Here is a 72089-nt window from a genome sequence, read left to right as displayed (position 1 = left end):
CCGCACAGAATAATGATTCTTTTATAGGGATGTTTCTTCCCTTCAATGCTTTATTTTGGGCTAAATTGTCCCACACAAAAGTCATGGTCTCTGTTTTTTTTTTGGTATTTAGTTGATCAGTGCACATCAATCTCCTAAAATTTGATACCTGAAGAAGAGGTTGCCATCATGATTCTAACTACTACTTAAACAAACTCTGATTGTGAAATTTTAGAGCATCGATGGATGATGCTTTGCTAAGGCTTTTGAACTTTCCTTTGGTTTTGTTCTCAGCTCATAAGTTTTCATATTATTGATTAAGATAATTAAAGCATGTTTAGGTATTATAAAACAATTTTAAAAGGGGATCCTTCCTATTTCTTCTCTTCCTCCTCTCACTTTATGAACAATAAGGGGTTTATTTATTATTTTTTGGGAATGACATGACTAGTAAATAGAAAGAAGATCAAGGACACATTGGAAGTATTTCAACTGATGTCCGATATCAACTCCTTCCACATGAATTGTTTATCGAGCATTTGAGTTTCTTAATGATGTCAAAATTCGGCGATCTTGTGCTCGTTGGATTCATCTCATCGAGCTGCTCGATTCAACTATAGCCATGTCAAATTTGAATATCATTTGATCAACCAATTAATTTTGAAAGTTTTTGATTCATATTTGCATCGAGATTCGCACCTGATCAAGATAATTTTTTGATAACATATCAAACTTAAACTTATACATCGAACAAATACTTAATCCAATTAATCATGTACCAGAGATTCTAAATAATATTTACACAGGACATTAGAAACCACATGAGTTATTAAATTTCTGCTACTTACTAATCAAACTCTAATGTGACTTGAGTATTTATCTTTATTTATTTATTTATTTTGATGTGTTGACAGTTGATATGACAATCTTCATAAATTCTAATTTTATCAATAGTCAGGATGATTGCTAACAAACTGATAATATATTTATTAATATGATAATGATGGATACCAACTAAACATTATTATTATTATTTCTGTTGGGGGGTTATTTTTTGTTATCATATTGCAGTCAGTATTGATCATAGTCTATTATTTCAAGACATTTGATTTAGATTCATGAGCAACTTGAAATCTAAAAAATTCCTACAATAGAAAAAACCTCTAACCCTCACAAATGTTCGTGTGAAGATTTTGTAAAAATTCAGAGATGATTTCATCAAAGAAGTTCAAAAATATAATATTGGCCTTCAAAGTCTCTCCTTCTATAGAAGAATATAATCATAGGCCTAACTGGCAATCTTAAAAGCTAATTTGGATTGATCCTCATGTGAGGTAATTCTATTACCATTAGGGATGTCAATATTTGACACGATCCAAAAATTCGACCAAAAAATTTTGGGTTATGGTCAAACCGTTTCACTAATTGGTTGGGTTCGGGTTCCCGGATTCGACCTGTTTGGAAAAAAAAGGTCGGGTTCAAGTTCACCCGAAACCCAAACTCAACCGGGGTTAACCAAGGAAAAACGTAATCTTGTCCGCGCTATGCCTGGCCGGCGTCTCGTCAAGTGTCATCTGGTTGGACATCGCCTCGTCGTCCTATGCACTGGTTAATCGTCTGATGCCTCCTTCGACGGTGTTCCATCCGATCGGAAGTTACGATACCTCAGCGCCTAAGCTTGTCGTTCGGTTACAGTGCCCAAAATCATGCCGTGCCACTGATGCCTCACGCCCCATTTTTTGAATCAAAACATGTTCGCGGGTCGGGTCAACCAGTAATTCGCATAGGTCGAGTCCGGGTTGTAATACCTGACCCATTTACAAAAAAAATGGGTCGGGTTCAGGTTTGGTCAAGTAGTGTCGGGTCAGTTCCGAGTTTGACCCGAACCTAACCCGTGATCCAATTTTAACAGCCCTAATTCCTATGCTCCAAGAAGAAAACTCTTCCTCTTTTACAAATCCCCGCATCTTCTTCATTAGCAAATTCTCTGTAATTCAACAGTTTGCATAACCATTAGCTAATTCTCTATAACTCAACAATCCAAATGACTAAAGATTATCCTTAATTAACGATAGAAGAAGGCCAGTCACAATAAAACTTGTGAACTCTTAATTTAATGGACCATCAATACATACAATCTATAGAGATAAAATCGATCTTTTATCAGAAAGACAATCGATATTCAACATGGTTGAATTTATGATGTTTGTTGAGAGCCATCTTCTAAAGTGAGGGAATAAACAAAGCGCCTTATAGAAAATTTCATAGACAATTCTTTTACTGCATAACATTTTTTTGGCCATAATATTTACCTTCAACACATATTGACATTTTATTACATGTTAAAATTCAAAGCAAAATTTATGTACTTTAGATGTGAGAAGATAAAGGAACAATAAATTTTCCTTTAAATAGCCATCGTTGTTGTCGTGGTCATCATTACTGGTAGATTTATAATCAGTGTTCCATCGCCCTTATTGTCGTCATCATCATCATAACCACTGGCTAGTGGAGGCACGACCCCCTACTAGCCAAATAATTATTTTTTATATACTTAATAGTTAAATCAACAAGCTGATGCAGCTGATTTTTTATTTTTTTTTAGTTTTGAAGCTGCAATTTCTAAGTTCTTGTCATAATTTTTTTAGGATATATTTTATAATATTAATGAAGTGCATCTGTGATGATATTTATTTATTTATTAGTAGTTTTTTTTAATAGCAAGATATTAGATTTACTTATGAAATACATTCAAATCAAAGTTGACTAGACTACCAAACACGACAAATTGTCGTTGTTGATTGTGTTCGTTTTTTTTTTTTTTTGCACCATGGGTGAAAATATAATAATAAAACTACAAATAAGGGTCCTAAGCTCGGATGAGAAAGTTTAGGTGTATTTTTAAAATCAAGAAATTGTGCCCACCAAAAAAATTTTCTAACTCTTACACTAATCACAGTATCCATCATAACAAATCAATCTTTATCGCTCTCGCAGCCTTCGTCGCTGTTGCAACCTATATCATAAAAAAATGAGGGTAGATATGATTGACTCTCATGTAAAAGGTCAAGAAAAAAAAAAAGATGAGATATACCGTTTACACAAAGTCAAATACGTGATTATTTATGGTTGCAAGATCACGAGTTTTGGTGGATTAGCACAATAGTAACGTAGGTCTTGTTTGGGACAGCTTTTTTCTGTTTTTACATTTTCTTTTTAATTTTGCACTAAAAAAATATTCTATAAAACAACAGAAAAGTTGTCCCAAACGAAACCGTAGCCTCAAATACTTATAATTAATGATTGATCCCAATTCTCGGTTGCAATTGAGATTTTTGCTCAATAATATTCCTATAGTAAAAATATCAATACTTCCTTAATAAAAATGATAATTTTGTTGGTAAAAATATTAACCCATTTAATCAAGCATCTTAATTTCATTACTAATTTGAACAAACACTACTAGAAAGTTGGATTTTTCGCATCAGTCGTTAGTAGCGGTTTTAGAACCGCTTCTAAAAATCTCTTTTAGCACTGGTTAAAACATGTGCAAATAACTCCTCATTTAATCCCCGCTAAGCTTCGCCAGAAGCCCTAATTCCTAATATATGCACGCGAACTAAACTTCGTGATTCGTCTCCGATCCCTCTTCTCCTTCCTGCACGTGACTCAAGCGGACCATTCGATGGTTCGTCTCGGATCCCTCTTCTCCTTCCTTGTGCACGACTCAAGCGAATCAGGGAACGGAGTGTCGCACTATCGGAGAGGATCAAACCGCACACCCCGCTCGCATTTTGTTCGGTATTCTCCTCACGCGACGACACATCCGGTTGGCTTCATTGTGAGTCTCCTCTGCTTCTTCCTCTTATTCTTCTCATTCTTTTACTTATTTTATTAATGTAATCCCTAAAATCAAGGGTATTTTCGTGCTAGAAATTCTCACACATTCTCAAAAGTAAGGCAACACCCATTCTGTTACGACCAAAAATGTACCTTTAATAAAAAATTTATGAAAATCTCCCTATTTTTTAATTACTTCCCTGGAATTAAAAAAAAATAAAAAATTTACATAATACACTTGATCTATCAAGGCATTCAATGTTGCCTTTGAGAGGTTCATTTCGATTTGAAAATTCAGTACATAGTTGCAATCACTTGACCAGTGATATATACTCGCATTAATCATATTTATTGTATCATTGATGAGATTGTAGTTATCCATCAAATTTCGTTAGATCTTTGAATAAATGTGATTCCATTCTGTACAGCCACGCAACACAACAATATGCAAATCTATTGACATCAATCATTCACCATTTGCTAGCTCTCATTATCTCATTTATTTTGCTTTACCTCTAAAAACTAATTTAGTGTAAGCACAATTGATTAATAGAAGTTAAATTAGAAGATAAAGATGTTTCGATTATCTTAATTGTGAATGTCATTTCACTTAAGAAAGAAGCACATTATTATTTTTGGGAGATTTAGAATCTATTTGGAACGTCTGCAATATTTTATCAAATTGATTGTGAAGTTGCTATGAAGAAAACAATTTAACTATTCTGGTTGTAAAAATTAGCTTTTCATTATAATTTTTTTTTAAAAGTAGTGAGAAAGTAGCAATAAAACGGCAGTTTAAGGCTTTGTTTGGATGGTTTTGTTACTGCTTTCTAAATTCATACAAATATAATATATTCGATAATTCTAAATTTAAATATTCAATCATTAAAATTAATTCACATTTAATATAAAATTAGTTCACATATAAGTTTATAAATTAATATAAATAATTGCTAATTTAAGTTTTATATTTAAATATGATTTATTTTGTTATCTTTATAATTAGCACATTTGAGTACTTCCCCAAAAAGAAACATAAGCTCTTAGAGTATCTTTGAGATAGTATGAAACCTTTAGGCTTTGTTATAGTAATATAATTTTAGATTGTTGGAGTTAGATCATCAAGTTGAATCATTTGAACTATAAACAATTAATTAATTTGTTGAGCTATTTTTACCTCCTTTTTAATGTGTTATGATAATAGGCTTCAATGAAGACTCTTAAATAAGAGCCTTATTTAGCATTAGATATCTATAAAATCTTCTAAATTAATATGTTCTAGAGATATTGTACATTCTAAGACTTATAACGTATAAGATTTTTAAATCAGTTAGGATATTTTCTATTACTTGTAATGATGGGGATTTTAATAAGGTCCATATTCAAAGTTAAGTATATTAACAAAGAGCTTTCACGAGATTTTGAGTAGAAAAAGTTAAGTCGGCAGAAATTTCAGCGAGCGAATGCAGGGAAATTAGGGAGGAGGAATCGCATACGAAGCATGCGGGTCGAATGGCTCGGTTAGGGCACGGGTGATGTAGGATCGTTCAGCTAGCAGCACAAGCAAACAGGATTCAATGGAACAGTAAGAGCTCTGCAAGCTTGCTAGAGCCGAAACTTCTATTGCTTTGATGAAGAAGATAAAAGCTGTCTCATTCAGATTGTTTCTTGCACTTAGGCGGTAGAATTCTTCAGTATAATCATTTACGGACCGGTTGCCTTGACGACAATGTTGATACTGATGATACAACATCTGCTCATAATCCGTGGGCAAGTAATGCCCACGTAATAGCTGCTTCATCCGCCGCCAGCTGTTAATGGGTCCTCGACCTTCTCGTCGTCGCGTTTGAACTATTTGTTGCCACCAAGCACTCGCCCCGGCCTTGAGTTTACAGGCGACATATTTCACTTGTTTGTTAGGATCTATCTCCATGTATTCAAAGAAGGTTTCTACAGCCCTCTCCCAATCCAAATAATCTTCTATGTGCAATTTCCCATCAAAGTACGGAATATCCAATTTCACCCGAAAATCATTGTGAGGCCTCCTTACCTCTCTGTTCCGCCAGTTGTTTCTCCGCCTTAGGCCATCGTAGGCTGCATCTTCGGAATCCGAAAGTCCGGACTGCCGGTATTCGTCCACTTCTTCGCCTGAGTCGGACGCGTCTTCCACTGGTGGTTCACGCCGGAACCGTCTGGTGGTCTCAACGCCCCGTCTCTCTCTCTCTGGTTATCCCGCAGAGGAGCAATTCGATCCAATCTGATAGAAATCGACCTCAACTCCTGTCGAATTTCATCGTAGAATCGATTCAAGTCAGATTCAAGCTCTTCCGTTCGCCGCCCCAAACCTAGGTGCGCCTCCCAGAGAGCTTCCAAGCTGTTGTCGCCGGGAGCCACCCGCCTGCTGCTCTCGGCCATCAAGCTCTGATACCAATACTGATGTAGGATCGTTCAGCTAGCAGCACAAGCAAACAGGATTCAATGGAACAGTAATAGCTCTGCAAGCTTGCTAGAGCCGAAACTTCTATTGCTTTGATGAAGAAGATAAAAGCTACATTTCATATCATCTATTTTGCCTATATAGCACCTCTGGCTAAAAACGGAAAAAGCAAAAAGGTGCAGAAAATGCTGTTTAGTAAAAAGCAGTACTATAAGAAGTGGAGGAAGAATTCCACTAACTAACTAAGCCATGGAAATAAAATATTCTGCCAGAGAAGGTTAAGAAAAACGTCCCTGCATTGAGCTGATGGTATGATGTCCCGCATCAGAAGTTCAAAAATATAATATTGGCCTTCAAAATCTCTCCTTCTATATATAGAAGAATCATAGGCCTAACTGGCAATCTTAAAAGCTAATTTGGATTGATCCTCATGTGAGGTAATTCTATTACCATTAGTGATGTCAATATTTGACACGATCCAAAAATTCGACCCAAAAATTTTGGGTTATGGTCAAACAGTTTCGCAAATTGGTTGGGTTCGGGTTCCCGGATTCGACCTGTTTGGAAAAAAACAAGCCGGGTTCAAGTTCACCCGAAACCCAAACTCAATCGAGGTTAACCAGGGGAAAACGTTGTCCCGTTCGCGCTTTCGAGACATGTGATGACGATGTCTCATCGTTTTCCATCATCAGCCCACCATCTCATTTGCACTAACGCTAGCATGCCTGGTCGGCGTCTCGTCGAGTGTCATCAGGTTGGACATCGCCTCGTCGTCTCGCGCACTGGTAAGTCGTCCAACGCCTCCTTCGACGATGTTCCATCCGGTCGGAAGTTACGATACATCAGCGCCTAAGCTTGTCGTTCGGTTACAATGCCCGAAATCGTGCCATGCCACTGCTGTCGCCGAGCTCACCATGCCGCTGATGCCTCACCCCGCCTGCACCGTAGCCTGCGGCCTTATGTCCCCTTTTTTGAATCAAAATGTGTTCGCTGGTCGGGTCAACCAGTAATTTGCATAGATCTGGTCCGGGTTGTAATAACTCACCCATTTGCAAAAAAAAAAGGGTCGGGTTCAAGTTAGGTCAAGTAGTTTGGGGTCAGTTCCGAATTTGACCCGAACCTAACCCGTGATCCAATTTTGACAGCCCTAATTCCTATGCTCCAAGAAGAAAACTCTTTCTCTTTTACAAATTCCCGCATCTTCTTCATTAGCAAATTCTCTGTAATTCAACAGTTTGCATAACCATTAGCTAATTCTCTATAACTCAACAATCCAAATGACTAAAGATTATCCTTAATTAACGATAGAAGAAGGCCAGTCACAAGAAAACTTGTGAACTCTTAATTTAATGGACCATCAATACATACAATATGTAGAGATAAAATCGTTCTTTTATCAGAAAGACAATCGATATTCAACATGTTTGAATTTATGATGTTTGTTGAGAGCCATCTTCTAAAGGAAGTAAACAAAGTTCCTTATAGAAAATTTCATAGACAATTCTTTTACTGCATAACAGTTTTTTGGCCATAATATTTACCTTCAACACATATTGACATTTTATTTCATGTTAAAATTCAAAGCAAAATTTATGTAGTTTAGATGTGAGGAGATAAAGGAACAATAAATTTTCCTTTAAATAGCCATCGTTGTTGTCGTGGTCGTCATTATTGATAGATTTATAGTCAGTGTTCCATCGCCCTTATAGTCGTCATCATCATCATCATCATAACCACTGGCTAGTGGAGGCACGACCCCCTACTAGCCAAATAATTATTTTTTATATATTTGATAGTTAAATAAACAAGCTGCTGCAGCTTTTTTTTTTTTTCTAGTTTTGAAGCTGCAATTTCTAAGTTATTGCCATAATTTTTTAAGGATATATTTTATAATATTAATGAAGTGCATCCATGATGATATTTATTTATTTATTAGTAGTTTTTTTTAATAGCAAGATATTAGATTTACTTATGAAATACATTCTAATCAAAGTTGACGAGACTACCAAACACGGCAAATTGTTGTTGTTGATTGTGTTCGTTTTTTTTTTTTTTTTTTTTTGCACCATGGGTGAAAATATAATAATAACACTACAAATAAGGGTCCTAAGTCCGGATGAAAAAATTTAGGTGTATTTTTAAAATCAAGAAATTGTGCCCACCAAAAAAAATTTCTAACTCTTACACTAATCACAGTATCCATCATAACTAATCAATCTTTATTGCTCTCGCAGCCTTCGTCGCTATTGCAACCTATATCATAAAAAAATGAGGGTAGATATGATTGATTTTCATGTAAGAGTTCAAGAAAATAAAAAGAAATGAGATGAGATATACCGTTTACACAAGTCAATTACGTGATTATTTATGGTTGCAAGATCACGAGTTTTGGTGGATTAGCACAATAGTAACGTAGGTCTTGTTTGGGACAGCTTTTTTCTGCTTTTACATTTTCTTTTTAATTTTGCACTAAAAAATTATTCTATAAAGCAACAGAAAAGTTGTCCCAAACGAAACTGTAGCCTCAAATACTTATAATTAATGATTAATCCCAATTCTCGGTTGCAATTGAGATTTTTGCTCGATAATATTCCTATAGTAAAAAAATCAACACTTCCTTAATAAAAATGATAAATTTGTTGGTAAAAATATAAACCCAATCAATCAAGCATCTTAATTTCATTACTAATTTGCACAAATTACTGCCCTGGACTTAAAAAAAAAAAAAATTACATAATACACTTTGTCTATCAAGGCATTCAATGTTGCCTTTGAGAGGTTCATTTCAATTTGAAAATTCAGTACATAAGTTGCAATCACTTGACCAGTGATATATACTCGCATTAATCATATTTATTGTATCATTGATGAGATTGTAGTTATCCATCAAATTTCGTTAGATCATTGAATAAATGTGATTCCATTCTGTACAGCCACGCAACACAACAATATGCAAATCTATTGACATCAATCATTCACCATTTGCTAGCTCTCATTATCTCATTTATTTTGCTTTTCCTCTAAAAACTAATTTAGAGTAAGCACAGTTGATTAATAGAAGTTAAATTAGAAGAAAAAGAAGTTCCGATTATCTTAATTGTGAATGTCATTTCACTTAACAAAGAAGCAAATTATTATTATTGGGAGATTTAGGCTTCGTTTGGGACGGCTTTTTTATTGCTTTCTAAAACGGAGTTTTACTATAAAAATAAAAAAAAAATTATACTAAAACTCCGTTTAATAAAAAAGCCGTCCCAAACGAAGCCTTAGAATCTATTTGGAACCTCTGCAATATTTTATAAAATTGATTGTGAAGTTGCTATGAAGAAAATAATTCAGCTATTCTGGTTGTAAAAATTAGCTTTTCATTATAAATTTTTTTTTTTGAGTAGTGAGAAAGTAGCAATAAAACGGTAGTTTAAGGCTTCATTTGGGATGATTTTGTCACTGCTTTCTGAAGCGGCTTCTTAGTAAAAAATTTTCTAATTTATGAAATTTTTATACTAAAAAGTTACTTTTGAAAGCAATAAAAAAGCCATCTCAAATGAAGCCTAAATGAAATTATGATTGCTACCATAAAAACACAACAACAAGAAAGCAATCCTACATAGACCCTTACATATCACACAATTCTTATATATTTACATATGTAACACATAAAATTTGATATTTATTTATATATATATAGCATCCAAAATTTTAGATTACAAAAATAATGCTACTAATATTACTTTTGATAAAGTGAAATGCATCTTTCAATGCATATATTTTAGTATGTTTGAGACATTAAATATATAAGGATTATGTGATATGGATGAAAATCCCCCTATTTTTTAGGTGAAATTTCAAAGAAAAAAAACGCTTCTACTAATAGCAGATGAAATTTATGAAGGAAAATTCATTAGAGAAATCATTGAAATAAAGTATATGAAAGACCAAGATCCTTCAAGTAATATATATCGGCGACCGATGCAAAGAAAAACCGAATGAAACTAATGAAGATGGTCAGAAAGATCCTTCCCAAGAAGGCTGAGGCATTGCGAGCTTGAGATGGTCAATAAGGGTACGTGATTGTACGCACGTAGTTTTTGGTGTCTTTAAATTTGTTGCAATGAAATTATCCTTTTGGTAATACTATTATATCATTTGGAGCGCCTCAAGTTTTTGAATCAACATCGCAAGTGATATTGATAGCATAATTAACCAATATCTTTTAACTGCTTGATAGATAAAATAAATTTTTTTACCATACCAACAAGCCTCGACGTTACATTAGAGACTAGCAAAGTAGCCATTTGTATATATTATATGTACTCTCCCAATTTTCAAACAAATAAATAAGCTTTTTATATATTTAACATATAGCGTCACTTAAGGGTATTTTTATTGCCTCAGGTTACCTGATGTAGAGATACATCAGATAGCCTATAATATATCGCCACATGCTCTTACTCTTTACCGCGCAGCCTGACGACCCAACCCGGAACGAATCCGGGATTACTATGTTCGCGTATTGCTAGGTACTACTCGGTATTTGCTCGGTATTGCTTGGTATTTGCTCAGTATTACTCGGTATTTGCTCGGTATTACTCGGTATTTGCTCAGTATTGCTCGGTATTTGCGGCGTTTCGTCTAAGGATGCTGGATTGATGTAGACCTTGGCTCATCATCGTCCATCACAACGCCTCAGAAAAACCCCCTCCATGAAATCCTGGTTGTCATAAGACCGTCCAAGGATGGTAGATTGATGTAGACCTTGGCTCATCATCGTCCCAAAAATCCAAAAATTCCAGCACGAACAAATAGGCTGAAGTGAGCTCTCACAAGAGGAATTCAGTGGGATACGAACAGATAGTAAAATTTAATTGCATATTTTTTATATCTAAATAGAATAATTTTGAATACTCTATATAAATCTCCTTTCAAATTATTTTCTATAAACACCATCACAAATAGGCAAATAGCTCATGCATTTATAACGACCTACCAATCTCAACCACCTCCCAAATTTATTTCACTCCCAGGGGAGATCAGTTTGTCTACAGACCATTTTGTTCCACCACTGCACAGTACTAACTAGCTAGCTAAAACCTCAATGTCAAACTCCTACTAATAAATGCTCGTAAATAACCGTTACATGTCACAGTAACCTCCTTTCCTCCGAACGAACGCAGAGAGCGGCAGCTTCCTTCCCTCTTAAATTAGCTTCTACATATCGTCCCTTGGTGTTTTATTTAACTGAGAAGTAGAGCATTTGGTGATCTCTAGCTATGGCCGTTCCTCCTTCCGCCTCCCGCACATCTTCTTCTCCTCTCCCTTCTCCTCCCCATTTCGCCCCCGTAAGCCCTCTCCCTCGTATCCGGTTCACACTTTAATTAAACAAAACTAATCACTAACCTTGTTGCAGATCCAAGAAGAAGAAACAGAACAAGAAGAGCCGGAGCCGGAGCCGGAGCCGGAGCCCGAGAAGAGCACCGCCGCCACATACCATCACCAACCCACACCTCTCCACCCTCCTACCAAATCCTCCCGCCGCGAAGACCTCTCAGTTTCCTGCAGCAAGTGCCGCCCCTCCTCTCGCGACAAGATCACCGTCGTCCCGCTTGACCCCAACGGCCAAAAACGCCCCTCCTCTGTTCCTGGTTCGACTCCCAACAGCCTACTCCGATCCCTCTTTAGCGCGTTAGCACGCAAAACCCCTCCCCACGCAACATCCACTCCTTTTTCTTCCTCCGAAGCCCAAGACAACAGCGAGTGGAAGCTCACGGCGGCGGACCTCTCCCGCAAACTCCTCCAGGTCACCCGCAAGCGCGACGAGGCTCTCCTCGAAGCCTCCCGGCTCAAATACTCCGTCTCCGAGCTCGAGCGCAAGCTGAACCGGTTGGAATCTTATTGCCGCGATCTCCAGGCCTCACTCGACCGCAGCGCAACCGGCCCAACCTCGGCTACTGTCGAGCAGTTCCTTCTCGCCGTAAATGAATCCCGAACTGCCGTCCGTCACTTGAGCCGGTGTTTGATAACCCAGCTCCGAGCCGCGCCGCGGTCTATGGACCGGCTTGGGTCTCTTCTCCATTCCCACGGTTTGGTTAAAACGAACCCGGGGAGCTTGATCATGGGGTTGGAGTCGGTTCTAAACCGGGTTTTCTACTCCGATTTCGAGCGGGTGGGGGAGGGCGAGGGGATGCTGGCGGACCCTGCGGACCGGTGCAAGGCGAACTTGGCCGCTTATGAGGCTGTCCGTGGACTGTGCTGGGAGGATGTATTGAGTAAGGGGACGCGGCATTACAGTGCGGGTCTGAGCCGGTTCTGCGACCGGCGGATGAGCGAGGTGGTGGGGATGCTGGGCTGGGCTCGAGCCTGGCCGGAAGGCCTTCTGCAGGCCTTTTTCGGGGCGGCCCGGGGGGTTTGGGCGGTTCATCTGCTGGCCCGGTCGGTGCACCCGGCTCTGCCTATCCTCCGGATAGATCGGGGAGCCCGGTTTGATCCGGTTTACATGGAGGACTCGACCGGGGAGAAACCGACGGCGGGCGAGGTGATTATGATGGTGGCCCCGGGGTTCTACGTACACGGTGCGACTTGCAATGTGGTGAAGTGTAGGGTGCTGATGGTGTCGGGGGAAAAGAGTGAACGTAGCGGTGGGGGTCAAAAGAATGAGAGGGTTTAATTTGCAAATTTCAGAATTTTGAACTGTGGACAGCATTCGGATTTAATAATATTAGTTGGTTTTATGTGTATGAGCTTTGTACGTTAGATAATTTGTCCGAGAGAAGAAATTAAAATTTTACATACGTATTAATTAAGAATAATATGACAATTTATAAATTTATATTTAGCCGAGTTAGATTGATTAAGTCAATTATTAAATTTTAATAGGTTCTATAATTAGGTGATTATGATTTATCAATTTTGTTTAAGTTTAGAAGTACTACAAAGTCTTGAGTCTTCTAGTATTCTTATTAGTAGACAACTAAGTCTTAATTAAGTGCGAAGATTATTAAGTATTATTTCGGCATGAGAATACATATTTTGAAATCCTCTAAGAGATTTCAAACTCATAGGCCTTATAAGACCTTCCTCAAAAATCTCAACTACTAATCATAAGTACGCAACCCTATTAGCATTGAGATAGGGTTCTCCCTAAAATTTATTGAGATTTCTCATCTAGAGAATTTGCCAAGATTCAAGGGCGACTCACCCTTAATTCTGGGCCTTGTTGATAGGCCCAGGTTACTAGTTACAAGAGTGTCTATCTTGAGGCATCCATATGTTGGGGATGATGGGACTAAACACCACAATTACGAAAAAAACATAAAAATAAAAGCAGCGGAAAAATAAGGACATCGGAATTTAATGTGAAAAATCTCAAAATAGGGAAAAAAATTTCACAGAGCTACACCACACAAAAAAATCTACAATGAAAATTGAGAGAAATAAGTACATATATCTCTTCTCTCTCTCTCTCTCTCTTTGCTTCTCTCTCACATGCACAATTCTCAATATATACTCATACAAAATACAAAAGAAAGCTAGGTAAAATAACCCAAGGGATGCAACCCTTCAAAAAAGCGAAAAAGAAACCCCTCAAATCCGTCTCGCATCGCTAGTTTGGGGCGCTACAGCGCTAGTTTGGGGCGCTGCAACGCTGAAACCTCTATCTTGAACCGCTGCAGCATCGTATTTATACCGCAATGGCACTTTGCCCTCTGTCGTTCAACGCCAGGGTAATCGAGAACACAACACTGGGGCACTTGGTAACGTAGCGTCAGGGTGTTGTACATAAAAAATTTTAAGATGAGGGTACCCCCCACACCCCCCTCCCCCCAAAGCGTACATGACAAGCTTTGAGGTCCGAGAAAACATAATAACCAAATTGATCAACACATTCAGATTCCACACACAATAATTTCCTACTTATAACTGATTGCAATCAATCCTTCTCCTAGTCTGTAACATCAATCATAGTACTGGTAGTGTGGCTCAATCGTTCTCTCATCATTCTTGAAGACCAATTGAAGCTACACATATTTTCAGTTTATCAGTTGTCACTGTCTTCATCAGCATGTCTGCATGATTCTTGTTCATGTGTATCTTTTTCAAAGATAGCGGACCAACTTCCAAAACCGATCTGATGAAATGATACTGAAGCTGGATGTGGTTTGTCCTGGCATGAAATGCAACATTCTTTGCTAGATCTATAACACTCATACTATCACTATATAACTTATCATTCCTTTTCCCCTTGCCAAGTTTTGTCAAGAAACTTTGCAACCAAATCATCTCCTTGCTAACCTCAGTGATAGCAATATACTCTGCTTCTATGGTAGAGAGCGCAACAATCTTCTGTAGCTTGGAAACCCAATTGCTACAGTCTTTCCCAAAATGAAGATATAACTTGTTGTGATCCTCCTACCATCAAGGTCTCCAACAAGATCAAAATTTACATAACCATGTAGATCAATCCCTTCACCACCAAAGCAAAGAGCTTTGTTAACTGATCCTCTCAAATATCTGAGAATCCATATAACCACCTTCTTATGAAGTTTGCCCAGGTTACTCATAAATCTGCTGACAACTCCCACTACATATGCTATATCAGATCTTATGCAGATCATAACATACATCAAACTTCTAATTGCTGAAGCATATGGAGTATTCTTCATTTGCTCTTCCTCGACTTCAAGCTTAGGCGATTATTCCTTGGATAACTAAAAGTGACTATCCAAGAAAGTGCAAACTAGCTTTGTCTTACTCATGTTGAATATCTAAGACACTTTTTCAACATACTCTGCCTGAGACAACTTCAGTATACCTGCATTTCTATCTCAACTGAGTCATAGTTGTCATCATTTGTGCCAGTGCATCAGGGTTAACATTAACATTAGGCCTGGTCTTTCCACTTCCTCTACTTCATCCTCTTCTTCAGGATCATTTTGGTTCCTATTATCAGTAAGATAATTTATTCTACATTAAATCTTTCAATCATTTATAATCATCATAATGGTTCTTTCAGTATAATTCAAATCTTAATTGGGCTTTGATACCACTTTTGTCACGACCAAGCCCGAATGCTCGATTTAACGAGGCGGAAACTGAAAGTGGGACGGAAGGATCTAATGATTTCAGTTCATAATAAAAAGATATTAAAACATCAAATTCTCTTTTCTTTTATCCGAAGTAACACTTATATCAAATCCTAAATTATCTATTATCAGTTGCATGTCGTCTACTATAAACGAGCTCTTCTCTTTCTATTTTTTTTAAATCTTTGGAGACTTACCTGAAATAGTTAATTAGTGGAATGAATTTACGAAGTAAACTCAGTAGGTAACTGGTAAAACAATTAACATGAAAATAATATATATATTACATATAACCTTTAATATACTTTTTATTACTTTTCCTTTCTTTATCTTTATTTCATTCATTTCAATCAATTATGCATATCATATTACAGTTCTTAATAACCTTTAATTATAGAGCTTTAATATTTATTCATTTTTCTCTTTCATTTGTACATGAGTATCGTCTAAATGTATCAAAAGTATAACCATTTACATTTTCCTTTTTTCCTTTTTCATAACATTTTTTTTTTTACGTGCAAGAGTACAGCGTCCCTAACCATTACTATAAGAAGGTGAACTCCTATGGTTTGCATTCATATCCTATTTCCTTTTATTTTCATTTTCTTTTAATCTCTTTCATTTACTTTTATATCATTCATTCTTATATCTAATTTTGATGTACATATTTGTATCAATAAATATATAAAAGCTTTATATCCTTATGTGATATTTTTCTTGTATGCATTTTCTTTTCATACACATTCTATATTTTATAAGTAATATTAATAAAAATTATTCATGAGTCTTAAATATTTATGTAACATTATCCTTCTAAAATTTTATAGAAAAGAATACAATAAAAAAAATTCTAAAAATACCCACTTTGATTCTTCTCTTCCAATATTTGTCTAGTATTGAAACACTTCTAACTGTTCACAATAACATAATAACTAATTAGTATTAAATTCAAATTTGAATGTCTCAATAATATTTGATTTCTTCTATAACATTACCTCACAATAGTTTTCTTTTTCTTCTCTATTGAACCATTGTCGATGCTTACATTAATTGAATCCGTCCTATAATGATGATTTCTTCAATTAGAAAAATAAGACCATAAATTCATATCTAAATCAAACTCAATTAATAGTTCACTTACTTTTCCTTAAGAAGGAATTTCCTAAGTCTAATTACTTCTTCTTTCTTCTCTCCCAAATTCCTTCCCATTGCCTTCAATTCCTTCCTTTTCCTTTATGAAAAATATCTCTAGGTTTAGATGAAATAAACCAAGATAATTTATATGAAAAAGGAAAGAAAAAAATTTAATAAAACTCCTTCCTCTCGTCGTCCTCTCGTTCGTTGAAAATTCTTCTAAATTTAGCACTTCCTTATTGATAGGAATGAAAAGGAATGGTTTAATCTTATCTCCAAACACGATGGATGACTAAAAATGACGAACTGAAATCTCCAAAACCTCCCTCGCGTGTGTTCGCTGCCGCCCAGACATCCGCCCATTTTTCTTGTTCTTGAAACATGGCTGTTGTAGGGTCGTGGTTTTTATTAGAGGCTGGCCGGTTCAACACCTTAAACCGGATATTACAATACACATATTAGTTATAACATAAACCAAACACATGAACATCAACTAGAAGAACATTACATCTCCTTAGAAGGGTTGTTAACAACAATTTCTATCAAATATCCTTTAAAATATCTAGGATAGTAAATGTTCTACGCTTGTTTTTTGATGTACTTATGATAGAACTTATAGATTTTGCAGCATCCATGAGATCCTCAACAAGATTTAGAAAAAGTTCTCGAGTCCCCGACTTAGGAGTTCTAACTCTTTTCCTTCTACGTAAGAATGTGGCACTTTGTTGTGTTCTTTGTGAATTATAGTTGCCTGTAGGCTCATTTGTAGGAACATGTAAAAGATTTGTTTGTTCATCTTGAGTATAGTCTTCTTCATATGAGATTGTGTGATCATCATTTAGTTCTGGGGGAAGTACACTAGAATTAGGAATCCAAACATTCTCCCCAGTTGCAACAATACGACGGAACATAATATATAACTTCTCTTCCAACTCTGGTGGTATTCTATTGTAGCAAAACTTCTTTGCATTTGACATAACCTAAAATACAACAAATGATTAATTATGAATAATGTGTTATATTATGTACGAGTAGGTTTGAATTTAGAATATAAAGTGAATGATTTCAAATTTGAGAGGTATCTGCAATTTTTTATTCCACCAATCATTAGAAGCATCAACTATTTTTTTTTATTGGATTCCAGCCAATATCAGTTTAGCCTTGCAACAAATCTTTCCATAGCTTCCAGTCCTTCTTTAATTGGTCCCACTTATTTATAAGTTGGGTTCAGTCGTAAGATCTTCCAAAGTGTTTGTTGAAATGTTTAATTAGATTTTTTCAACCTTCCTTAGAAAAATACATAGTTGGTCTATTTCCCAATTCTATTTCTCTTATACAGATATCACAATAAATTAAAGTAGTATCTATGTCTCACGTTACAGGTGCATATTCTTCTTTTTGGTTTCTCATGTTGAGCTATAAAAAAAAGTAATAGTAAGATGCTAGTATTATTTAGTGTGTATAAGCTTGCCTTAATTGGCCTAAATGTTAGAAAAAATAAGTAAATAACATTAGTTTGTTTTAAAACGAAGAGACAGCTCATTTTTAAATCTCAAGTTCAAGTAGATATAACACCTAAAATTTTCAAAGTTTATTTCCTAATTCAAATAGTTTATAACCTTGCTCATGAGTTACATAGGTGAGTTTCCAGTATCATTAACCTGAGTAATGTTATATAAATAGTGTTTTTTTTTTTTGGATTTCATTATGTTTGCGTCATCTTTACAAGGAGTGACTTGTTATCTTGACAATCAAGTTAAGGCAGTCTTAAAGTATGGTAAGTTGACTGCTTTGTTGATTGATTGTACTCATGAATTTTTAGGATATAAATGTGGAGGTGACGAATCAGAATAAGTTAGGTTTAACCGATTGAAAGAGGAAGAATAATCAGTCTGGAGGAGGGTAAGGGATGGTGAGGGACGGTAGGAGGCTAGGCCTACAGTGCTCGGACGGGGCCGGGACTGCTTGCCTGAATAGATCGGCAGCAGGATACTTGGCGGCTGTCGTCGTCGGCCTGGAGAAATGGAGAGGGATTGAGCTCTAGCATGCGAAGTACAACCGAAGTGGGAGTCTTCCGGATGGAGCGAATCAGAAGAAATGAAGTAATTAGTCGTGCAGCTTGTTGAAGAAGACGAAGGTCGCGAACGTGGCTGGGTTAATTTGGACTTTCACCTACTAAAACTCCAATTCGTGAAGGAATAAGCAAAAATGTAAAGGATTTCATAACTGACGAAAAAACAAAGTTTAGCAAAAAATAATTACGCTTAACTTGTGTTTCCAAACAGGCGGATGTAACAGCTTTCAGTTTATTCAGATGGAGAACTGAGAAAAAAAGCCTAATCAAACGAGGCCTGATACTCAAATTAGTTGTTTTTAAACCAAAAGCTGGTTTTATATGCAACATATGTGAATATTTATAAACACTTATTAGTTCCCAATCGACTGTCCCTCACAATTCTAATTTAAATCCAAAATTTGAATTGCTGCACATGTTGGATCAAAATAATTGCAAAGCAAAAAACACTGACACATAAGTTTATGTTTTCTAAAATAAAATTCACCGCTGCAAAAGTCACAGTTGAAGTTAGTAGAATTCTAACCATGAAGGGTCAAAATAATTCCAATATTAAATAGCAGAAATCCAACCAAGAATGGTTTTTCCTCGCAATTAAAGGACCCAAATAAGGAATTGGGGAATTCAAATCAAGAAAAATATAAGGACCTACATAAAGCATGCCACAAATCAGAAATTTTATTGCAATGAAACCCGCAACTTAGAATAGACCGAATTAAAATAATCTAACAACCTAAAAGAAAAAGTAAAGAAACTAAACCTAGAGAACACATCCCATTCTCATAAACCATAAGCTCCTAATAAATAAAAATTATAAATTAATTACCAAATAATAAAACTAAATAAAATTTTGCTCAAAATATTTATTTATTTGCTTGATATTTGTTGAGTGCAAACATGAAGATCATAGCTCCAAAGAACTCAACTTGGACAAATTCTGCTACAAAGTAATCCATGGTCTTCACAAACAGATTTGTCACAATTATCAGCAAGTTATCTCTAAAATCCATAATCAACAGTGGACACATACTCATACACAAAATATCTTCAATAATAAATTATACTTAATTATTTGGTAGAATATTTGATGCGGATTTACAAAAAGATGGAAAAAGAGAATAATCTAAAAAATTAACAACAGATTCATGAAATAAGATTAAACTAAATAATTGAAATTTGTATTAATGGTATATTAGTTCCAATATACTGCAGGATTTTAAGTAATCCTACATTTCTCGCATTAGTTTCTTAAATGTTCCTGATGGAAGCCTCCTAGAGCTTAAATGCATCATAATCATTTTTCTTTAAATTTCACATACATTTTGTTCACAGAAGTACAAAGCTTGTATTTTGGCATAGTAACCAATCTTGTTCTTATAAGTAGAAAGCTTGTATTGGGCATAGTAGCCAATTTCTATGAATATCCATACGACAATCATACATGTATTGTGTTAATGATTGTGCAAATGCATCAAGCTTAAACTTAATAAGAGGCTCAAGAAGATCTATGGATATTTTAAGTTAAAACCTTATGATAATCTTAAATGGACCGATGGAAATAGACATAGTGACAAAAGAAGTCCATACAAACTCAGTCATAAGTAATATCAAATCACTCAAATGCATAAACTTTTCTCAAATGTAATATAACTCTCAAGCAACAACTTCAATTTGTCTGTTAGTTTGTGGATGATAAGTAGTTAAAAATTAAATTTATTTTTTCATCTTTTCCAGTGTTTTCTACAATCATAAAATCTCTCAAAGGTGAATTAAGGATGCAAATACAAGTACCCTTAAATAAATAATTATCTTTGAGCAATATAATGATTTTTAAGCATAGATGAGTTATTATTTAAGTTTTGATAAATCTTACTAAATCCTTATAAGTAAGACATTCCTACTTAATATGATTAAAATCAATCACCTTAATTTGTATTACATTTAAAATGACAGTGGCTTTACTAAGAGAATTAGCAATTTTGTTCTGTGTTCTATAACAATGTTATAGACAAATGAATATCCATGAAAAAATTGATGATCAAAATTAAAAAAAAAACAAACTCTAAAGGCAACAAATGATGCCCTTAATAATGAAAAGCTTGAGAACTCTCAATCATAGTGCGAATACTTTTATTTAGCTTCATTCAAATCTTAAAAAGGTAATGAGACGTCCTTAACTTCACACTTCTCCAATACCTAAAACAAACACATCACAAAAAACTTCAAGGCTTATTAAAACCAAGCAACTTAAGCATAACTGTATTTGTAAACATTTACTTAATCTTAGCAAAGCACAATCATTAGACATAGTACATTTAAGCTCCATTTTTTAGATAGTAATTGGAGCAATGAAAATGCAAAATCTCTTGATGAATTGTCTATAATGAGTAATCAAACCATTAAAAAAAATAGCACTATTCTGGTAGGTTTTGGCCAATCATACTTGTTAGCCTTATCAGAATCAATAGAAATTCAATCAACTTAAATAAAAATCATGATATAGAAGATATTCAAAGATGCTAGAAAGTTTGACAGTAGGACACTGAAGGAAATCAAATTTGCAAATAGTATATAGCTTGTCATGTTCCCTAAATTTCATCAAGAAAGTAACTCCTTCCATACCTTCAAAGCATGTCAAGGCCAACAAATTAGAAACAGTGCACGCCATCTAACCCATTCCACCCAGTTATGTAAGAAATCCATCTCGCATTCATTTTTATTTCACACCGATTATTCTTCTTCCTTATTTTTCCTCAAAATGTTGTGATACAACATATTCTTGAGCTTTGTGCTTGCTCTCATTAAAAGTTCCATTCCCTTTTATTAAATGATGCGCAAAAATATTCATTACTATATTATAATTAACGCAAACATGGAGTGATAATGCGTCCTTAGTATGCTTGGTCATTTCAAGTTTGATTATGTTAAATATATTGCATCCATATTGGTACCCCGTTTTTAAAAGATAGAAATAATATTAAAGAAGAAAACATCATAAAGGACATGGAGAATATTCTTTTTACCTGTAACAAGACCTCTTGACTAGGATGCAATGGAGAACGCACAAACACAACTCTAGCAATGTTATGACGGCCAAAAAACACATCAGGCTTTCTTAACCGTTGAAATGCTGCCATGGCATCTGAGTTGGAACTAAATTCATGGAAAGCAAAAACCTTTATTTTTCCCTCACTCTTCAGATCTTCAGGTAAAATCAGGCACTCCATCTGTTGAACTCCAAAGCTTTTTAACGTTGCAAGCATCTGGAAGAACAAGACTCTTTGAACAACCAATCTTTACTAATGTTGCATCTGAATAGATTAAATAGTTTTAAAACTATTTTGCTTACAATTATGCATTCATCATTTTGTAACAGAAAATAACTCTACATAGCATATCCTTGAACAAGTGCTTCTATATATAATGTAAAAAGCTGATTAAAACAGTAGAGATTGTCATACTAGGTCCCTAGTCCAAGCCTTGGTGATGTTACCCAGGTAAGTGTATCTGTATCTGACTGGCTTGTACCCTAACACGTTTTCCATTCACCTGAACAGCATATTAGAGAATAAGTTATAGAAAAACTAACTATTATTTTTGAGAAAAAAATAAGAGTCTGAAACCTTTAGCATAAACCACCTCTATACCCTCCTTGAGCTCAGTCAAAGTCTTTATGGCATGATCATTGGATGATCATTGGATGAAAATCCAATAAAGGCAAATCCTTTGCTTTTATTTGTTGTTGGGTGCTTAAATATCCTTACAGATTGGTTGTCTCCAAATGCCTTAAAGACTTCAACCAAATCATCCTCAACTGCTCCCTTATCCAAGCCACCAATAAATATCTCGGATTCTTTTCTTTCTGTCCCCTCCACTAGTACAGCTTGCATATAAAACTCTTGATCGCTTTCCTCATTCTCCTCATTTTCATCATTAGCATCATTAGTACTATCATGATCAAAAGAGACACCTTTGCCAAAGTGATAGGAAGTACTTGAGTACGCAAGTAACCCTAAGGGGAATACTTGAGTTCGCAAGCAAACCTAACAATAATTGGTGAAAAACCGTGGGAAAAACTGCTTATTACAGCAGAAAACAGCAAGCTATAGCAGGTTTCTTGGGAAAAACGGAGAGAAACAACGATGAATTCCACTGGTAGATGCAAGAAAACAGCAAACAATACAAGTTTATTCAATTCGAGAAGAAGAAATAGCCCTCCAAATCTCTAGCCAAACCTAGAGCCCAAAGGGACAAACCCTAGATCTCAAATTTGATTTCAAACTCAAGATAAAAACTAACCCTAACAATAGAGACTAATTAAAGCAAAAAGAGGACAATTACAAAATCCCTAAACAACCATTCATTCAAATTTTACTCCCAAGAAAAACTTAATTAAGAAGTAGGTCCCATAGCTCCAGCCGCACCCTCTCTCTTCTCCGTGTTCACGCGTGCTTGGCTCCGCGGGCGTTCGGCCAACTACTCGACCGACCACGCCTCACGCGTAGTACACACCCATGCAATCAATCCATATGCTCGGCTCCTCCTTCGCGTACCAGCAGCGTCCAAGCGGCACCTCTTCTCCCCTTTCTTGGATAGAACACCTTCCTCCTCATCAATAGCCTCCACCAGGCTCTAATACCATTTGTTAGAAAATTGTGAGGAATTCTTGAGCTCTTCTTAAGCACTTCTTGAGAGAGAGAGAGATGACAGATATTTGAGGAGGAGGAAAATCTATCCTAAAGCTTTATTAAAATTTTTTCCATCTAATACATCATATATAATCTCTATTTATAAATATTTATATGGATAAGATGTCAATGCGGATCAACCAACTTAAATCCTAAATTAATACTCAACAATCTTCACCTTGATCCAGATTTTACCATAAAAAAAAATCATGTGCACTTATTGCGATCTAACTGACTTCTTGCACTAACTCCACGCGCAATCCGGTCGAACTGAGCTCAATCCCGCTCACGAATAAACTCCACCGTGGGTTCCAAACCACGACTCCAGCTCACGCTCCATCACCGACTCGTCAGTTTTCCTCGAATACTCATAAATGATCCGTCTTCTCTCCCCAAAATGCGGATATCAACTTCACCATCAAACAAGTTGAATATCTCTTGCATGACAACTTCCGATATCACCGTGACCTCATCTTCAGCATCAGCAGGATTCTCTGAAATGGTATCCCAAATGTCAATCTACTTCTTCTTGGTCGGGGCCTCATCTTTCGCACGAAAAATTGCACCAGAATCCTGCAGCCCATCCTCTAACGCTCCGTGTTCATGCGTTCTTGGCTCCGCGAGCATTCGGCTAGCTACTCCTCGACCGACCACGCCTCACGCACAGTACACACCCATGCAATCGATCCAGGCCTGACTCCTTCCTCGCATACCAGCAACGTCAAAACAACACCTCTTCTCCCCTTTCTTGGACAGAACACCTTCCTCCTCGTCAATAGCCTCCACCAGGCTCTGATACCATTTGTTAGAAAATTGTGAGGAATCCTTGAGCTCTTCTTGAGCACTTCTTGCACAAGAGAGAGAGGGAGAGGGAGGAGAGATGATAGATATTTGAGGAGGAAAATCTATCCTAAAGTTTTATTAAAATTTTCCCCATCTAATACATCATATATGATATTTATTTATTGATATTTACATAGATAAGAAGTTAATGCGGATCAACCTAACCTAAAACTTGGACCAATACACAACAGGTTCCATACATCAAACCTCTCCTCAAACACTAGATCAGCTGGAGCTACATGTAGGACACAAAAAATATCACTTTCAAGAAAGTAATAAAACATCAAGGAATAAATGCTAGAACACCTATGGCATACATGAATTTCCATCAACCCATCACTAAACAAAAATAAATATGTGTGCGATATTCAATTGAAATTTTAACAGCAAAAGAGACCTTCCTAAGTACTTGCCAGCCTTTAGAACGCAACTGACTCAAAGAAGGTAGCAGCTCACGATTTTGTGCCTTGACTTATGACAGATGGAATAGCTTTAGCAAGATAAGCACTAATAATTAACCTCAGCATCCATGGCATTCAACTTATGTAAGACTCTTATCCACCAAGCAAATCTCCACAAAATCCCGTTCATCCAATTCAGCCAATTCTATCAAAGTCCAAAATCAAACTTCCTACATTTATCCCTTCAATTATAACTTGAAAGATGATGCAGTATAGTTAATCAAATGAACTCTTCTAAGAGAATAGAGAATACTTAACCTGAAGACCAAAACAAACTATTGAGTTGGCAAAAAACTGACAATAAGCATGAATTTTTAAATTGCCACATGGTATGATAACCTTCCCCTCCTGCGCTTTACTTTCATTTCATATTTGCGGCTCCCTGAACATATTTGGAAGGCATTTTATGATACAGATGAACAAAACAAGCCATGCCTAACAAAATATCAACCCTAAAATAAGAAAATCATCTCCCACAGATACAATTCTATTGGCCGACCACAATTCTATTAGAGAAATTGTTTTGTTGTGCAAGAGTTTCATGGTATATAATTATTGTCAATGGACAAAAGTGACACACAATATGCTTTGATTGAAATAGTTACCGATTAAATAATGCGCCTTCAATGGAAGAGAACAAGCATTCCTATGCAAATATATTTCCCTAGCCTGTGCCAGCAATGGTAGAGTTTAACCCACTATTGAAGGCATACCTTCATCCATATTCATCTTGTCTCCAGCTCCACGGGAGAATGTATCCTCAAATTGTGACACCGATAAAAGTTTTGATTCCTGGGTCATCTCATCAATCCCCAGCTCCTTACTGAAGGGGTTAACTGGCTTTGGCGTAGCTTCCTCCTTAAGCTTAATGGGATTTTTATCTTCCAAGATCTTTTCCTTGATGACTACGATGCCCCCCTTAACCAAAGAAAAGGACAAATAATCCTTCTTGAAAGTACCGCATTTTCCAACTCGAAGCCAGCGGGTCCATTTGGAGTAGTCTTCTTCACAACTGGTACTTTCCCGATCCCTTCTTTTACATTACCCTCCAAAATTACCATGGCCGTGACCGATGCCGATCCGAATTCCTCCATACGGTATTCTCTTCTTCGATTGTATCGTGAGGTAGAGGATCCTCTCCTCCTACGACATCATTCTCCATGGCAGAATCGTAATGGGCTTCTATCTCTGAGACCTGATCTCTGACACTCAGGGGTTGTTTGGTATTGAATTGGATTTAATTTAGTGAGATTTAGTAAATCCTGAGGTTGTTAAATCATGAAAATTGTTTGGTATTACAAATGTTAAATCTTGAGACAATGTTTGGCAATAGACTCTAGGATTTAAAGCAATTGGAGATTGAAATATGAAGTAATAATACTTAATTACATCAATACGCTAGTTATGAATTTGAAATAATTGTATTCCACATAATAAATCAAACATGACATCATACAACAGAAACTAGCAGAAGCATAAAGAGTACATGACACCATGATAGACTAATATTTATTTAGACACCGATAAACTACTACATGATAGTACACTTCAACATGATAAAGAAGTTGATATATCTTGTATTGGAGAATAACTTTCTCATAACGATTGATTTCTTTGGCAACTTATCTGAAATCCAAAAAACATAAAATTACTATAAAATGTATTTAAAGTTGAAATATTGTGAATGCATAGATTAATGATTACTCGAGCGTTCCAAAACTCTGTTGCGATGTCATGTCGTATCGCTTCTCCCTGAATTCTTTCTCCTATTGTCGTATGCAAGTTAGGATCCTCATAAGACATTTCAACTTCGCCACGTTCATTATCATGCTCCATTTCCGTCTGCGACATATTGAAATACATATCATATCCATGATATCAACCTATGTAGTTGTGCATAACTGCACATGCAATAACCAGATCAACTTGAATAATCAGAGAAAATTGTCTCATGTGCGTCAACACTTAAAAGCGTTCTTTCCAAATTCCAAAATTCCTCTCTACCACATTGCGTGATTGGACATGCGGTGGTTAAATAACTCTTGTTGAACGCATATCTTCTTGTTGTTCGATTATGCTAGTCAACCAACTAATATTGATATACTGAAAATGGTGCAATCAACTTATCAGTGTTTGCATAACCAGAATTAACCAAGTAATAATGATTGCGAGGCACTCCAAACTGACCTTGCTCGACAGCCCATCTAAGCACGCGCATATCAGCAGCAGAACCTTCCCACCCAGATGTCATATACACAAATTATCAATCAAATGACAATGCAGCCATTACGTTCTGTGAAGTGAAGCCCTTATGGTTACAATAAGGATTTTGTAAGTTGTTATTGACTACGACAGGAATATGTGTTCCGTTAATTGCACCAACTACGTTCATGAAGTAAGGGTAAAACAGTACATTCGAACACACAAATGGATAACATTCTGCTTCTGCTAGGGGTAAATTTATGAATTCATCTGCAAAGGATACAAGAGCACACATAACTATATTGAAGTACCTGCTAACTGTTTTCAATGAATGTTGGAAGAACTCACACAATTGGAGATAACTATGAGCATGCGCTACTCCCCACAAAAATATACCTAGTTGCTCAGCTACGAGCATATTTTTGGTATCACGCAGATGTTTACGGCTAACTAATAGTTCTCTCAAGCTCACGAAGGCATCTGGAAGAAACCCGAAACATTGATATGCTCTTTCTGGATGGCTAGCAAGCACATCCAATACATATTGATGTCCCTTGTATGTTCTATCAAACATAGGCCGCCTTATTGATAGTTCATCATCTGAGGAAGAATTTTATTGAAGAATGGATGGAGTTATTTTGGCAATGGCATCATGAACTTGAACTTGTAAGTGAATCATATCTCATACCACATCTGGTAATAATCCACGCAAATAATTCGACATAATTGCATAAATAAAGATAACTAATTCATTAATAAACTAAATAATATTTAGAACAGAACTTGCAATATTAAAACACAATTTAATTTCAAATTAAATTCTATTGCAGTGATACATGAAGTTAAAATGGGAAGACCTCAACGAACATAAAGTAAACATGAACCTATATAAAGCAAAAAGCTAACGTTCACAACACACTAACATCAAGTAAACTTGCACCACTAAACTGCTAAATGCTAATAGGACACCTACAACCAAACTTTTGAAGCGTAAAAATGTGGGTGTGAGCTAACAATATATTCTATCCATTTTGCAAGTAATTCTCCCTCCCAAGTCATGAATATTGTTTTGTTATCATTGTTTTTCTTAAGCGCGTCTTGTACAACTAATAGAGCTTGTGTTGTCAGGTTCTCTAGTTGGCCTAACTTGGCCAGACAATCTGTCATGGTCCAAGGCTCATTGCGTTGAATAATTTCTTTAAAAACAACTGCATTTTTGTTCGACTCAACCAATAACCGATTCAAGTTATCCAAGTCCCCCTTCTCCTTGGGATGTCTAGTTGATCTGGGTGGTTCTTCGCTAGATCTTCTTGAATGTAGCATAGAACTTTCATCTACATCTTCACTTGGTGCACCATCTAAAGCCTCAGGTAGATTGCTATTGGAGGTTCCTTCCATATCGTAGCTCACACCATTAGCAGCCATGAACTCGTCTTCGAAATGTGGAGTTTCATCTTCGTCTAGGTTTACCGTTGGTTGTGTTACCTTACTTGATCTTGCACATGTACCAATTGCAATGTTCTCTGCATAGATCTTTTCAAAAATTTTGTATTGATGAAAGGGATGTCTTCGAAATCGAGATAGCTTTGGGTTAACCTACATTTAGAAAATTTAACTAAATTAGGGATACGATTTTATAATTTGCGTGCATAACTAAATAGCAAAAAATAATACCTGAACAATTTCGTCCCATAACTCATTCGATGCTACTAGAATGTATAGATCATCATCCCAACCCCAACCACTACAGTTTTTCAATTGATAAAGTATTTTGAAGTCAGCTTTCATGCTTTTAAATCGTATCATTACGGAAGATTCTATGTAGTTTGATCCTAGACGCTGATTTAATGCAGCCACTAAGCTTGACCATTGTTCCTTCTGCAAATTCCCATTACAGAAATTCCCATTTACATATTGCTCCAACAGTAGCTCGCCTAGTACGACGTTATGATCTTCTGGCCACTTAGGATTTCGATTTGTGCTTTTGGGTTGGCCGGAGTGAATGGATATGTCATCACCCGAACGATGTGGGGCACTAGAGCTTGCACGTGCAAAACCTTTTCCTTTTAGAAATTTCTGCATTTCTGTCAAACATTAAGAAGACAATCAATTCTATGAAGTTTCAAATCTATCCAACCGAGCATTAAAATTTTTTATTTTCTTTTAAGAAGTTTTACCAGTTTTATGCAGGTAGATAGTGTTTGATGACTTGTTGTCGCTCACACATTCTGCATGCATATCGACGAAACCTAAATGTGTATTACAAAAGCATTCATTTATTTGTGCGGCGACATGACATGGTATCAAGAAAACACTCAATTGACCACACAATTAATTCCTTTTTTTTCTATCAAATTTTCAATCATCCGAATACAACTCAAAAAAAAAAAAAAAAAAAAAAAAAAAAAAAAAAAAAAACCCAATGCTATAGAGCACAGAGGCTCATACCTAATGTTATCCAATATGAATAACTAACCCAACAAATTAGTTTAAATAACACACAATATCACCAAAAAAAAAACATTCAAATATCATACAATCCAAAAAAAACCTACCTAAATTTGTATGAAATATATCAGATCAGAAAATTATCAAACATAAGCAAATAACCGAAAATATCAAACATTAAAAAGAAATCTCTAATCTGAACATAAGCAAACTATATTTAAATATCCAATATAAGCAAACTGTATGAAAATATCAAACATAAATAATAATAATAACCGAAAATATCAAACATTCATTTCTTCGCTCTCAGCCTAGTTACAGTCGAAGCATTGTCGATGTAAGATGTAGCACTGCTATTTAACGCAAGGAGAGGACCGTCCTGTCGAGCACATGAACGAAATATACGCATGAAATTCCAGAGGCGGGGCCGAGAGATACCTGCGCGACGAAGAGAGTTAGCCGGCGGTAATGCTGCGGAAGATGCGTACCAGGTAGAGGAACACGCTGGCTGAGCAAGAATCGGAGGCGGCTAGGGCTGAGGATGAGTGCGAAGCAACTGCGCCTTCATCTACATAAAGACCTCGCGGGAACTTCGCGACACGGGCGCCGCAGGTGAGAACTCGCTCAACTTTAAATCCCGTTAAATCCGCCGAAGAATGGGATTCGGATTTACCCAGATTTACAAGGATTTATGCCGTAAATCCGTAAATTTGGGATTTACGTCGTCGTTGGATTTATAGGCACGCAAAAAACTGTTTGGCTGGATTTAGGTTAAATCCTTCTTAAATCTTATGCCAAATCCGATACCAAACAGCCCCTGGGAGTGAGTGACCTCAGTGTCCAGCATGGTCTCCCCCTTGGACATAGGCGAAGAGGGAGGGCACAAGAGAAGAATCCGATGTAGAGGACCTCGATTTTTTAGCCCCCGCAGAAAGCTTTTTGGCTGCGCCTCTATTGGCGGATCGCCGGGCCATCACACGCCGATGCGGAGCGGGGAAGCGCTCGGGCTGGACGATGGCTCTTGCCTTTGTAAGCTAATAAACGATCCAGCCTCCAACTGCGAGGATAGCATCGCAGACACTTGCAAATAGTTTGCCACATTATGTTCTAGAAATTAATATATATCGTTTTTTATTTTTTAGAAAATATGTTCAATAATTTTATTTCTATCAAAATATCTCAGCTTTATGATGTATTATTCTTTAAAGAATATAATGGTTAAAATTAATTTAAATAATATTTGAACATAATTTATATAAATTCTCATAATCATCCACCGTTGTTTAGTTTGGTTGATGGACGAGTACGATTGGGAACTCACAACCTGTGCTCGATTCCCCCTCGAGCGACACCGCTTCTTAAGTGGGGCTCAATCAAGTACAGGTCGGGAGGTTTCTGGGGTTTATGCATCTTCTAAGTTAGCCGATGATTAGTCACGCTGTCAAACGCTCTTTCGAAGATTACAACTGATGGATACCCGTTCCCAAAAAAAATCTCATAATCTGTTTCTTTCTCTCTCCCTGCCTCTTGTTCTATGAGCATTGCAAGTCATAAAATTATCAAACAACTTATGTCAATATAATTATGGTAAATTAAAGATTAATTTGGTGAGACAATTCATGTTAGAAAAGATTTGCCTTTATTTAGAACATTTTAAGAGTTGTTGAGTTATGTGCATTTAAATGAAATTTTTTGGAAGGATATAGATAACTCATATTGAGATATTGGGTCAGGGCATTGTTGATGATGAAGAATCATAGGAAAAAATTTTCAAATGTGAAGTCCTTGTTAGATCAAAACTATATTGTCCAAAAAATTTGTATACTCTTTAAATTATTATTGTATTATAGATTTTAAAATCACTTATAGTACATATACATTTTCAGATTTTTTTAATCATTTGAGTTGGTATTAAAAATGGGCAAGAGTTGAAGTCTAGACCTAAATAGAGCATTTGATTATATCAAATAAATTAGGGGTGTCAAAACAGGTCAATGGGTTGGGTTCGAGTCCAACCCGAGTTGATCAAGATTCAAATGAGTTGACACTAACCCGATCTGATTTTGCAAACGGGTCAGAATTATCAACCTAGACCCGACCCATGTGGGTTACTTGGTTGACCTGACTCGTGAGAGGTTAGAAATCACGTGCATTTGCTTGCCTGCGATCGCTACAGGAACCAGCAGCGAAATAACGGGTCCGGCCGAGTGGACCAATGGTCAACTGGGTCTCTTAACTCGTGAGACGCGGCACGACAATAGTGGCATCGAACAGGCAAGCGTATTTTCGTACTCGACAGACACTAGCGGCTAGCGACAGCATGGGCAGGATGATGGCAGTGGTGACGATAATGTATTTCAGGCCTCGACGGACGGTAGTAGTGGCATGCGATTATGTATTTCCGAACTGGACGAGACATTAGACGGTAACCGGGTCACGCAAGTGATGCGATGACGCTGACGAGACAGGTCTCGTGCGACGTTTCTGGGTCAACCTGGGTTGGGGTTTCGGGTTTCAGGGTCAACTCGAAACTGACCCGATTTATAAACGAGTCGGAATTACGAACCCCAACCATATCTGTATGGCAAACATGTTTACCAAAATCCTGAATTTTCTGGTTTTGATTTGGGTTGAGTTTCGGGTCGTGTCAGATTTAGATACCCATAAATAAACTAAATAATTACTGAAAAGTAACAATTATATATGGTTGCAAAAGAATATTCAAAGTAATATTTTTCATGCATCTTTATCAATTGAAGCATTGGATCTCATGTAGGCCAACATTTTTTGATATATTATTGGAATTACTTAGCAATGCATTTCCTAATAGTATATAACCCATGAATACATACAAAGTATTAATGAAAATAATTCATTTATGATATATGCCCCAATGACTCTTATGTTTTTTTTGGGTTGTTAAGTTTAATGCGGATGTATTTTAAGGTATGTTACCATCATGCATATAATTCAAAGATTATTTGAAATAAAATAAATTGGTAAGAAAATATTATGGTGCTAAAAAAATAGGATTGTATGCTGAGTCACTAACATTACAAGAAAATGGTTGTTTACCCGACGGCATATTTCCGACGGTATAAGTGGCATTCGAGCCGGCGGAAATTATGCCGAAAAATAAGAGGTGGAATTTCCGACGGAAAAATTGCCGTTAAATTACAAGCGGAAAAACCGCCGGAATATATGAATCAAGTGTGGAATACTAGTGAAAAATATGCTGAAGATTACCAATGGATTTTCGATGGTAATTGTCCTACAAAATCATCTGGCGGATTATCCCCAGAAATATCGACAGTACATTTCAGCCCGAAATTTCGGAAAAAAAAAACACCGAAATGTATACCAGGAGAATGACATTTCTATTTCGATTTTTCCGCCGGAGTTCCGCAGGTAAGTCTGGTGGAATAAACTTTCTGATGCGCGATTTAACGTCAGGCGAGTTTTCGTCGGAAACAAAATTTTATCGGCGGATTTTGTCCGCCAGTAACAGATGATTTTTCTTTAGTGTAAGCTAACGGACAAACTTAGGATGTTGTAATACGTGCATTCTCTAGAATTCTTTTTTAACCCTCAAAATATGAGACTTGAACTTATCAGTGTTGTGCTCATTGTAAAATTATATATGATAAACTTGGATCATGATCATGACTGTCAAGCCATCATTTTTTGACAATTGCAATATAAAACAAATTAAAGAAGTCAATTATTTTGAATCTCGAATTGCATGATGTGGTTTGTGCAGAAATAGGATATTATTGTTTTTTTTATTGATTTTATAGATATTGTGATATTATATGGAACTATATAAAATATGAAACATTATGGTTACATAAATATGTTAAAGTGTTCAAAACAACAAATTTGATTGAGATATCCATTGCATCATCTTGCACACAACTGATTCACATTGACATATGTAGCTAAGTATGTGCTTCTTTAGACGACATAACCACAACATAATATATGCATAAAACATCGTAATTATATAACATGCTATATGCATAAAATATTGTAAACATGGTTTTATAAACAATAGTTACCATCTCAAAAATATTATTTTTTAAGTTTTTCAGTAAACCTTCTCGATAACTGAATATATTTTTCTTATTTCACTTTGGTTAAGTGCAGGAAAAAAAAAAGTTAAATTGGTTCTTGAGCTTAGGGGTGTCAATTTCGGGTCACGGGTCGGGTTCGGGTCGAACCCGGAACTGACCCCGAACCCGGAACTGACCCGTGTTCAAACGGGTCGACCCTAACCCGACCCGGGTGGACAAACGGGTCGAAAATCCGAATCCGGACCCGACTCGACTGAAGCCGAGTCATTTCTCAGTTTGAGGGAAAATAGGCCAACTTGACTTGTTAACATTCACTATTTTTGGAATTATTATGGTACATTTCAAATTTGGACGTAGTTGAAATCTATAAGATAGTATGATAAGTGTAGAAACGTAATCACTGTTTCTTGCAAGAGCCCATAGAGAACAAAGTATAAAATCTTTATTAATCAATATATTAATACAGATAGATTTCCTGTCTTTATATAGAGCAGGAAGAGGAGAGAGGTAACAATAATTACAAGTATACCAATGATATTCTAGAATACGAACTTATATAAATGTGTATGTAAATACATATTCTAATATGCCCCTTCAAATTGATGGGTCGTGAATGATCGTCAATTTGAGTCTAAGCTCTTGAAACCTGGGCGTAGATAGCGATTTTGTGAAGATGTCGGCTACTTGATCTTTTGTATTGATTGGATGAAGAATGATGCGATTTTGTTGAATGTGATCGCGTACAAATTTCTGATCTATTTCAATGTGTTTCGTCCTGGAGTGAAACACAGGATTGTTGGCAAGTGCAATTGCCGACATGTTGTCACAGTATAGTTTGGTTGGATAGTTCTGAGGAATGTCAAAATCTGTAAGCAGCCTTCGGAGCCAGGTGATGTCCGAGGATAGAGCTGCTAATGCTCTATACTCGGATTCTGTAGAGGATCGAGAGACCGTCTTCTGCTTCTTTACTGTCCATGAAATAAGTGTGTCGCCCAAGAATGAGCAAAAACCGGTTGTTGATTTCCGAGTCAGAGGATCACCAGCCCAATCCGCATCTGAAAACGATTTCAAAACAAGATCAGTTTTTTTAATGGGTAAGCCAAAATGTAGAGTACCTTTTATATATCGCAAGAGGCGCTTGAGCAAATAGTAGTGTTTGGGAAGAGGTTGATGCATATTTTGAGATAAGAGATTGACACTATAATATATCGGGTCTTGTTAGTGTCAAGTACTGAAGGGCGCCTGTAATGCTTCGATACAGAGCTGAAGTTTCGGTAGAGGTGAGACGACCGAATTCGGGCGGAAGTTTTGTACATGTGGGGTTAGCCAGCGGATTACAGTCAGCCAAATTCGCCTGGGAAAGAATTTTGAGAGCGTATTTTGCCTGAGAAAGAAAATAAGAGGTATTAGTTTTAGATATTTTGATACCCAAGAATTCGCTTACAGTGCCGAGATGCTTCATAGTAAATTCGGTATCAAGTTTAGATAATATGCTGGAGATATGAGCTTGATTATTTCTGGTAATCAAGATATCATCAACGTATATAAGTAAGAAGATACTGACTTGAGCCTTTTTGTACACCAATAAGGAAGGATCAGATTGGCTGTGTTGGAAACCAATGGTCAGTAGGAAAGCAGTAAAAGTGTTATACCATTGCCTTGGAGCTTGTTTCAAGCCATATATGGCTTTGTTCAAGAGGCAAACATGGTTCGGTCGTGTGAGATCTTCGAATCCCTTGGGTTGTTTAATGTAAATAGTTTCCTCCAAGCTACCGTGCAGAAAAGCATTTGCAACGTCCAATTGGTGAACCGGCCAGTTGTGGTATAAGGCAAGTGCTAGCATGATACGAATAGTAGGTAGTTTGACTACCGGACTAAAGGTTTCTATATAATCTATACCAAATTCCTGATTGTTGCCTTGTGCGACTAGTCTTGCCTTGTATTTGGCTATAGAACCATCCGTATGAAATTTCGTACGGTAAGTCCAGCGACTGCCAAGAATCGAAACATTAGGCGGAGGTTCAACTAGACGCCAGGTTCCCTGTTTTTGAAGGGCAAGTATTTCTGTAGCCATAGCTTGGCGCCAATGTAGGTGTTTGAACGCATCAGAAAAGGTAGTGGGATCTTGTACAGTATCCTTGGGATTGTGAAGATGAAGCAGATTGAGACGATTTGGTTGTTTAAGAGAGCCAGTTTTGCTTCTCGTTGTCATAGGGTGCTTGGAGGGAATTGATTGTATTTGACCGGATAAGTTCCTGGATATGTTTGTTGGAGGAGGTTGAATGGGACTGCATAAATGCTGCATTGACTGCTGAGAAGAGGTGTTGACGTGTTGCTGTGAACAAGACTGTTGTGAGACCTGTGGAGGAATGCTTAAAGAAACAGGTGTAAGCAAAAGAGGACAAATATAAGAGGAAACAGATTTAGTATTAGTCTTTGAAGATGAGAACGGAAATTTAGTTTCATTAAACCGAACATGCCGAGATACCAATATTTTGTTTGTGAGCATGTTAAGGCACCGATAGCCTTTATGGACTTCGGAGTATCCAATGAATGCACATTGTTGAGACGTTGGCTGTAGCTTTGAGCGCATCTGTGAGGGTAGCAACGGGTAACATTCGCAGCCAAAGATCTTTAGCTCAGTATAGTCAGGTTTCCTGTTGAACAATAGTTCTAGAGGCGTTTTGTTGTTAGTGACAGATGACGGTAATCTATTAATAAGATAGACAGAGGTAGTTACTGCATCTGGCCAAAAAATATGAGGCATTGAGGCTGTCAGAAGCAGTGTTCTTGTGGTTTCGATAATGTGACGGTGCTTTCTTTCGGCTAAACCATTTTGTTCCGGGGTGTAAGGACATGAAAGCTTGTGGGTGATGCCTTGCTGTGTTAGATAAGATTTGAACGCATTGTTAACATATTCAGAACCACCATCTGTTCGTAGTATACGTATCCGATGCGAAGTTAATCTTTCTAACTGAGCTTGAAAATTAACAAAAATAGAGAAAACATCAGACTTATGGCGTAAAGGAAAAATCCATGTATATCGAGAAAAATCGTCAACAAAAATAACGTAAAATCTAAATCCTTGACATGAGACCGACGGTGCCGGCCCCCAGACATCAGAGTGAATAATAGCCAGAGGTTGCATTTGGCGCTCAGGACAATTATCAAAGACTAGTTTATGACATTTGGAGGCATTGCAAGAATCACATTGAGATAGCTGCTTATGCATTTTTAAAAGAGGATTACAGTTAGAAATGAAATCGAAAATTCGCTTATAAGGGTGTCCTAGTCTATGGTGCCACGTATGAGCGGCCGAGTTAGCTGCAGTGAGCGCCTGATGAGTTGTCATCGGGGTTGGCATAGGAAGCTTGTACAGTACACCGTTACACGGTCCGCGGTACAAAACTTGAGCCGTCTCCAGGTCCTTCAACATGAAACCAGAGGGATCAAAGATAATTGAAATATTGTTATCTTTCGTTAGTTGGGAAATAGATAGTAAATTGAATTTAAGAGAAGGAGTATGGAGAATTTGTGATAATTTTAGCTTACGAGATGGGGTCGGGAGGATACCCGCCCCAGTGTGAGCAATATTGACGGAATTGCCATCTCCTACAGTTATGTTGTCGTGGCCCATATAGGGTTGAGCCATAGAGATATTCTCCAGCGAATTTGTTAGATGAGATGTGGCGCCTGAATCCAAGAACCACGAATTATTCTGAGTATCCGATCCAGCCAGCAGAGCAGTTTGTTCCGGCTTGGATGAAGGAATATACTGGGGATTTAACCTGTGCCAACAGGTTTGAGCCGAGTGACCTTTCTTGTAACAAATTTGACAGAAAATGCCTGCATTTGGATTGGGATGATTCGTCATGGGAGCATTGTAGAGATCTGTTGAATGAGATCTAGTGTTGAAGTTGGGCACGTTCTTGTTTTTGGGTCGGCGACCTCGACCTTTATTCGTGAACAGAGCCATGTTGGGATCATGGCCTGTCGCGTACCGAGTAGCATCAGCAACGAGATTAATTTCTTCGCTCAAGAGAAGAGGATATATTTCGTCAAGAGTGAGAGATAGGGATGTTGTTCGAATGGTGGTCTTGAATGATTGATATTGTTGAGGAAGACCATTTAGAATTTAGTGTATGATATCTTCCTGATCGACTAAAGATCCCGCTGCCGCGATTTGATCAACGATTTCTTTAATCTCTGATAGATATACTGTCATGGAGTTGTTCTTGAGGGAAACATTGTGTAATGCGTTCTTTAATTGAATAACCTTCGAACGATTCGTGGCTTGAAAACGTGTTTCAAGTGCAGCCCAGATTTGGGCTGTAGATTCGAGCGAGATAACGTAAGGAAGGATGGACGCCGAGATTGTTGAGCAAATGGCCGCGGATAAATTTTGATCCGTCAGTAGCCATTGAGAATAGACGGGATTAATGGAGGAGGAGCCGTCCGTCGTCTGTAGAAATTGGGAGGGGGGCGTGATAGAAGAATCAAGAAAATTCAGAAAACCATTTGCTCTCAGAGTTTTTAGAACCTGGGATTTCCAAATCAAGAAATTTTCAGGGGCAAGTGGCGATGTCACCAGATTTCGCAAGTTCGAGACCACGAACTTGAGCGTGGCTGGAATTGCGGATTCATCTGATTGCAGACTTACACTGCGATCTTGAAGGCGAGATGACGCTGATTCAGTCATAACTCGGATCGATAGCCTTTATCTGATACCATGTAGAAACGTAATCACTGTTTCTTGCAAGAGCCCATAGAGAACAAAGTATAAAATCTTTATTAATCAATGTATTAATACAGATAGATTTCTTGTCTTTATATAGAGCAGGAAGAGGAGAGAGGTAACAGTAATTACAAGTATACCAATGATATTCTAGAATACGAGCTTATATAAATGTGTATGTAAATACATATTCTAATATGCCCCGTCAAATTGATGGGTCGGGAATGATGGGGGGGGGGGGGGGCAACCCTAAAAACTACATGGTTCCGCCCATGCTTGCATGGTGGCAGTTCGACGTCGACCAACTTGAATTTATTACGCAGCTCACCTTGACTTGTTGGTTGAGAGTTTATGCTTCTAACTAAGAGTTTTTTGGTTCGAATCTTGTATATGCATTATGTGTGTGAATTTGTCTTAAATGGCCTAAATGTCCAAAAAAAAAATGAATTTATTTTTTATTTAGGATTTTTTACATACATAACACTTAAAACTATGTTATTTACTTATCTAACATCTAAACTTACATATTTGCACACATACCACTAAAAAGCTCTTTGCCTTTCTAAAATACCACTTCGTTTCCTCCTGCTCATCTTGTTATGTTCCCATCAAAACAAAGCTCACCGTTCCCATCAGAGCCGCCCGTCTAACCTCCTATAAGTTCTTCCTTTGAAACATAATAAAATGGATTAGGTAAACTGCCTCCCGTCCCAAATATGGAAGAATTTGTTGGTCATAAAAATCACCAAAATCAGCTTTCATAGTTTCATAATCTACAGTGGCAAGTTTCCTCTTTTCATTTCCTTCATTCTCCTTCAATCCAAACACAAATATAAGATATTTGTAAAAGGGAATAAAGAGAGAAAAAAAAGTATAGGCAACAACAGATGCGACTCTAAAATATCCAAATTGCAAAAAGAAGAAAGATTTCCACAATACGACTCTAAAATATCCTTTTTCTCCAGCTATAATGTTTCAGACAAGAGGTCATGATTGACGATTAGGGAAGAAGAAAGCGGAAGAAATCCTAAAAAAGGAAAGAAGAGCTAGAGCTGAAGGAATTGAAACCTTCTGTTTTTCAAAGCTTCAGAATGCTGTTGAGATCTAAACTAACGCGACAGAGAAGGCGGTTCAGACGGGATTTTTGACGGGGCTCAAACTGAGTGTTAAAATATATGAAAAAATGAATTTTAAGTGGTATATTAGTAAATATAAAAATTTGAGTGTTAAATAAGTATTTATAAAAATTTTAAGTATTATGTATATAAAAAGCCCTTTTATTTATCCTTAAATATCGCACTTTTCACCGTGAAACCAATTTCTCACCCAAAACGCCACCGCGTTCCCTGAAAGCGGGTGCAAGCGTTTCGAGCTTATTTGTGAGGCGTGACGGCTGTCGTCAACATCCATAGAAAGAATGTCTGACTCGCAGTTGCAGCCTTTGACCGGATCTTGACCATCCATTGTTTATCCGAGACCCGTTCCTTTTTTTCTGAAGCTCACTTTATAAATGAATAATAATAATAATTTATTCATACGCTAAAATTTAAATATTATAATAAAGTAAATGGGTATAAGTAAGATTTTTTATACATTTTAAAAAATCAAATAAAAGTATTAAAAATTTGGTACGTTTACATGACCTTCATGTGATTCAATTAGTGAGATATATATATTTTTTAATTTTATGAATAATATTTGGGGGGCTGTTTGTCCAAATTAAAATGGCTACAACATATTTTAAATATTTAATTTGAAGAAAAATATAGTATATTTTTTGATGCATTTGGAATATACTTTTTCGTATAAATTTGATGTATTTGAAATTGATAAATTTTACAATATTTTTAAATACATAGTAAAATTTATTAAAATTGCTACCACAAACTATTAGTTGCCTCCATCATTAGCCGTCGTCATCGTTGGATTAATTATTTTGTGCGGACGCTGAATACTGTATGGAAACCAACCAAAATGCACCATGTCGCCCCTTCACTATGTACCACATCCGGTACTGCTGACGTGGCTGCACCTGATTTGCCACCTGACACAGAGCTGCGTCAGGCATCCGCACAGAATAATTTCTCTTTCGTTGACCTTATTAATCACAACCACCAACCTTTACCTCCCCCTAATACTGTTCGTCACATATAGTCATTATTTTTTAGCTTTATAATATATTTATTTTAATTCAAATCTAATAAAAAAATAATAGCTTGTATTTAATTTCATTTATACAAATACCTCTAAAACATTTTAGATAAATTTTATTTAATTTAGGATGTAATTCTTTTTAAATAAATAAAACTGCTCCTCTAATAAAATAGTTATATTTTCTTATAAATATATAGTATAAATTTTTGTATGATTATTAATACTTTATATGACCGTGATATTAAAATTTTTGGGAATGGTTAAGTGATAGCTTTTTTAGCCAAATAAAGGCTAATGCACTACTTTAATGTACATATTTTCTTGATTTTTTATTTGAAATTAATTTATGATCAACTTTATTTAAATAATTAGCTTCAATGAATGATATTTATAGTTTTAAATAAAAAATAAATACTAAATATTCAATATTAATTTGAGGAAATCTAATTAAACTTTATAATCATAATTTAATTTAACACTTAATAATAAGAAATAAATAAAAGAAAATATTAAATTAAATAAACTAATTTAATTATTTTATCAATTTTATGTTAAAGGAAAAAAGTTTTATTTAATTAAAAAAAAAAATCTCACACCTTTGCGTTGCTTTTCATACAGCTCATCATCCTATCTGTTAATCCAAATCATTTTCCATCAATTTTCCTTTCTCTTTCGTACATTAAACTAAATCAACACATGATTAATTAAATAATTAATTATATTAATTAATACATGATTAGTATTAATCCAAACTCCGACACCCGGTCTTATTTCCTCCCATCCATCTCCCTCTGTCATCGCCCCCTCCTCGCCTTACCTGTCATTCTTTCTCAATAAGGTGGAACGGGGAGAACGAAGGAGGGGGAATAAAGCTATGGGTAATGTGACGTCGACGGTGGCGGCGAAGTTTGCGTTTTTCCCGCCGGAGCCGGCGACTTACGAGGTGTTCAGGGAGGGAGGAGGGACGGGGAAGCTTTTCTTCTCGGGTGTGTCGGCGGATAAGAACATGGAGGTGCATTTGATCGAGACCAAGGCTGGGAACAAGATCATTGCTACATTTTGGCGACATCCTTATGCACGATTCACGATTCTGTATTCCCATGGTAATGCGGCCGATCTCGGACAAATGCTCGACTTATTCATTGAGCTTCGGGCTCACCTTCGAGTCAACATCATGTGGTGCGTGCTTATTGCAATCTTTCATTTCGGCTTTTGGATTTACTTTTTTTTTGGGTTTATTGGTTTTGATTTGATGGATTTTGGTGTTGAGAGTTTTCTTTTGATTTTCTCTTTGCGATGTGATTGGATTGGGGATATTAGATTTCTGAGCAAATGTGCTATTACTTCGTCTAAATTATCTGAAAATGTAAAAAAGTTTTAGGGTAACATTTACCGTATTCTGGCTTGCATCTCCTGAAAATCCTCGAGCGTCTTCAATGCTATAATTGTTGTGGCACTCTTATTTACCGAAATTCAGTTTGATTTATGTAGAATTTGGCTTTAAATCTTGAAAAAAGAAAGGATACATAGAAATAAGTAGTTTTGATTTCCATAAGCTATGGCTGACAAGGCTTCAATTAGGAAATAAAACATTTTTTTTTGTTAGTTTTTTTTCCCTTTGATGATCAACCGGTGACATTATTATAGTGGTATATGTTATTAGATAATTAGAGTACCCGTTCATGTTTCTGTGATCTGTGGAGTGATGTTGGATCATTTTTTTTTTTTTAATTTGCAGCTACGATTACTCTGGATATGGGGCCTCTTCTGGCAAGGTAAGAATATTTACTCTATCATGCCAGTAAAACAAATTTGTTTCTAAATCTTGCATCTATTCATTGTTGCATAATATTTTGAACATCCTGGTGTAATATTGTACAGAAACTATCAACAAAGTTTAAGCTTATCGATGATGATGCTTAATTGCTATTAACTTCTCTTCATATTTATAAAAAAAAAAAATCTTTTCTTGGCTATGCTTGAAACTCCCCTCTAACTTGAGTTGGTTCAGGCTTATAATATGGAGTATTTGTTTTAATTTGGCATTGTAGTTCGGGTTTAGGTGAAGAATCATGAATGCAATCGTGCAGTTATCGTAAAAGATCACTTTGATTGTCATATCTTCTTTGCTAGTCATTCTTTTGCTGATATACCAGTGGTTCAGTTACTGTTTTTCTGATACCAATGATGGCATTTGCTGTCCAACACATATAATTGGAAGTCTTGAGTATGCAAAATTGGATGATCCAACTTTTTATTGGAATTTTGTAGCAAAAATTTTTCATAATAAAATATTAACAATATATAGTTGAATCTCCTTTCTAAATATAAATCTTAGACTAATTTTATAAACTTCAAGGGATGTTTTGAGATCTTTTATTAACATTAATAGATATTGTAATATATTGTGAGATCTTGTAATAATTTCTATGACTTTAAACTTTTTTCTTGTTAACATCATAAATAAAAATTAAAAGAAAGGATTTGATATCCCATGACTATGAGCAAATAAAAAGAAAAATAAGGAGAGAAAGAGATGGGCTAACAACCAAGAGAACAAAGAGATGAGTTTTCTTTGCAACTTAAAAATTTATGCCTTTAAGTTGAAGATTTGGGAATTTTGGAGCCAAATTTCTACATAATGAAATCTTCACAAGATATTGTTGAATAGTCTATTTAAATGCAATAATTTGACTAATCTATTTTTACGTGCTTTAATAATGTTTGAAAATCTTGTATTAATATAAATATATTGAAGAATTCATTTATTTGTCTCACGAGACCTTGTGAGATCTTTTATTGATTTTAAGAGATTTTTTTATTTATTGCAAAATGTTATAATAAATTATGTCTCCAAATATATTCCTTGTTATCACTATAAATAGAGCTTTAGAAGCAAAAATTTTGATTCCCATGATCACCAGTAAATAAAACTATGAATGAGGAAAATGGGAGGGGGACTAAAAATCAAGAGAAGAGAGAGGAATTTTTGTGTGCTTGTAGAAGGGACGTCTTTTGTTTCTTTATTAAAGAGGTGTTGATTTTGATTCCATCAGGAGGATAAGCTTTTAACAACAGTAAGAGAACTCTCATTTGGACTCCTGCATGGGGATAAAGGAAGAGAGTAACAACAATCGCAACAACATTTTTTTCTCCATATCTAGTCTTCATCTTCGTAGTAGTAATTGTGTTCTCTCTTAATCATTGACATAAATGAAGGGATATCTCTTTCCTTATATCCAATTTTATTTGAAGTGTAGCATTTTTTCTGAAACTGTGAACCATTCAATCTCTGTGTAGTCATAAACTTGGATGAACCTCATCAAATCATGTAAATTTTATGAGATTATATATGTAAATTTGCTGTATTTAGTTTCTAGTCTTCATGTGCTATATTCGATACCACTAACCTAACACAATTTAACTGTTGCTACAGGTTTTTGAATTGTGATAGCTTGTCTACATATGCCTTTTTCATGCTTATAAAATTCTTCGTATGAAGTTATTTGCTTGGAAAGTCTCAACTATTAATGAGTCAAATAAGAAATGCTTTGGATAACCAAACCATACAAAATAATTTATTACTGAATTGTTGAAAATGTATCTCTAACTGATTGCTAATCTCCCGCTATATACCCAGAAATAGAGATGATAAATAATTTGTTTTTTTAGTTCATAATCATTCTTCTTTAATTAGTTTTCTAAATGTATCTTTGATTTCTGCTTGTATGATCGCTCATCCTCAAAAGCCGTCAGAGTTCAATACTTACCATGACATAGAAGCCGTTTATGAATGCTTGAAGAGAGAGTATGGGATACTGCAAGAAGATCTTATATTGTATGGCCAATCAGTTGGCAGTGGACCAACACTGCATTTGGCTGCGCGCCTGCCAAGACTGAGAGGTGTTGTCTTGCACAGTGCAATCTTGTCTGGAATAAGGGTTTTATATCCTGTGAAGATGACATTCTGGTTTGACATATTTAAGGCATGTTTCAAAATTTAAGTCATATAAATATGATGCGTCTATTATTATGTTTCTCAACTTTTTGGATTGTTCTTTCTTACTGCTATGATGTTTTGATAAATTCTTTACCTGACTCTTATCACAGAATATTGACAGAATACGACTTGTCAACTGTCCTGTTCTTGTAATACATGTGAGTTTCTATTCCATTTTGTAAGTGAGTTCTTCAATATAAAATCTTGAATGTCATGTCATATAATATCTTGTCTTCTTTTACTGGCTTGACCATCTCATATTTGTAATCATACCATTACATTGATCACACGCTTTTCTTAATCTAAAGTAACACAATGGTTTTTTGCGTTTGATAAAAATGTTTTATCCAAGTATATTTTGTACTAGGCCTATGATTCATAGATACGAACACAACGACATTGATACGATACGACACAGACACAGGGCACTCCAATTATTGAAAATATAGGATACGGCCATGAGTTTGACACTGTATTATAATTTTTATATTTTAAAAATACTGCATAAAATTGAATAAGTATAATATTAAAAATAATTTATAAATAAAAAGTCATTTAACTAGAATTTTTGCTTAAAATGATTAACATTAGGATTTGGAGAGTTGGGCATCAATGTCGTTTATTAGACATCGAGAGAGGAGACGACAATACCGTCGAGAGTCGGACATCGATGTTATATAGTAAATATCGGACGTCAATGTCATGAGGGTTTGTCGTCGATGTTGAGAGGGCATTAGTCGTCAATGTTAAGACGACGTCGGACAAAGATGAGCTGTCAAGTTGTTGGTGTAGAAATTGCTAGCGTTGATAATCAATGTCAAGACTATGTCAAACTTTGATGTTGAGATGGATTTGAAATGTCGATATTGTAACGACGTCAGACTTCGATGTTGAGATGACATCAGACATTGTTGTGAAACCAAATCCGCAACCCACCAAAGGGAAATGAAAATGAGAATATTCAATAGTTCGGACAATTGATTTAGTGTTATGGATATGAAATAAGAAATTTAGTTTTTATATTTTAAATAAATTAAAATTTTAAATACAAGAAAAATATATTTTAAAAAATCATAAAATATTTAAGACATGCATGTCTAATTTGTTTTTAATATTTTTTTAATCGGACACATTTTTGTGTGTCCGACGCGTGTTGGAGGCGTGTCGGACGCGTGTTGTGTCGGACACCGCACAACTCTTTGAAAAGAAGTGTCGGTACATCATAGTTTGTTCCATAATTTTGCTGAATATCTAAGGTTACCAGCCGTTTGTTGCTTTAACTGATTTTGAACTTGTGATATTTTGAAACCAATGTCCAGGGGTTAGCATTATTTCTGGCTTTATGCTTCCTAATCTCCAAAAGTTTGTTGGGACTTGGACATCCATTTCAACACTTTTTTGAATTGAAATCCAAACTGTATACTCAGGGAAGAATTGAAATGTAGACAAACACATTCTTATGTTGTTTAGCTTGCATAAACATAAAGCATAAAAAGGGATATAATATTATTTGACGATTTGCATCCCACATTTATTTACTTATATGGTTTAATTTTGTTGTTATATTTTCTTTCATAATTGAAACCAGTTTATTGATGATATACACCTTTTTAAAAGTAATTTGAAATATTGTCTGTTTCAAATCGATTTTAGCTTGACTTTCTCTTGAAGCTGTGCAAATATTCCTCTCTTCCCAAGTTCTCAATTTTCAATTGTACCTCAAAATGCTAGGTTTCAGCCTCTTATCAACTGAATAGCCAAAACTATTTATTACTCCAAAAAGCTAGCATAAAAATCTTGGATTTAAATTTTAGTCACAAAAATATCTGGAGCTAAACGAGAGAGATTTTTCGTTGTCATAATGCTACGGTGTTTCATTACAAAACTGAATTTGAGGATTTGTCTAATTATGAATTGTGTCTTGTCGTTAGTGTGCATTATTCTCAAATACTTTGATTCATAATCTTTATTTAGATGGCCTAGATATTATGATTCATCAAGTGTCCTTTGGTATTGTAATATATTTTTTAAAGAAAGATTACATTATTGGATTTAGATTGAAATTTTTATTATTGCTGGGCCGGGGAAGTAAAACATACAACGAACACAAACAAGAATTAGAAAAAGCAGCGGAAAGAAAGAACATTAGAATTTAATGTGGAAAACCCCAAACTAGAAAAAAATCACGGAGCCACGCCACCCCAACAAATTCACTATAAAAATTGAGAGAAATAAGTACAAATATCTCTTCTCTCTCACTCTCCTTGTCTCTCTACACCCTTACACCATTCTATTACAAGAACAAACATAGAGAAAACGTATTTAACCACCATATGCAACCATTAATGAAAATGAGAAAGAAAACTACTAGCCCGTCTCATAGCGCCATGACGCTCAACTCTCTGTCTCATGTTTGCATGACATCGCCGAGGTTTGGAGCGTCGTAGTTCTCTGCTCTCTGTCTTTTTCCAAGCAAATTGTATAGCGCCGCAGCGCTTGGGTACACAACATCTGAACCCAAGCAGGGGGAGGACCCCCTGCAACTCCCCAGAAAACTCAACAAATTGAATTGAGGTTTTGAGACAACATACAACCCGTTTGATCAAAATACAATAAGATTCCGCACGGAACTAATAATTCTTGGATTCATATTGTGATTTTCTTGGACATTGTAGTTGAAACCTGCAATATTTGGTGAAATGAGGAACCTATATGACTAGAAACTTTTTAACCCAAGATTGATTGAACTTTTGAAAATGATCGTCATATTCTAACATCTTCTAACTACATGGAGGATTTGATTTATGTAGAATGGGAGAAGTGTTGAATCACAATCATGGACATTACCTCACACATGAGTAAGATTTATGTAACTTGAGGTTTGAAAAATACTGAAAAAATTCCTCAAATTTGGAGCCTAATCATAATTGAATAGTATTCTGTTAGGCTGAATTTGAAGCCAAGGGGGATGGATTGAATACAATTTATGGAGGTTTGAAATTTTTGTTTGATACATAATTTTTAATTTAATATTGAAGGATAATGCTTAATTTGTAGGAAAACAAATGCAACGCAATAGTTCAATAGTAGTAGTGACAAACATAAGTTCTTATAAACATACGTACTTGTTAGGCTTAGGGCATCTCCAACCGAAAAACCCATTTTCCACTCCAAAATGCAATAAAAATTCAAAATGCAGTAATTCATCTCCAATCAAACTCTATGTCTTTCTCCTCTTTTGCGCGCTTCTTTATCTCGTTGCAAGGTAATCATCTTTCTCTTCTTTCGGGCGCTTCTTCAGCAAATCCCGTTACAAAAAAAATTTGGCGTAGATAAACAGTGCGACTTAGCATTTGATTGGAGCGAAGGGCAAATGGCATACCACCTCATGCAGTTCGGTTGGAGATAGTCTTAATGAATTGTAAAAATTTCTATATTTTTCATTCTGCTAGTGTTGATTTTTAATGAAGATATCAAGCTAAGGTGATGAAAGATTATTTTGAGTACATCCGAGCTTGGAGAGTTTATCAGAGGTGGGACTGACAATCTATGGCCACGATCGCACCAATTTATTTTTGAGTATTATATGTATTTGAGTATATTATTGCATTTTTCATTTGTACCCTCACTTGAGGGAATATTCTCTTTTGAGGTTAATGAATATTATTACAAGAAATTCTGCACTTGTGTGTTTTGGGAGAGCTTCAGAGTTCTTGGAGAGATTGAAGTCTCTAGGTGAGGGCATCACAATACCCACCAACCGTAGGAAGCGTTTAGGTTCGTGGTCGATCACCTCTTTCTCCTTCCTCCCTTCCCTCTCCACAAACCGCCGGCCCTATATCCCTCCCTCCCTCTCTCGGCCGAACCCCACCACCACCCCAAACTTGGCCGGCCACCGCATCTCCCACCTCCAAACCGCTAGCCATAAGGCCCCTCCTCACCTCTCCAAATCGTCGGCTTCAAGGTTCCCTTCCTCCTCCAAACCACCGGCCCCAACCCTAACCTAAACCTAGCCGCCGGCCTCATCCCCCTTTCCCTTGCCTCCAAAATTCAAATCTCTATTTAGTACTTTCCATTTATTCAATATCTTTAATTAGGAAAGTCATTGATCTCAATTCCCAATCAATTTGAATTTGAAATTATTTCCTAAAATACGATGGTTTATTTAGGAAAGTTACTTAAATCAAGTATAATTAAATTTCAATTTGGATTTGATTAAAATCAATTTTTCCTTATTTAAGATTCTTGATAAGGCAAGCTTTGAATCCCCTTTCCCAATCCCCACTAAACCTAAGCATGCCTCCGGCCCCTCCCCCCTTCCCTCTCTCTTCTCCACATTAACTTCCTCCCTCTTGGAGTTTCAATCAATTCTCCCAATAAGGAGTGTCTTTCTTTTCCCTCCCCTTACTTGAGATTCAAAATTCAAAACCCTAATTCCCTCCTACTCAAACTTGAAATTCAATTTCAGATTTTGTGAAAGAACTCCTCATCCTAGTCTTGGCCGACCACCCACTCCTCTCCCCACCGTTGTACTTGGCTTGATTCATCACCTAAGGAAGAAAGGAGAGAAGAAGCAACACCACTCCCTCTCCAATACTTTGATAAACTCCTCTACCCATGCATGGCGGATCCATAACTTAATCACGGATTTGTTTACAACGATCTAGGTCAAGTCGATATCCTCAACTCACCGTTCTTCGACATCAATCCGGAAATTGACCAAACCATAGAGGAATACGTAGAGAGGATCGTATTTACCCTCGCTGAAGCTATCAACAAACAACTCTCCTCCGTGCAGTGGCAGATTGTTTCCAAACCTTGATCAAGGTGAATCTTTCATCCAAATTCTTTTCCTTTCTAAGTCTTAATTTGTAGCATCACAAAGATCATGCAATATTTTCTCCATTTTACCAATCATTAAAAGAGTTGAGGGACCCAACTAGTGACTATTCTTATTGTTAATTTAGGGATTTCTATTGAAAATTCCCCATGTTTGCTAGTCTTGATTAGAATTGATTATTCGTGTTTCTAAACTCTTACATGTAGTTTGGCCTAAGCTTTAATCATCTTTTTAATGTTCTAACTTTTTTGTTTAAGTCACGAGAATCTAACATAATTCAACTGGCGTGTGATTTTAATATTGCTTAACTTCACATATGTTCTAGTTCTATATCATTTTTGTATCAGACCATGGTTGTATTTAGGTGCCTATTAGGAAAACTTTTTCTTATATGTTTAGCATCTAAATCGCATCCTACATGCATTAAATTTATTTTTGCCTGTTAACATAGTAACCTCTTTCACATTTGCATAGTTCTGAGTCACCCTAGGGGTGTCAATTTCGGGTCACAGGTCGGGTTCGGGTCGAACCTGGAACTGACCCAGGTTCAAACGGGTCGGAAATCCCAACCCGGACCCGACCCGGCGGGTTAACGGTTTGACCCGACCCGACCCGGTTGGCTGCTGGCGGACGGCGGACTGCGGGGCGAGAGCGGGGGCCAGGCGCGATGGCGCGCGGCGCCGCTGGGCAGAAGCGCGGGCAGGCAGGCTCCGCGGGCAGGCAGCGCTGGCGCAGCCCCGCAGGCGGGACTCCGCGGCAGCAGCGCGGGCAGGCAGGCAGGCCTCCGCGGGCAGGCAGCGGGCAGCGCGGGCGGGCTCCGCGGGCAGCACGGCGCGCAGGCGGCGACAGCTCGGCGGTGCAGGCGCGGGATTCAAATTTTTTTGAATTAAACGGGTTCGCGGGTTGACCCGGCAACCCGCCGGGTCAACCCGAACCCGACCCGTTTTTTAAACGGGTCGAATCTGTGAACCCGAACCCGACCAGTTTATCAAACGGGTCGGGTCCAACCCGGATTTTCCGGGTCGGGTCCGGGTCGGGTTTTCGGGTCGTGTCAAAAGTTGACACCCCTAAGTCACCCTTAGACTTAGGATGGACCCAAAACAACTTCACAGGACCTTAGATCTATTGGAATCATCTTTTTCATTGTATTTTGGTGAATCATCATTTTCATTGTAGATACCTGTAGCAGTTCATCTGTTTATATAGGCTTGAGCTTGGGTAGCTTTACACGTGTATGAGTATGATGAGGCTGTTTGTTATACACAAACGACTGAGATTTATTGTAGCATGTGAGTTGTTGTTGCCTTGTCAAAGGAAATGGTTTTGTGTTCTATTATGCCTGTGCAAACTGATGTGTTTGGAATGACCATTAGTTTGAACCTTAGCTGATGAAATCTTGGAGTAGTCAAGGGTTTTATTAAGCATATATGTTACTAGGTCCACAGTGCTGATGAGAAGAATTCAAATATTGTTGTTGTGTATGTGATCACGAATGAAGTGGTGGTCTATCTCTATGTGCTTAGTTCGGACATGAAAAACTGGATTATTAACAAGAGCAAGAGCAAATGTATTGTCACAGTAGAGATCTGTAGGTTGGTCTATTGGAAGCTTGAAGTCATTCAAGAGATGCCAAAGCCAGAGTATGTCGACTTTTGCTGCCGCGAGTGCTCTATATTTAGACTCTATGGAAGATCGGGCTACCATGTGTTGTTTATTAACACTCCATGAGATAAGTTTATTCCCAAGAAATGAGTAGTATCCATAGATGGATTTGCGGGATATAGGGTCGCTTGCCCAGTCGGCCTCGGAGAAGGACGTGAGATGCAACTGACTTTTAGTGATGGGTATGCCGTAGTGGAGGGTACCTTTGATGTATCGAAGAAGGCGTTTGAGTAGATGGATGTGATGTTGTTGAGGGTTGTGCATATGTTGACAGAGAAGGTTGACTACATATGCAATGTCGGGGCTACTTAGAGTTAGATACTGTAAAGATCCTGTAAGTCTGCGGTACAGGTTGGGATCGGAGATCGTAGTGGATCGGTTTGAAGGTTTGTTGGATTTTCGTGAAGGTGGGGTTGGACAATGGGTTGCATTGGGTGAGAGCTGCTTGATTTAGGATGGAGAGAGCATATGTCTGCTGGGAGAGAGTATTGATTTGTGTGCAGGTTGATTTGAATGCCAATAAATTGTGGGCTAGTCCAAGATGTTTTATAGTGAATGTTCTGCCCAGTTGGTGAATGAGTAGATATGGCTGAGGGGTCATTTCCGGTGAGAAGGATGTCATTGACGTAGATAAGTATATTTGAGTGCGATGTTGAGTAAGTTTGAGAAGAGAGGGGTCAGATTTGCTGTGGTAGAAGCCAAGGGTGCTCTATTAATAACACTCACGATGACGATGTGACATGAAGCCTAATTTTAGTTCCTGGGCTATATCTTTAGCGATACTAACATGTTTTTCTTTGGTTATGTACATGTTAGGTTACTAATGCTCAATATTCTGATGCCAACTGGTTAACTTAGTTGTCATTCTAGCTGTATCATAGTTTGAAATGATGTCCATGCTCCGGAAAAATTGCAAGAGAATATCTTCTGATCTTTTCATTAGAAGCCTAATTATTTGTGACTGAACCTTAATGTGCTTTCAACATCAGTTTAACTTGTAATGTTTGTTCATGAAGAAGTAAATTAAAGAAATTCCTACACATAGTTCCTTTGCATATTAATATCCAACTATCCAAGGCCAAACTTGTAACTTCGTTATCTACTGATTGTTTACCATCAAGCAAGCTAATCTGATCCATTCTATAAAATATACTACAGAGCTTTTAATACTTGACCAATCTTTAACAGGGAACAGCTGATGATATTGTCGATTGGTCTCATGGGAAACGCCTGTGGGAGCTCGCCAAAGAAAAATTTGACCCATTATGGATCAAAGGCGGTGGCCACTGTAATCTGGAAACTTATCCCGAGTACATAAAACATCTGAGGAAATTCATGAACGCAATGGAGAAGCTCTCCATGACAAGGTTGCAGGCAAGGCAAAACAATCAACCTCCCTCAACCATGCCTGAAGCAAAGCATAATAAATGCTTGAGATTTGGCAAGAAGTGAACTTCAGGTTCGTGTGACATATTCTTTCATATGATGTTAGCCTCTCTTCTCGAAGCCTATGGAGCTGAATGATTACTGGCTCTGTTGAACTGCACTGAATTTCTGGCAAGACAAGCGCAAGAGAAGTTCAGGTTAACTTTTTTAGTCTCCCTGCAAAGTTCTGAAATTGATTTATGAAGCTTATTTGATTGCCCATTAATTGAAGATATGGAAACTTTCTTCTGGGATTGGATTCATGGTTTGCCCAGCTTTAGAGATAGTAAATGAATTGCCAAAAGTCATGGTTTTTGTACACAAAATCAAGTTCTAAAAAAAAGAAATGTGTATATGTTTGGTTCTCCATTACTTTCACACTCTTGCTTTCAAAATGATTTCAATTTTTTTCTTCTAGTTCTCATGATGATGGCAATTTTTATCTGCTAATCTATATTTTTTGTTTAGTGCTTAAGGTTGTCAGGAATCAAGGTTGGCACTTGATGGCTGAGTGTGAGGAGAATTTGAGAAGAGAATGCAATTTTTTTTAGGATTATTACTTAATCGGATAGGCAGTGTCGGCCCCTTTAAATAGCATAAAATGCTGAACTATTTCAATCTTAGAGGTGTAAACAAGTCAAGTCGAGCTCGAGTCACATTCGGTTTAAGCTTGAGCTTGATTAATCTAGTTTGAGCTTAAGTTTATAAATTTGAGTTAGCTCACAAACTGACTCATTTATCATATCTAGAAGATATGAATTGTTCATTCTTCAAACAAATGATTACAGTAACATAATAAAAAGAACAATACATTAAATGAGAAATAGTAAGAAATATTAGGATTTGGTCCTGTTTTATGTTAGTTTTCAGCTGTACTTTCTTTAGGCTCTTTTTTGTGTAGCTATAACACCAATTTATAAACTCTAATACCAAAGTTATACAAGAACCTACAAAATATATATAATTGAAAAATACAAACATAAATTTGGACCAATATCCCAACACCCTGATTGAACATATCAATAAAGATTTGTGTTCCTCACCCTCTCCATTTTCTCTCCCTCTCTCAATCCAAGAAGAGCAAGAAGCTCTCAAGATTTTCATAACAAAAAATCACTTGAAATAAATATATTATAATTTTCAAATATTTTTAATAATTTTATACTAATTTTATTAAATTTATATATATTTTTAATGTATCTACTATCAATATTTTTTAAACGAATTGACTCACAAGCCGAAGAGTCAAGCCGCATGTAGTTTAAATTTGACTTATTAGTTCATCGTGTTATTTATTGAATCAAGCCCGAACTTGAAAGATCATTTTGTTTACTTGCATAATGATCCCTGGTAACTAATTACCAAGGAAGCTAAATGGCCTCCTAATGATGGTTGTTTTTCTACTAATCTAATTTTGAAGGGAGCTAAATGCAAATAGCAAAAAAAAATTGATAATATTTAAATAGTTAGAGCTAATACAACTAATGTAAATGGTTTTGAGAGAAATAAGAATTTAAATGAAAAAAAAATTATTATTTCATAAGCTAAATAAATTAATAAAAGGTTTAATAAATGAGGGCATTATAGCGCTGCTTTTTAAATATGAACTACTTTAAAGGTGAGGCTTTGGATGACTGAAGGAATTAATAAATTCAGGTGAAAAGATTTTGGAATTTGAAGTTGCCAATGTAAAAGCTTTGCGTGTGCACACAGCACTTCTAACTTCAATGCCTTTTTTCTTATTTTAAATTAAGTGGACAGCACTTTCTGCTAATTAGCTACCTAAAACATAGTTAGCAAATCATAATTTGTATTATAGGGCTTAATTAGAGTGATTAGCACGTCTCTGACACATTAATGCATTAGATTAATCATACAAAGCTGTGAAAGCTGGTGGCATTAAAGCAACCATTTGAAGTCAAGGCATAAGGCAATTTTTTTATTCACAGATATTAAGGGCTTGTTTGATTTAGGGCATTTTATGCATATTATATATTTTTTAAAAAAATTTGACGTTGGATTGAAAAAGAAATTTAGAGAATTTTTTTTTTTGTGAAGTGGAAATTCATATATAATCTAAAACAGAGAAAAAATTGTTAAGACATTTGTAATTAAGATGTACAAGATCACGATCATCTATAATTTTTAAAAATTTTAATGTTTGAATTTTGTTTGAAAAAGAAATTTAGAGAAAATTTTTATGTGCATTGCCACCCGCAGTCGGCTATTGCCAATACCACTTGCTTAGGCCTGGCCAACGGGCAGTCGTTGGTGCCACCACTATAGATCCCCGCAACTATTAGGTTTCTTTTATTCATGGTCGGCTACTAGCCAAGATATCTTAAATTTGAATCTTGCATATATGATCTATGTGTGTATTTATCTTATTAGCCTAAATATTTCAAAAAAGGGTGTCACTAGCATTGCTAGATTCAACGCTATAATAAGATTTACTATTGGATAGCCCCCTACATTAGGTGGGCAATTAGAGGCATAAACGAATTGAGTCGAGTTGAGTATCTATCTAATCAATTTAAACTTGTTTAGTTTTTGTTGAGCTTGAGCTCAACTCTAAAAAAAACTATAGGCTCAAGCTCAGCTCAATTGTTCAATTGTTGAGCTCGATTTCTTAGGTTTAAATAAATCGTTCAAAATTTTATATAATTTTTATTTCTAATATATAATTAATTTACAATATTAAATATATTATATAGTGCTAATTTTAATTAATTTTTAAATATATATTTTCAGTTAATTGAGCGGCTCAACTAAATTTCAATCAGAGTCAAGTTGAGCTCGAGTTAGAACTTGTGGCTCAATATGTTTGGCTCCTGAGCTCGTTAACAAGTCGAGCTTGAACCGACTTGACTCACAACACCATCCAAAGGCATTAATGATATGATGCTAGAAGGTTGGAAATGGTAACCCTCTTTGGAGGCGAAAGAAACACAACTTGATTGCGAGAAGTCATAACAATACTCCATCTTTAGGTTAAGATAGCATGACTAATTAAAGAAAGAGAGAGGTGATACCTGACAAATCATGAAGGTGATTGGGGGTTGTTAGAATAATCCTCCATTTATAGGTGAATTTGGCATATCCTTCTCATAATAATCATTTCAATTGAAGGATCAAACAATTTTCAAATCTTGCATACTTAAAATCAAATCAACTATCTCAACAAGATGAAACCAAAGAGCAAAATATTCGAGTTCAAATGAGTCCTGATTGCAATGAACAGACCACCACCAACAAATCATTGCAATTGGATCATTGTCGTCCGATCACCATTGTCGGACTACTGTAGTCCATCCACTGCCATCAAGGGATGGTGAGCTCGCAACAAGGCATCTCTCACTCACTTGTCATCTCTTCTTTAATCAACGGGTTAGAAAAATAATTATTATATACAAATTGAACTTGAATAATACTATAAATATTCGAATCGATATCCAGCTCGAGCTCAAAAAAATTCAAACTCAATTTTGATAAATAAGCCCAGATTTCAGCAAATTCTTACTCGACGTAAACCATTTACCACCCTAAACTAGGCGAAATTATTATGTGCGGTCACCGAAGGCCAATAAGGATGCACCACGTCACCAATTTACTGTGTACCATTATTATGTACCGCTGTGTATCAAGTGATGTTACACGTCCTGATTTGCCTCTAAATAATTCAATAACCAAATATAATAATTTCTCCTAAATAAGAGGGCCTTTTACTTTGATGCGCAAATATGAACATAGAACTTGTAACTGATGCCGTTGGAGGTTCAAATCATTCTGCGGCTGACAATGGTTTGAAATATTTAAAAGATTGTTGACTTTACAAAACCATATCTACCACTAATAATAACAATAATACTAATAATAAGAAAAGTAGGCCAAAACATTATTGCTATGGGCAATGAAGATAAAGAATTATATTATTATTTTTTCAATTAAGACTTCATTAGAGATGGCATTCTTATTACTTTATTTTTCATGTCCAAGTCATTATTTCTAAAAAATATTTATATTAAAAAATTACTTTCTACGCTAGCTTTAAAATTTTACTTTATCTACAACAACTTTACAGTACAATAAAAAAGTTGCCCCAAAGGCCCAAACAAATATTAAAATTTATACTAAAAAACTGCTTTAAGATGCAGTAAGAAAGCCGTCCCTAACGAAGCCTAAGTCTCATAAAATGACGGTCATAATAAGTAATATTGCATATATTTTAATACAATATTTAGCACTTGGATCAAAAGTCTTGCATTGAGATTAAAAATAATTAATATCTTTATAGCTAACAATTTTTTATATCAAATAATTTTGGTATATATATATACATAGGAGTGCTTTCCATTGAATGGATAATTAAGAGAGCCATTTGACAATAAATTATATAAAAATATTAGTTTATCTCTTGAATAATCTTTTATATTATTTGAAAAAAAATAATTAAATGTGCAAAAAATTTTTATTAGCCAAAGACTTATAAAAAAGAAAAAAACTATGTTAGAATATTCTGATATAATTTTGATTGAATTAGTTTTACAATTATTAAATTTATTTTGATATTAATATTATATATAAATAATTTATGTTATATTCATGTTACAAATTTACCTCTTTGTTGCCCAAAAAAAAAAAAAGTAACTCTGTGTCTTTCTAAATTGTTGAAGTACTTATGACAATCACAAATCTCTTACCTTTAACAATATGCTCCATAGATGCTTAATAGACATAAGAAGTATGAATCAATGACATGTAATTGTTACAAATTGGTATATAATCCTCCATTTATTTATGAAGCATCTCAAGTTTTTTGTATGAGTAATGTTGTGTGCAAGATAATTTATGTTGATGAAGAGAGAGCTTTCTGTCTTAGTTTTCTATGAATATTCAGTACACAGATAAAAAGAGAATGATATACAAAATATTATAGTTTTTATATTCGAAACCCATAAAGAAAAAAACTACCGGAATCCACGATGTACTTTAAGTAATAGAACTCCATTCTTCTCACAGTTTGAGAAGACTTGATTACAAAGTTTGGATCATTTGCTTGGCCTCCTATAATTATAATAGAGATTGCGAAGAATTAGTTGAGGGATGATTATAATAATTGAATGTTTTAGTCTGCTAACAGAAGTCGAGGGATGATAGAGGTCAAACGATGATAGTTGGGTAACAATGATTAGACTTGATTACAAAGTAGGGAGCATTTGCTTGGCCTCCTAATATATTAGATGCACTGATCGACCATGCAGACTCTGTTGCAAACAGCAGCAGCCTTCCATCTCAACTGTTCATCAACAACTGCTTCGCCTCCTTGCCACCATTTGATGATAAGTGTGATTCACTTTATGCTATTGCAAGTCTTTATATATGATTGTAGTACTTCTCTACAATATATAATACATACAGAAAGTTATCTTCTTCCTTGTTCATCTCTCCAGTATTCTTCTCTGTTCTATAGTATAACAATATTAATTGCTTATACTCTTTGGTGTAAGTCTTCTTTCATGGTATCAGAGCTTTTGGTGCTTCACGACTTTCTTTAGCATACATGTTCTCAAGCTCAACAAATGTCAGACACAAACTCGGCAAACAATGCTCCCTCTATAACTGAGAATCCTTCTCATAATGATAGCAATTCACTTCAAATACCATCTCAACTAAAGTTTTTAATGAATAATATGATAAGTATTATTCATACTTATCTTACAACTGAGAATCATCCCACTTGGCATTCTCAAGTCCTCAAAGTCTTCATTGTTAATGGCTTTCTTGATTTTTAATGGTTATTCTCATTGCCCCACTAAATATACTCTTACAACCAACAATTTGTTGTCTCCAAATCCAAACAATAACCAATGGATGCTTATAGATCAAAATCTAGTCGCTGCGCTCTACTCAGTCATATATGCACCACTTATCCCCTATATTCTCAACCTTACTACCTTTCATAATATTTGGACTACTATTGAGAAAAGACTTCAATCAACAAATTTATCTCGAATTCTTCAACTCAATAATGAGTTTCATCCTCTAGCAATGAAGGACATGAGTATGACTCAATACTTATCTCTCATCAAATCCAAAGTGGATGCTATCACTAATGCAATCAGCTCTCAAAACACTGAAGATATCATCTTATACACACTAAATGGTCTACCATCCACTTACAATGCATTCAAAAATGTAATTCGCACCAACTTACAACCGCTTAATTTTAATGATTTATTCTCATTATTGTAAACTGAAGATATTAACATCATAAATATTAGTCTCCGTAAAACTCATCTCACTAAGTACCTAGAACAACAAATTGCCCTCGCTGCATATCGAGGACGAGGAAGAGACAGAATTCTATCCAATTTCTGAGGTCGTACTGCTTCACATGGAGGATGAACTACAGGAGATCATGGACCTTGACCTAAAAACCCATATGTTGAGTGTCATATATGTTTCAAACTGGGGCATTCAGCTATTACATGCTAGTACCGCTTGGATTAATCCTATCAGTCTCCACCACATAATGTCACTTCTCTTACAATGACATCACCACCCCCTCCACTGACTGGATTTTGGACACCAAAGCTTCCAACCACGCCAAACTTTCATTAGCTTCAAACTCCACACTCCTATAGTGGTAACCAACAAGTGTCTGTAGGCAATGGTCATTCCTTACCCATTCTTACCTCTGGATACGGTCTCCTTCCTACTCCTTTGAGTAAGTTACTGCTCAAACCTCTCTTCTTTGCCCCTTGTCTCTGAAAAACAGCTAACTACTAATTATAATTGCTCTATCATGTTCACTTCAAATGGATATAAAATTAGGATTTGAAGTGCAATCATCTTCTCCTCCACGTTCAATGCCTAATGGGTTATACCCTGTCCCCGCATCACCTACAGCCCTTGTCACGACATCCATAACTTCAAATATTTGGCACAAGCGACTTGGTTATCCACGTTCTATTGTTTTAGCAAAACTTGTACGTAGTCATCCTTAGATGAAGTCTATTTTCCCTTAACATGTAGTTCGTGTTCTCAAGCAAAGTGTCATATGACTAGTTTTCGTTTATATGCATCATTTACTTCCAAACCTCTTCAACTTATCCATTTTGATGCATGGGGTCCTACCCCAATTTCATCTTTTAATGGATTTCATTATTACATTCTCTTTGTGGATGATTTTTCAAGATACTCATGGATATATCCTATGCTACATAAATCATAAACCTTCATTAAATTTAAATAGTTTAAATAACTAGTGGAAAAACAATTTGTTGCACACATAATAAGTCTTTGCACTGATGGTGGACTTGAGTTTTTCTATAACAACTTTAAAACCTTTCTCACTAAAAATGGAATTTTTCATCAAGTTAGTTGCCCTTATACCCCTTAACAAAATGGCATTATAGAACGTAAACATCGTCATATCATTAAAACTAACAGAACTCTATTGCTTGAAGCCAATCTTCATTATCATGTCTGGTTCCATGCTGCCTTAACCTCATTTTATCTAATAAATCACATGCCCTCTATCACAACTAAACACCCCTCTCCCTATGAAATACTACAAAATAAATCACCTACCTATTGGCATCTTAAAGTTTTAGATGTCAATGATATCCCCTTCTACCATCTCACTCTAAAAATAAACTAGCTCTGTTTATATCCAGGTCTGTGTTTCTCAGTTATACTAAATTCCCAAAGGGCTACTATTGTTATAGTCCTGTTTCAGGTAAAGTAATCACCTTCATCAATGTGACCTTTCATGAACACATATTTCCCTTTCAAACTACTTCAACTGTGTCACTTATGTCCTCCCCAACCACTCCTTCCACACAACATTATAGAACGTAAACATCGTCATATCATTAAAACTCCCCCCACTCTTGTTTTAGTATCTAATACTTTTTCTCATAATTTCCCTAAACTTCCACCTCACATGTCTCCCCAATCCACTCATTCCTCCAGCCTTCCTTCCCCAATCCTTGTAGCCAATCACTAGTCACCACAAATTTCTACTACATCATCTCCCTCTAATTCCCCTCTTGCTCCTCCTAATTCCCATCATCCTATGATTACCCATCATAAATCAGGCCATCTTAAGCCTCGTCAGATCTTTACACTCCTTTACACTTGATCCCACTTGTTATTCCACTGTTGTTAAATATCCTCATTGGGACATGTGATTTTGTTCCTCCACCTGATCAAAATATACTTGTTTGTAAATGGTTTTTTAAAACCAAATATCATCATGATGGATCTGTTGCACGCTATAAGGCTCGCCTTGTTGCTCGTGGATATCAACAAGAGTATGGGTTGGACTTTACCGAGACATTTAGTCATGTAGCCAAATACAAACTATTCGGGTGTTCATTCTCTTATCTCAACTTATGCGTCGTGATTTATCCTATACTATCAACCGTGTGTGCCAGCATACGCACTCCCCTACTAATCAGCATTTCTCGATGATCAAATGCATCCTTCATTACATTAAGGGCACGTCAAATCTTGGATTACCTATTAAATATATTCTCTTGCAGCTTTAAGCCTTTGTGGGTGCAATTGGGCTAGCTGGTGACCAAATAGGTTGTAAATCAACTTTCGAATACTGCATTTTTCTGGGTTCAACATTGATTTTGTGAGGTGCCAAAGAGCAATCGATATCCGCTTAATCATCTACCGAAGCTGAATATTGTGCCCTTATCACAACTACAATAGAACTCATTTGGATTTGACGCTTGCTCCAAGACTTCAGTGTCCCATCTTACACCGGCCTGCTGTGATAACATTTCAGCAATAGCCCTTGCTTATAACCCTATATTTCATGCATGCACTGAACATATCGAAATTGGTCACCAATTCATACGTGAGTGCATCCAGTCAAACCAAGTAGTTGTCCATCATATCTCTTCCAATGATCAGATTGCCTACATTTTTACCAAAGCTCTACCCAATAGCAAATTTAACTTCTTCAAAGACAAATTGATGCTCCAACCAGGGATCCTCAATCCGCGAAGGCGTGAAAATAGAAACCCATATGCAGTAAGCAATAAAGGTAGTAACACGTAATGTAGCAGTTGTACCAATCACGTAGTCTCTGTTGCAACCGTAGCAGCCTTCCATCTCAACCGCTCATCAACAACTACTTCACCTCTTTGCCACTGTTTGATGGAAAGTGTGATTCACTTTATGCTATTGTAAGTCTTTATATACGGATGTACTTCACTACAGTAAATAGAATACATACAGTAAGTTATCTTCTTCCTTGTTCATCTCTCTGCTAGAGTATACAATGCTGCTTATACTCTATGACGTAAGTCTTCTTTCAAGTAAGAAAAAAATGTTAGAATTTCTTGATGCAACATACATCGTCATGAATTTTAAAACTCTCGGAATTACATTAAGAATAGTAATGTACATAATATCTTAAATTGTATTAATATTAATATAAATTCAAATACTTTAAAAATCTTTTAAGACATTTTTTATCAATATCCAACATATTTTTTTAAATAACATAATAAAGTATAAATCAACTCTGTCATATTAAGACTTAGTTTGGGACAGCTTTTTAGCTGTTATATGAAGGAGCTTTCTAATATAAAAATATAAAATTTTTATACTGATAAATTAATTCATTAAATAATAAGAAAGTAGTTCTAAATAAAATATAAATCAAATTTAAATAAATAAATATAAATAATATCATAATTGAGTTTGAGTTGATCACCCAAAAAAATTATTGCTAGAAAGAACAGTCTAACAGCATTCGTGCCCGATATTTCTTTTGGCATCTCCATCTTCCATCGCAGATAGCTCCTAATGTCCCAGCATGCTCTTCTCGTAATCTCATTAATGGCTATGGTAAAGCCAGGAGATTCAAAGAAGAAATAAGCGTTGAGAGAGAGAGAGAGAGAGGGAGAGAGAGAAGAGAGAGATTTAATGATTTATAACCTCGCTTTATTTGCCCTTCCCTATTTGGCTGCGTTCCGTTTACCATAAAGATTCCTTTGTCATAACCCTTTCCATATCTGTTTTTGCTAACTTATCGCTTCTCTCCACTTTCTGATTGCTTACAAACCCTACTGCCATAGTATTCCTCTCTCTCTTTCACGCACTGCCCTGTATCTGGATTTGGGAAATTCGTTTATTTCCTAATAATTTTACTTCAAACTATGGTTTTTTGTTTCAATTCAAAGCCTTGGGAGGAAAAAAGACTGACTTGGAGGATCTGCTCAAGTAGGCTTTCTTGGCCCCTAAGGGTTGAAAGTTGAAATCCGCTTTCTTTAGTGTTTGTATTTTTACCCTCGAAGGATTTGGTTTGGTCATCTCTCAGCTTTTCTTTACCTGGTTCGCGCTTCTAGTCCAAGGTCTTGGTGAAGATGACCGTTGAGGAGAAGAGAGGGATCATGGGGAGAGAAGAAGGCCCTGGAGATAACTTTCCCGTTGGAATGCGCGTGCTTGCCGTGGATGATGATCCTATCTGCTTGAAGGTGTTGGAGACTCTGCTGATTCGCTGCCAATACAATGGTTAGGATCCTATTTTTTTTGTTTTTCAGATGATTTGTTTTGGTTTTGTTTTATCCTTTACTTGAAAGTTTGAATCTTTGATGCGTATTGGATGCTTCTATTATCATTTTAATTCTTTTTTTTGTCCTGTAAAATAACTGGACATTTTTATCTTTGGAGAGCAATTTTTGGATCTGAGTTTATTTTCTTTCACATGAAATATGATTTGAGGTCGGCATAAAATTTGTTATCTTTTTTTTCTTTGTAGTTACAACGACGAATCAGGCAATCAAGGCCCTGAATATGTTGAGGGAGAATAAAGACAAGTTTGATCTGGTTATTAGCGATGTTCACATGCCCGACATGGATGGATTTAAGCTTTTGGAGCTGGTGGGCCTTGAAATGGACCTCCCTGTTATAAGTGAGTTAATTTTTCTTTTAGTTTTTAAAATTTTTGAATTTTTTCTAGCATGTATTTTTGTTTTGGGATAATTTTGATTTGCGTGGAGAACATTTTGATATCGGGCAACATCAAGAGGTTAGTTTTCACTTAGAATCAGTTAGGCAATATAAAAAGTGAAAGATTTTTCCAAAACTCTAAGGTTTGGTACATCATATAAACAGATTTAGTTGCTTTATGTGAGTGAAAATATATTTGTGTTCAATTGAACAAAGATGTCAGAGGAAGTCACTGATCCAAGAAATCTTTTAAACATAGTGTTGTCTGCCAATGGAGAAACCAAAGCAGTAATGAAGGGGATAACTCATGGGGCGTGTGACTATCTACTCAAACCAGTTCGAATCGAAGAGCTCAAAAATATTTGGCAGCATGTTGTGAGGAGGAGAAAGTTTGATCGCAAGGAGCGTCGTAGTCTTGATAATGGGGAGGACTGTGAGAAACTCCAAGCTGCAAATTCTGAAGGTACACAAGCTACTGATGCCAATGGACCTGTGAATGACAATGGAAAAGTTAATAGGAAGAGGAAGGAACAGAATGATGAAGATGAAGACGACTATGAAGAAGATACTCATGAAAGTGAAGACCCATCAAGCCAGAAAAAGCCAAGGGTTGTTTGGTCTGTTGAGCTTCACCGCAAATTTGTTGCTGCTGTCAACCAATTGGGAGTTGAAAGTAAGAATTTTTTCATGTCATTAATTAGTAGGAGCTTTTTTCCTGTTTTAGATATTTAAGATGCCAGTATCTTTTTCTTATAGTGGTCAAATTGTATTAAACTATCCTTATTTTAGCATTTGGTTGATTTTTATCATGCTTGATGCAGAGGCTGTTCCTAAGAGGATACTAGATATTATGAACGTTGATAAGCTCACAAGAGAGAATGTTGCAAGCCATTTACAGGCATGTCTTAAAAACTTGTTATGTTTCTCTGTTCTTAAATTTATGATTTTTTTATCAGTAGAAAATTCTCCAATTGTTTCCCTAGAACATCAATATCCATCTGATGCTAGATTTCCATCTTGTTGTAATGTTGAACCTTATATGAATTATGGTCTCAATCTGGCAATGATTTCTACTAAATCATTATCATCATTAGTCTTATCCAATTATATAGTGTCATTTTTATAAATAATTTTTCTTTCAGTCTTATTAGTTGTTCAAGTGGCTCCGGCACTAGTTTATATATATATAGAACCATGTTATCTGACGCCGGCTGGTTTAGCCAACCGGTTCAGCAATCAGCCCAATTTGAATTTTTTTATGGTTTATTTTATTGGTAGCTATCCTAATCATCAATAGCATTAGCTCTTATCCTATCCTCATCATCAAGGGGCTCAATTCTTATAAATAGAGCTTCCTCTTTATATTGTAAGTAGCTTTTTTTTGTTAGAAATAAAATTTCAGAGTTCTATTTTTCTGATTTCTTGCATTTTCTGTATTCTGGAATGACTTCCAGGGGGTGGCTGGCCCTCATCTTTCTCCCCCAACATCCTTTGGTGGCTTTTCTTTCCTCCACTCCTGTTTAAAGACAGCAACTCCTTTCTCCTGCTGCCCAGGTGTTCTCCACTTCTTGCTCCAACCCCAAGAAAGCCATCTTCTGCTGTCCCTGCAGCCTTCATCTGCCTGAAAACTCATCAAGAAACAATCTCTTGCTCTCCCACAGACCTCATACGCCTGCAACCACCACAAGGACCCCTCCTCTGGTTGCCCGGCCACCTTCAGCTGGTCGCAACAGCAGCTGGTCTTCGCCTCCTCTTGCTGTCCACTGCTGTTCAGCTTTTTCCCTTTAGTCCTGCAATCAATGGCCACAATAGGAGCCATAATAAGAACCTTTCAGCAGTGCTAAGGCTTTCCAGCCCTCACTTCAGGCTTTTAGTAATCTATTTGGTTATTTTCTGTCTCTTAACTATTTCCGGTGTCATTATCTTTGGTGAATCACTTCTCCTTCTCTTTCCTTCCAATTTCCATCTTTGTTTAACATGCCCAATCCATCTAAGATAATTTTTTTGATTCTATAATTTCTTGATTTGCCTCATCCTATACTAATATTCTTATTTCTATCATACTCAACTTGGTTGTTAATAATTTTGTTGTTGCCCAATTTTGGAATCTGGAATTGCTTTGTTAAAACTTTAGTTTTGTCTCCCTGTAATTCTCCTATTACATTGTACCACTTGACATTTGAACCATGTTTTAGTTGTACTATATGTATCCTCAACAACCAATATTTTCAGCCACCATCCCAATATTTTCTTCTCTTCTATTTGACTAAATTATTCTAACATCGCACTTTAATATTTTTTATTGCAGAAATATAGGCTCTACCTTAAAAGACTAAGTGCAGTGGCTAGCCAGCACGCTAACATGGCTGCTGCTCTAGGAGGAAGAGATACCTCATATCTACATATGGGGTCATTTAATGGTTTCACGAATTTTCATGGCTTGACTCCATTCCAACCAAGTGGAGTGTCAAATAGAACAAACCCAAAGTTACCAGGTCTGCCTGGACTTGCTCCTGGAATGGTTCAAATCGGTCAAACTCGGCACAGCACAAACATTCCCATGAATGATCTCTCTAAGTTTCAGCATATAGCTGTTCCTGTAAACCAACATGAGAATTTGTTTCAGGGTATCCCAACATCATTGGAGCTAGACCATCTACAACAAAAACAAAAAGGGATAAATGAATTGAATAACCACTTGCAAGGTGTTTTCTCTGGTGCCTCCAACAGCAATTTGATTTGCGCAACAAACAAATCTTTGTTATTGCAAGGACATCATCAGCAAACACAGTTGAGGGAGATAGGCAATCAACCTCCAGTTGCAATTCGATCGACTGGTGTAGATCGACTTGAAATGGGCAGTGTTGTGTCTGCTCATTTGCCTGATCTTAGTAAATGCAGCGAAACATGGCAAAATACTCCGTCGTTGAATGTGTATGGTGTCAACAGTTTGTCTACTGGAGTACCCTATAATGATGATAGTATGATTTCGAGCAACATGGGAACTTCCCTCGCTTCAACAGTTGCACAGTTGCATGGAAACCCTTTGAATATGTCCTCAAAAAACTTATTGGTAACAACTCAGGATTCTTTAATTCGACGTGACATGCAATGCCAAACTAGTTCACTTGGTGGGACTACATTACTTATGTCTTCAGGAATCGCAGACCCAAAATTCTTAAGTTTCAAAAGTTCAGGAAATGTTGAGCAGAAATCAAATGATCCTAAACAGCAGCAGAATGCCCTTGGACCAAATATGGCATTCAGTTCTTCCTGTAACTCTACATTATCAAATCAGACCCTTCTCAATAATGTTGCTGAAACTCAGAGGTTGAAAAATCGAATTTATAACAAAAAAATGGATACAATTATGATAAACCAGCCAAGTTTAGATACTGCATTCATCACACAATATGCCAAGACGGATAAATCACATTGTGATAATCGGCTTACATTTTGTGAAGATAACATGTTTGGGTCATCAAAGATGCAGGGTGACTTTGTCTCAAATAATTGCAACTTTGATGACCTAATGAATTCAACGATCAAGCCGGTGAGATCCCATTTCTCATCCTTTGCTTACTTCTGTTTCTACAACCTTTTTTTCATCTTTTGTGCAGATTTACTGATTATATAGTTTAAAACATGTTGAATCTGTTGTCCATTTGTTATCATTTTCTTGAACAGTTTTTAGATGTTGGATGCAACAGTATGTAATAAAAACTTCATTGTGTGACTTTACCTGAATGGAAGAGTATCTTCTGATTAGCATTAACACTTAAGTATTTCTTTCTATTGAATCACTCTTTCATTGTGCGACTCTTTTGCCAAAAATCCTACCAACCTGACAGTTCACAAAACCCACTTGAGGGTTTCTAGAATTAGATTTTAATCGGATTTGAAGCCCAAAGTCCTATATCTCATGAAATATTCCCTGCAACTGCTTCTATGCTTCGTCATCAAATTTTCCTCTTGTTTGTAGCTTCAAAGTGAATTGTCATCCAACAAACACATCGTTTCTTTTCAATTATGCTACTAAATGGCCGCATGTTTTCGTCCTTGCATCCCCCTCTTTTATCTTAAACTAAAATATAAATAAAAAGTTATATAAAAATAAATCCCACATGATCCCTTAGTTACCCATTTATGAACCAACATAACATTCTCCACCTTGGTTCATAATCAAAGCAACTTTCAAATCTTTTATGCTGATATTCCAATCACCAACTGATCTCAATTTGAACATAACTTCTCATGAACTTGCTCAATTGAACAACCTTTATTGCCATTACAAATGGTTTCCTTAGTGCTGATCTTCTCGAATTTGATGTCTTTCATCAATGGTATCCCTTCATCAACAATATCCCTGATAAAATAGAACCTACCATCCATGCGCTTTGCGATTTCATGATTTATCAGATTTTTGCAAAGCTGCAAAACCCGTTTGACTGTCTGTTAAAAGTAGTTGTAAGATCCTTGAGTAGCTCTACCTCTTTCAATAAACCTCGCAACCACAATAATTCTTTGATTGCTTCAGTGGCAAATATATTCAACTTGGTAACAAAGGTATCAAATGTTTTGAACCTGTGGAAATTGCTTATGTCTATACAACGTCTTCTTAACCAAATAAACTAAATTCTCTTTTCACAGCTCCTCAAAACCTTCTAGCTAAGTTAGGAAAATATACTTTTCTAAATCTCCTTATGTTTTCACTGTTGTTCAAGCTCCCAATTCTTTTGAGCAAAATCTTTATCGCGGAGTGCTTCACTACAGGAGAAAAAGAAATCCACATTAAAGGTATCACTATGTGCTCAGAAGAAAGTAATCCTTTTCGGTTTTTAATACTTTCTTGAATGATTGAATCGCTTTTCAGTTTGTTATATAATCAATATATTTTTGATCTTCTTACTCTGCTTTGAAAATTTATCCGATTATTTCCTTGTTGCATATTCTAGCTTTCTATCTGTTGTATTTCCTCATATTTCAGATTAACATGCTAATTAGCTATTATTATCCACTGATGATTACTGAGTATTTGTTGCAGTCCTTTATTCTCCTGTCAAACTGATTTAAAAAGGAGGTTTTCTTCTGCTAGCAGAAAGATAATTCATCTTCAGTGGCTAAGGTGCACCTTTGGCTTACTGGGCTTTATGAAGATAAACGTGCAAAATGTTATAGTAGAAACAAACATCCTGACCAACTTTATAATGTTGGTGTTTAGTTTCATATCGAAAAATTGAAAAGTACGTGAATATAGAAATACCAAATAGTTTTTATGCATTTGACCCTACTTTGTTGCCCCTTCAGCTCACACTCCCTTCCTCATGACTTTTTATGCAGGACCGGTACCTAAAAGCCTAATATAACTATATTTGGTCTTTTACATAACCTGGTTCTGTTGTATTGCCTTTTTTGGTTGATTCACTGAAACATTCAGTCAACATGCTTACAAATTTCCTATATCTAGACCAGATTTTTTTTCTCTTCGGTGAAATGTTCTTTTTCACTTGAGTAGATCTAAAACTGAATGTGTGGAGTGCAATTTTTATAGTAATGGATCTAGTAGGGGATTGTGACTTTTGGCGATCAAGTCATTGATAAGAGTATATGTTTTAGGTATCTTGGATCTATTGTTCAAAGTGATTGTGAAATAGATGTGGATATTATCAATAGAATTCAAGTTGGATGGTTGAAGTGGAGGAAGGCATCGGGTTTGTTGTGTGATAGAAAAGTCCTCCTCAAACTTAAGAGAAAATTCTATAAGATGGTGGTGAGACCTGCAATGCTCTATGGTGCAGAATGTTGGGCATTAAAAAAGAAGCATAATACTAAGTTACGTGTTGCAGAGATGACGATGCTCAGGTGGGTGAGTGGCTTTACCCTTAGAGACAAGATACGAAATGAGCATATACGTGAAAAGGTTGGAGTAGCTCCAGTGGAAGATAAGATTAGAGAGAGTTGCCTTAGATGGTTTGGTCACATAAAACGACGGCCTTCCGATGATCCAGTTAGGAAAGTAGAGGTATTAGATTTGACTTATATTAAGAAAGGTAGAGGTAGACCTAAAAAAATTTGGTTTTCACTTGAGTAGATCTAAAACTGAATATGTGGAGTGCAATTTTAATAGTAACGGATCTAGTGGGGGATTGTGACTTTTGGCGAATTAAGTCATTGGTAAGAGTATATGTTTTAGGTATCTTGGATCTATTGTTCAAAGTGATTGTGAAATAGATGTGGATATTATAAATAGAATTCAAGTTGGATGGTTGAAGTGGAGGAAGGCATCGGATTTGTTGTGTGATAGAAAAGTCCCCTCAAACTTAAGGGAAAATTCTATAAGATGGTGGTTAGACCTGCAATGCTCTATGGTGCAGAATGTTGGGCATTAGAAAAGAAGCATAATACTAAGTTACGTGTTGCAGAAATGACGATGCTCAGGTGGGTGAGTGGCTTTACCCTTAGAGACATGATACGAAATGAGCATATACGTGAAAAGGTTAGAGTAGCTCCAGTGGAAGATAAGATTAGAGAGAGTCGCCTTAGATGGTTTGGTTACATAAAACGACGGTCTTCCGATGATTCGGTTAGGAAAGTAGATGTATTAGATTTGACTTATATTAAGAAAGGTAGAGGTAGACCTAAAAAAATTTGGTTTGAAAATATTATAAATGATCTTTCTTTATTAGATATAAATGAGAATTTGAATTTTAACGGTACGCAATGGAGAAAAAGGATTCATGTAGCCGACCCCACGTAATGGTGCAAAGGCTTGATGTTGTTGTTGTTGTTGTGGTGGTGGTGGTGGTGAAATGTTCTTTTTGTCCTCTGCTTCTATAACATTTGAAAATCTGACATAACTAACATTTCTGTGTTTGTGGGATGCTATTTCCATCACTCACACACACACACAAAAAGAAGTTGAATGCTCTATTACAGTATATGCAACACAAGTTTTGAATTGCATGAAGGGAAGAAAATTTTTTTTTTCAAACTTGTTACAGTTTTCGAGTTCCACCTCAACCATCAAGTAAATGGCTAGCTTCATTAGCTAATTGTTCATCTTTTCAATGCAGGAGAGAGATGACATCGGATTCGTCGTCGATGGAGAATTAGGCTCTGATCTCTTCTCTTTGAGCACTTGCTTATGACAATCTTCATAGAATGGTGTTCGAGCTGCAGGATGACTTATCAAGTCGACATGTTTTAAACTTCGATGAGTTGTTTGGTCCACGACCTTTTTCCCATTTCTCTGCTGTATAGCCAGCCATTAGAGGATAGCAGGAAAACTGTGAGCTCTTTGTTTAATATGTTGTTTTCCTTAGAATTTTGTACTCGACTAGTTTTTATACTGATATGATGATTCCAGGCGTCTGCTTTGGGCTTGTGGTCAGAAGCTTGAACAGAGAGCTATGAAACTTCATAATGGAGTGTTAAATTCTTTTTTTCCTTTCTCCCAAAGGTTAAATAATGTATTTAAATTTTAATCTTAGTGTTCAATGAATGAATGAATGAATGAATGAGATTGAGTGCTGAGGATTCCCAAAAAAGAAATTGGTTGTCGACATTTTACTTTGTGATTCTGGCTTCGTTTGGGATGATTTTCTTATTGCTTCTTAGAGCAGTTTTTTAGTACAAAAATTAATTTTTTTTATTTTTTATTAGAAAGTGCTTTGAGAAGCAATAAGAAAGCCGTCCGAAATGAAACCTCTATTTAATAGTATTGATTTATGTTAAATTTGTATTTGGAAAATTTTAATTTGCACACACATTTGTTCAAAAATACATTAAAATAAAAAGATTTTATTTTATAAACTATTGAACAATTTAGCATTAAAACTGGATTCATCAAGCGAAGTCTTATTTTTCAGATAATTTGGGTCTGTAATTTAACTCATAACATTACAGTTGGAGAAACATTTGTTTTGTTATTGTTTCAAATCATACAATTTGTCACAACAAATTTGAGCCAATATCCACTTTGAGACATAGCACCTTATTTCAACAATGTATCAATAATCTATTGATATTCAAGCATTCAACTATGGGTGTCAAGATGGGTTGATGGGTTAGTTTTGAGTCCAATTTGAGATTGATCTGCCTGAAATTTAACCTATTTAAGAAACAGGTCAAAAACACCAACTTGAATCTGATATGTTAGCAACTTGAACTCATTAACCTGTTTTGGTTCTTTTTTTATAACTTATTGGCAATAAAATTTCAAATATTTGACAAAAAATAAAAAGATTATACTCATAAGTAAAAAATAAATATATTAAATTAATCATTTTTGGATTAAAATTTGATTTGTGAGTCAACTCAAACTTGACCTATTTAACAAACATATTGGAAAACTCCAATCGAATATGACCTGTTTATTAAACGGGTCAACCCGAAATAGAATTTTTTTGGTTGAGTTGATGGGTCGAGTCATTTATTGACGCCCATGTATTCAACCTTGATAGAATCACCCATAGGGCCTTACACATCAATTACATTGATAATTGTATCAATATTGCCAAGCATCAAAGAAGATTGCACGACATAATGGTCATGAGTAATCAATAATCAATTCATCACTTGTAGCATGATTAGAGCTATGAGAAAACTACTCAGAAAGAAAACATGGTGCCTTAGTAAGAAATGATTATTACGTGCGGAGTCTAAAGTCAGAGAACAATCCGGTTTAGTGATTGTGAATAGTAAAAACATAGTTACTATTCACCACAGCGCTTTTACTGTTTAACCATGTGTTTTTACTGCACTTTTATTGTTCACAGTCATAAAACCGAACGATTTTCTGTGTACGGACTCCGCACGTAATAATATATCACTAGAGGCTCTTTTTCAAAGGGGTTTCTTTCAATAATAAGTCACTAAAGAGGCAACTGAGTATAAGAAAAATTGTCTTAAATAAACTTGTTAAAAGCCCGACCATCACCTCTAAGAAAATACACGACAATATCATCTCATCACCATGAAAATCAAGTGAAGATAGCGCATTTGCATCACCACCATGAAAATCATTTAATGGATAAAC

The 72089-nt window shown here is 36.1% G+C and overlaps 4 protein-coding genes across 8 annotated transcripts; 3 read left to right on the top strand and 1 right to left on the bottom strand.

Moving 5' to 3' along the window:
- Nucleotides 1-11418: 11418 nt before the first annotated feature.
- LOC110095134 (IRK-interacting protein) lies at nucleotides 11419-13082 on the top strand. Its single transcript, XM_020820548.2, has 2 exons — nucleotides 11419-11595; nucleotides 11664-13082. The coding sequence occupies exons 1-2, from the start codon at nucleotides 11527-11529 to the stop codon at nucleotides 12918-12920; spliced, it is 1326 nt and encodes a 441-aa protein (XP_020676207.1). The 5' UTR covers nucleotides 11419-11526; the 3' UTR covers nucleotides 12921-13082.
- A 3124-nt stretch (nucleotides 13083-16206) lies between these two features.
- On the bottom strand, nucleotides 16207-30248 carry LOC110095128. 4 transcript variants are annotated; one of them, XM_028695166.1, is made up of 4 exons: nucleotides 29625-30235; nucleotides 26241-26378; nucleotides 21568-21807; nucleotides 16207-16901 (listed from the first exon to the last, which is right to left on the bottom strand). In XM_028695166.1, the coding sequence occupies exons 2-4, from the start codon at nucleotides 26370-26372 to the stop codon at nucleotides 16740-16742; spliced, it is 534 nt and encodes a 177-aa protein (XP_028550999.1). In that variant the 5' UTR covers nucleotides 26373-26378; nucleotides 29625-30235; the 3' UTR covers nucleotides 16207-16739. The 4 variants fall into 4 exon arrangements, 3 of the variants coding, with proteins under 3 accessions (XP_028550999.1, XP_020676196.1, XP_020676197.1); XR_003700843.1 differs by lacking the exon at nucleotides 16207-16901 and adding an exon at nucleotides 18309-18645 and having other exon boundaries at nucleotides 21568-22093; nucleotides 22184-26378; nucleotides 29625-30248; XM_020820537.2 differs by lacking the exons at nucleotides 16207-16901; nucleotides 21568-21807; nucleotides 26241-26378 and adding exons at nucleotides 27470-28334; nucleotides 28413-28822; nucleotides 28916-28987 and having other exon boundaries at nucleotides 29625-30228.
- A 10672-nt stretch (nucleotides 30249-40920) lies between these two features.
- LOC110095127 (alpha/beta hydrolase domain-containing protein 17B) lies at nucleotides 40921-52492 on the top strand. The gene is made up of 5 exons (XM_020820536.2): nucleotides 40921-41327; nucleotides 41887-41923; nucleotides 43898-44134; nucleotides 44259-44306; nucleotides 51839-52492. The coding sequence occupies exons 1-5, from the start codon at nucleotides 41023-41025 to the stop codon at nucleotides 52100-52102; spliced, it is 891 nt and encodes a 296-aa protein (XP_020676195.1). The 5' UTR covers nucleotides 40921-41022; the 3' UTR covers nucleotides 52103-52492.
- Nucleotides 52493-61831: 9339 nt separating this feature from the next.
- Nucleotides 61832-70541, top strand: LOC110095125 (two-component response regulator ORR22). 2 transcript variants are annotated; one of them, XM_020820534.2, is made up of 7 exons: nucleotides 61832-62323; nucleotides 62421-62614; nucleotides 62862-63014; nucleotides 63312-63725; nucleotides 63874-63950; nucleotides 65361-66605; nucleotides 70126-70541. In XM_020820534.2, exons 2-7 carry the CDS (start codon nucleotides 62467-62469, stop codon nucleotides 70198-70200), a joined length of 2112 nt encoding a protein of 703 aa, XP_020676193.1. In that variant the 5' UTR covers nucleotides 61832-62323; nucleotides 62421-62466; the 3' UTR covers nucleotides 70201-70541. The 2 variants fall into 2 exon arrangements, with proteins under 2 accessions (XP_020676193.1, XP_028550998.1); XM_028695165.1 differs by having other exon boundaries at nucleotides 61832-62614.
- Nucleotides 70542-72089: the final 1548 nt, after the last annotated feature.

This window comes from Dendrobium catenatum, unplaced genomic scaffold, assembly GCF_001605985.2.
Source record: "Dendrobium catenatum unplaced genomic scaffold, ASM160598v2 fragScaff_scaffold_621, whole genome shotgun sequence".
Lineage (NCBI taxonomy): Eukaryota > Viridiplantae > Streptophyta > Magnoliopsida > Asparagales > Orchidaceae > Dendrobium > Dendrobium catenatum.
This window is presented reverse-complemented; position numbering and strand designations above follow the sequence as displayed.

Bases quoted from the DNA above. Each gene is read 5' to 3' on its own strand.
- LOC110095134 (XM_020820548.2), top strand. From the start codon at position 11,527: ATGGCCGTTCCTCCTTCCGCCTCCCGCACATCTTCTTCTCCTCTCCCT. The intron at 11,596-11,663 runs GTAAGCCCTCTC...ACCTTGTTGCAG, and splicing joins CTCCTCCCCATTTCGCCCCC to ATCCAAGAAGAAGAAACAGA.
- LOC110095128 (XM_020820537.2), bottom strand. From the start codon at position 28,976: ATGCATGCAGAATGTGTGAGCGACAACAAGTCATCAAACACTATCTAC. The intron at 28,823-28,915 runs GTAAAACTTCTT...AATGTTTGACAG, and splicing joins TATCTACCTGCATAAAACTG to AAATGCAGAAATTTCTAAAA. The intron at 28,335-28,412 runs GTATTATTTTTT...TTCTAAATGTAG, and splicing joins TATGGGACGAAATTGTTCAG to GTTAACCCAAAGCTATCTCG.
- LOC110095127 (XM_020820536.2), top strand. From the start codon at position 41,023: ATGGGTAATGTGACGTCGACGGTGGCGGCGAAGTTTGCGTTTTTCCCG. The intron at 41,328-41,886 runs GTGCGTGCTTAT...TTTAATTTGCAG, and splicing joins CTTCGAGTCAACATCATGTG to CTACGATTACTCTGGATATG. The intron at 44,307-51,838 runs GTGAGTTTCTAT...AATCTTTAACAG, and splicing joins GTCCTGTTCTTGTAATACAT to GGAACAGCTGATGATATTGT.
- LOC110095125 (XM_020820534.2), top strand. From the start codon at position 62,467: ATGACCGTTGAGGAGAAGAGAGGGATCATGGGGAGAGAAGAAGGCCCT. The intron at 63,726-63,873 runs GTAAGAATTTTT...TGCTTGATGCAG, and splicing joins CAACCAATTGGGAGTTGAAA to AGGCTGTTCCTAAGAGGATA. The intron at 63,951-65,360 runs GCATGTCTTAAA...TTTTTATTGCAG, and splicing joins ATGTTGCAAGCCATTTACAG to AAATATAGGCTCTACCTTAA.